The following is a 60948-nucleotide window of genomic DNA, read 5'->3' on the forward strand; positions in this document are numbered from 1 at the left end:
TCCTTTTAAACTCATTATCTTTTCTAAATTTTTTTAATATGGGGTTTTGGTTGAATCCCAACAATTCTCCCCTTAATGAAGGACTATCATTACTCTCATGGTTCGGAGCTCTCCGTGAGCATCCAATCAATTTTGATCTAGTTCGGGCCTCCCTGTGAGTATTTGGTCACCTTGACCTGCTCCAGGATTCCCTGCGAGCATCCAGTCACCTTGACCTACTTCGGGCCTCCTCGCGAGCATCCTATCACCTTGACATGCTTTGGGTTTTCTTCGCAAGCATCTAGTCACCCTGACCTACTCCGGGCCCTCACCGTGACTTCATTCAAGGATATCCCACATGGTATTTAGCTTGTGATTAAACTATATATGTAGAGTACCTTCAGGTACCGGTTGACAACAAATGAATATATATGGAAAATAATGCAAGGATTGAAGTAAAATGAACTAACACTTGCAAACTCAACCTACGTGGTGGACGCATATTGTTTCTACATGATGTCTTGTATGTTCATGAGATTCGACGGAATCTGATTTTCATCATTGGTCTTCTTGATTTAGGTTATTGTGTAAACTTTTATAGTCGTTGTGTGAAAACTCAGATTAACTCTGTGTTAATTGGGTATGACTATGTAACAAATCATTTTATGGTTCTTGATATAGAATCAAATAATAATTATAAAAATTATGGTTATTTTTCAAACATTACTTTTACTAGTGATGTTGATATTAATGATAAAGTTTGACATGATAAAATAGAACCTATAGGATAAGAACGAATGAATAAGTTAGCTAAAGAGAGCCTCTTAGAAGCTCATGCTAAGATTAACTTATCTGTATGTGAGCATTATCTTGTTGGAAAAATAACTAAGAAATCATTTGGTAAAACTATTAGAGTTGAGTCAACATTGCAATTAATTCATTCGAATATTTGTGGTCCAATGATATGAAGTTTAGAAATGGAAGTTCATATTTCAATATATTTATTGATGACTTTACATAATTTGGTCATGTGTATTTGATTTCTTATAAATTTTAAACATTAGATTACTTCAAATGTTATTTGAATAAAGTTGAGAATTAATTGGAAAATAATGTCAAAATCTTACATATTGACCGTGGAGGTGAATATTTGTCTGATCAGTTGAAGACAATATGTAATGATAAAGGGATTATTCGACAACTCATTATGCTTGGAACTCCATAGCAAAATGGGATTGTTGAAAGAGAAAATAAAATTTTCCTAGACATTGTTAGGTCTATGATGGTTCAAGCTAAATTGCCTATTTGCTATTAGGGAGATGCGTTCTTAGCCACAACCTATATACTTAACCGAGTGTCTTTTAAATATGTTCCATTTACTCCATATGAATATTGGACAGACAGAAAATCATATTTGAGTAATTTGAAACCTTGGGGGTCAGCTGCCTACGTTCATGATAAGACTTATAAATATGAAAAAATAAGAACCAAAGGTAAAAAGTGCATCTTTGTAAAGTGTTTTGAGACTTCTAAGGGTTAAGTCTTTATCGGTGAGCGACAAGATAGAACCATCTCTGAAATAAAGTCACCATATGCTACTTTTCTAGAAACTGAGTCTCAACATGAGGTGCAGTTGATAAAATAATTCCTCTATTTGCAATAGAGGAGGAAGATAATGCTCCTTTATCAACAAATCAGATGTCACGAGAGATGCTTGAATCTAGTCAATCTAGTGAGAGTGATTTGCCGATGAATGAGTCAGTTTCTTAATAGTTTAACCTACAAATAAGTAGTCGCCAGATTATTTCTCGGAGAAGGTTTGACATTGAGAATGAGACATTGATGATTCTCCCAGTTGACGATGAGAAACCTTGAATGGTTGAGGAAGCTTTGAGATGCTCAGTTAGAGAAATAATAGAAAATTACAATGGATGAGGAAATGGAATCTATGGGATAGAATTAAGTTTGAGTTTAGTCGATCTTCCTCCAGGCTAAAGGGATATTGGGAATAAGTGGATTTTCAAAATCAAAAGGAAAGCAGATGAATTGATTAATCAATACAAAGCTCGTTTTGTTACAAAAGGATATATCCAAATGGAGGGTATTGATTTTGAAGAAACATTCTCCCTAGTTATTAAGTTTGTGGCAATATGTATCATTCTAGCTATAATAGCACAATTTGACATAGAATTATATCAGATGGATGTAAAAAAGAGTTTCCTTAATGGTAATCTTGACGAGAAAATCTATACAGCATAGCCAGAAGGTTACATTGCTGAAGGTCAAGAAAATAGAGTATGCAAACTTAAGAAGTCTATATATAGGCTAAAGCAAACATCAAGACAATTAAACATAACATTTAATGAAGTCATTTTGTCTTACGATTTCAAAATGATCATTAAGGATCATTGTATTTACCTAAGAAAGAAAAAGGAAAGTTTGTTATCTTATCATTATACGTTGATAATATGATAATAGCTGAAAGTGACATAAAGAGTGTGATGGAAGTCAAATAGTGACTTTCATTATAATTTGATATAATAGATATGGGAGAAGTTGAGTACATCTTAGGAGTGAAAATCATTAAAGATCGATCAAAAAGACTTTTGGGTTTGTCTCAAAAGACTCATATTACTAAGATGCAACAACACTTCAATATGTCAGATTGTAACATTGAATAAACACCTACAGTAAAAGGTACAGTTCAGAGCAGAACTATGTATCCTAAGACTCCTAAAGAAATAGCCGAAATGAAGAAAAAACATATGCTAGTATTATTGGTAATTTAATGTATATTATGTTGTGTTCTCGTCCTGATATAAGTTTTATTGTTGGCTTAGTTAGTTGTTTTTAGTCAAACCCATGATCGAGACACTAGAAAAATTGTAAAGATGATATTCATATATCTCAAAGGAACATGAGATTATTGTCTCTATTTCTAAGGATCAAATATGAGCTTGAGTGGCTACACATATGTAGATTGGGTGAGGGACCTTAATGATAGAAAATTCATATCTCGTTATATCTTCTTTCTAAATGATGGTGTCATCTCATGGAATAACAAGAAATAGACTTGTGTAGTGCTGTCAACAATGGAAGTTGAGTATGTGACTTGTGCAAGAGGTTATTTGGTTAAAAAGGTTTCTAAAGCATCTAAAGATTGTTGAGGGTAGTGAGAGTGTTGTTACAGTGTACTATGATAGTCAAGCTACTATAATTTTTTTTAAAGATCCCAAATATCACAACAAAAGCAAACATATAGTAATTAAGTATAATTTTGTAAGGGATCTTCTTGACAAGAAAACGATAGTTTTTTAGTACATTCCTACACGTAATATGCTTACAGATTCTTTTACTAAGGCATTGACTAAAGAGTCATTTCAAAAACATATGAGGTCTCTGGGACTTCGAAGAATGTAACATATTATAAAGATAATTAGATATATGAAAATGTCATGATTTATCTAGTGTATATATTGTTACATTTTGGATTAAAGTCTTGATGAGCATGTTGACAGATTAAGATTGATCCACTCATATGGACAATCATCTCTATTTATTTAGTATAAATAGAGATAAGATTGTTACTTATGGGATATCTTATATAGCTGTGAATAAAGACATATCCATAAGTTAAGGTCGCCTTGATAATTATGTCAAGATCAGATCATTTATATAATGATTGGAGTAAATGAACCCACCATTTATTGAATCGGTTAAATGTTAGATTAGAATTCATATGTTGAATTTAAGATTAGACATTAGGTATGTCTAAATCAAAATTTGTACCATGTTATATATATATATATATATATATATATATATATATATATATATATATATATATATATATATATATATATATATATATATATATTTTAGTAAAGAGAAAAATATTGTAGCATATGATTCATACCACATATGTATGACGACAATAAGGGTAGTAGAAGAATAGATATCTAATTCTCTAATATGTGAGATCCTTGATATTATAAGTTAATCTCAATATTATCCTAAGTGACTATTTAACTATCTACTTAAAGTTCTGATTAATATTTGCTACTTTAACATGTTTCCTATTAGCTATGGATAATTCAGTCTATGAACCATAAATAGAAAAGCAACTAATTATAATGATGTGATTCTATCTAAAAAGGAAGATTAATATTGATTTACATCTTTGCATTTATTCACTGGTTGACTAGTTACATTTTTCATTGAGTAGTTAAAATATGATTGTGAATAATTGTATTGATTAGAGATATGAAACATGCTCTCGATATAATAGTCATTATGAGAATTAGAGATACTCATATTGATGTAAATGATTAATCTGGAGTAAAGGTAAGTTTTTAATGTCTTAGATTTGTTCTATATAGCAGATAAGTTAAGTGTAACAACTTTCTTAGCAGTATTGCTTAGTGTGTTTGCTGTCGTACGAACCAATGTTCTAGAAGTATGAATTGAATGTTTTTTCATGGTCTTTCTAATTAAATGATCTTTGTGATTTAACTTGGATGAGGAAGAGATATTGACGTTACCTTGGTGTTATCTTGTGCTTGAAATGCTTCTCATCAAGCTCGCTTCCATGAAATTACTACTGCGACAGTAACATAAGGTAATTACAGTCTTTTACTGCATGCAAGTAATGCATATAACATCTAAGTTATAAAAGGATCGGAAGAGGAAGAAGACATAGCGTGATTCAAACGTCGGGATTTGATTTGTGAAAATTTGAAGGGTTTTTCAGTTCGTCCGTAATTGCTCTTCCGTTGGTAAAACATGAAGAACATGATCAATTGGCTGTCATCGATCGATGCAAGTATTTACATTTGATTTCGTTTCATACTTTAAAATATGCTAAAAAAGATATCCTAAATTATATGAAATTGAACTGAAAATGTAATCGATTATAAGTTAATTCTATAATTTATTTTAATCCATAGAATTTGAAGATTGGACTATGAAAAATATCTTAGATAAATATAATTATCTATTTTTTTTAACGATCAACGGAAATGTAAGGCAGGTTTTGCAATGTTCAAAGTCAATAACGTGTTGGAGACGACAAGCTGAGTTGGGAAACTTGTGGAGTTTTGCTTCGAGAACATAAACAAACTCAAACAGTAAAGACAAAAAAAAAAAAAAAGATAAGAGGTTATAAATAATAAATAAATAAAAATAAAATAAAAAAACACACATGAGTTTTTTGAGAAATGAAAAAAAATGTATATATTCAGCATGCGTAGAGGTTAAGGATAATGGAAGAGAATGAAAAACGTGCTGCCCCTCAAGTACTTCGATTCTTTGAAATCTCCGAGCTTATGAATGCCGATGAGCATATTTGAAAGACGCCTTCTTGAGCCCTTAGTAAGTCATGACAATAAATTTTTTAAAAAAAACAATTAATTAAGTTAAATAAAGTTGAGTCTGAGGTGATTGATCCGGTCTCACGGAAGTTTTTCATCGGTCATCAGGATAAATCGGGAAGCGTTCGCAGCGGACAATCCAGGAACCCAGCATCCTTTAGTTGCGTGTCCCATTTGGAGAAAAAGTTCCTACAAATTCGTCATAACTAGGACTCGAACCACAGGTGTCCGGGTGACAAATTAGATACTTTACCGATGCACCATAACCTCGGGGGCAACAATAAACTAGACTAGACAGGCCATTATGATGGGGAGCGCTTAATTTTCGAAAAGAATTGAGAATCGAAATGAAAATGAGAATGAGAATTATAATATAAATGAGAATGATATAAAGGGGAATGAGAACGTAAAATAGATTTTAAAAGAGATATTTTAATTTTGTTTAAAATTTTTCCTTGCTTGGAGCACAAGCTTATGGCCGACCATGTCATGGGAGAAAAGAAAGTTTTATTTTTTGTTATAAAACTTTTCTTTTTTTGACAAGACCAAGGAATATAAAAGAAAATGAGGGGGTGCCTCACCTGATAACACATCTTCTATTCCTCTCTATTCTTCCTTGGTGGCCGACCCTTGTTCTTTCTCTTCTCTCCTTTTGTTTTCTCTCTTGGAGGTCGGCGACATCAATTGTGGGGGATCTCTTAGTGGCCGGTTGCTTGAAGGAGAAGAAGAAGAGAAGGAAGCTCTCTTGTCTAGCATCCCTTGGAGGTTATTTGGTGGCCAGATCTTGGAAGCCTTGGAAGAAGCTTAAGTGGATTTCATCTTGGAAGATCGTCGCCCACACGACGTCCAAGAGAAGGAGAGGAATGCAATAGAAGATCAAGAGGTCTATAAGCTATAAAAGGTATAACTAGTTATTAATTTTCGTATCATAACTAGTTCATCTTTTGTATAGATTTTGAAAAACCAAACACAAGAAGTTAACGGTTTTAAGTTATCATTTTTGTTATCGATTTTATTTTTTGATTTCATATTTCGATAATGTGCTTCTATTGAGGTCTCTATAGTTAAACCTAGTTTACTGTAAGAAGTTAAATATCAGATTTCTTTGTGAGACTTTGTCTAGGAAGTGGTGGATGATCCCATACCCAAGAAGGTCTAGTGCCTCGCCATATTTAACCTGGAAGCCGATCTTTGAAATAAATATTTGATAACTTTTATAATATGGTTTAACTTAGGAAGATCACATCAGTTAAACTTGGAGTAAAAATGTTAAGTATCATTTACAATCTACAAAAGAGATTTTAAAAGAGAGATTTTAATTTTGTTTAAAAGCTTTCCTTGCTTGGAGCACAAACTTCTGGCCGACCATGTCATGGGAGAAAAGGAAGTTTTATTTTTTGTTATAAAACTTTTCTTTTTTAACAAGACCAAGAAATATAAAAGAGAAGGAGGGGTGTCTCACCTGATAACACATCTTCTATTCCTCTCTATTCTTCCTTGGTGGTCGACCATTGTTCTTTCTCTTCTCTCCTTTTGTTTTCTCTCTTGGAGGCCGGTGACATCAATTGTGGGAGATCTCTTGTCTAGCATCCCTTGGAGGTTATTTGGTGGCCGGATCTTGGAAGCCTTGGAAGAAGCTTGAGTGGATTTCATCTTGGAAGATCGTCACCCACACGACGTCCAAGAGAAGGAGATGAATGCAATAGAAGATCAAGAGGTCTATAAGTTATAAAAGGTATAACTAGTTATTAGTTTCCGCATCATAACTAGTTCATCTTTTGTATAGATTTTGAAAAACCAAACACAAAAGGTTAACGGTTTAAAGTTATCTTTTTTGTTATCGATTTTATTTTTCGATTTCATATTCCATTAATGTGCTTCTATTGAAGTCTCTATAGTTAAACCTAGTTTACTATAAGAAGTTAAATATCCGATTTCTTTGTGAGGCTTTGTCTAGGAAGCGGTGAATGATCTCATACCCAAGAAGGCCTAGTGTCTCGCCATGTTTAATCTGGAAGCCGATCTTTGAAATAGATATTTGATAACTTTTGTAATATGGTTTAACTTAGGAAGATCACATCGGTTAAACTTGGAGTAAATATGTTAAGTATCGTTTCCAATTTAAGTTTAACTTCTGAAGAACAATTTGGATTAATACTATTAAGCATCGTTTGCAATCCAAATTTAACTTCAATAGAGCACATGGGTAGCTAGGATAGTTCTATACTTGTACAAATTTTTGTATAGAGGAACTAGCATGGTATTCCGAGTAGCAACCAATAATTGGTATCAGAGCGAGGTTATATCTCTGTGTGTTTGATTTTTAGTTTAATTATGCACATGTCAAATATATTTTAGACAGGATAATAGTAGAATGTGCAAATAGATTAACTCTGTGGTTGCAGGCTCCAACTATTATGGCCTATTGTGATTGTGTGTGATTGAACCATCGGACATGTCGAGGGCATTTTATGTATATGCATGATTGTACTTATTAAATACAGCAGGAGCTATATTAGTTTTAGGATTTTACATTTTGTTCGATCTAGACTTTATGTACATTCCTTTGTGGAATATAGGATCGATATATGTAAAATTTTATTTTTGTCGCGGATCGTATCCTTGCGAGGCGTGGTGCTATTTGAGGACCAGAGGCGCAGCGGAAAAAGAAGCAAGATAGATGCGATGACTAGACCCGATTGCAGTGGCTAAAGATGACAGCAACTAGGGTTGATGGCACACGGAGGGCAGCTATGAATAAAGGCCATAATAGTTGGAAAATTATTTTTCTTTTTTATTGCCTTTTATGTTGTGTGTGCTTGTGCTTGTGTGCATGTTAAAATTCCTTGTTCTAAATAACTAAGTGGGAGAGGAATTTAATTAAATTCCACGGTCTCTATTATTGGTTTGTAAGTGATGCATTCAAACTTGCGCGTTGGCTCTCAGTGCCTTCTTCCACATCGGATGAGTTGGTTTACGGATCACTAGATCAAACTTCCTTAATGGATGATTATAGGAATTTATTTAAGATGTGTGTGATCTTCTCCAACTGAAGGGGCACAATTCTATTTAGTGGACTTACCCTCTGTTTGGATGGAGTGAAGGAAGGTTCATTAACGAAAGGGGAAGGGAGGGGAAGGAAGGGGAAGAAAGGGAAAGTAAAGTATTTAACTTCTCCTTGTTTAGGAGGGAGGGAAGGTTCATTAACGTAACATGTGTTACTTTGTTTGGGAGGAAAGAAAGGGGAATGAAGGTTAAATAGATAAAGTTACAAAAATACTCTTACTTTTTAAATTAAACATTTTTCATAATATTAATATTTATTTTATAAATATAAATTAGATATTTTTAATAATAAAATTAATTTTTTATATTATCATTTAAATTAGTTATTTTTTAATAAAAAATTAATCTTGTTACACTATTCATAACAAAACAATGAATTACCGATAATCAAGTAATTAAATGAGAAATAATGAAAATAATGATTTTAGAAACTTTAAATAAAAAAATTTGAAAGATAACGTTGATAACGAGAATTCATATTCTTTAAAAACTTATTAAATTTTGATAGAAAAATTAAAAAATAGTAGATATCCTATTAAATTTTGATGACAAAAATGGTTTCTCCCTTCAATTCAATTAGAAGACGTGTTAGAGCCCCTCCTCTAATAATCTGGCAGCAAGCGACCTATGAAGAAGGCGAGGAAATTGGACTCCGACGACATAGCAAAATTAGAAATTGAAACATTTCTTAATTTATTAAGAACAGGGATAAAATTGGAATAAAAAATCTTTTGTTTTCTCTTCCCCTTTCTTACACCCCAATTCGGGGTGTAAGAAAATCTCTCTTTCCATGGGTAACGAAGGTTAAAGCTTACCCTTCCTTACTTTTCCCTCCCTTTCCTCACTCCTGCTCAAACAAGGTTCAAAGTTTCCCTTCCCCTTATTTCCACTTCCTTCTCCTTCCCTCACCTCCTCCCAAACAAACAGTTAGTATCAAGTAATATTATACACTTAGCCACATTTAATAGTATCCTCCCCATCGGAGTCACTGCTATTATTTGTGTGACCGAAGAAAAATCAACTATTAATTTGTCATAAAACTAGGTAAAACCCTCTCTTACAAATGTTTGAATTTGTATACGTCCACACTATCGTGGTATACACTTAGTACAATGTGAGAGATTAACTAAGTATATAATTAAATGTTGAGTAAAATAATTATATATTCTTAGATTTGAATATATTATTATGAATTAGATGTTTAAAGTTGAATATAATGTAGTTCAAATTGGATTTAGTTTTTTTTTTTTTGAACAACTAAATTTATTCAAGGTTTATATTGAAATGTAATTTTAGTGTTTTATATGTATTAAATCTAAAATTTTTATATACTTATTTTCACTAAGAAATTTATATATTAGAAAAAACACAAATTATAATAGAATGGAATAAATTTGGCCTAGAGAATTGAGTTAATAGGCCATTGTTATAGATTAAGTTTTTTTTGTTAAAAAAAAAATCACATATAAAATAAAAATAAATTTGGCTTATATAACCTTCACATTACTAGCCTGATACTCTAACCAACTAAACTAATAAGTCATTGTTATAGATTAAATTTTTTTGAACAATTAAATTTGTTCTAGTTATACATTGAAATATAATTGTAATGTTTTATATATATTAAACATAAAATTTTAATACACTTATTTTCATTAAGAAAGTTATATATTAGAAAAAACACATATTATAAATAAAATGAAATAAATTCGGCCTATATGACTTCGCGTTATTAGCATGACGCTCTAAAACTAAGCTAATAGGTCATTATTATAGATTAAATTTTTTGTTAAACAATTAAATTTGTTCTAGGTATATATTGAAATGTAAGTTTAGTGCTTTATATATATATATATATATATATATATATATATCAAACATAAAATTTTAATATATTTATTTTAACTAAATCAATTATATATTAGAAAAAACATATATTATTTAAAAAAATGAAATAAATTTGGCCTATACAGGTCTCGAACCTGTGACCTTCGCGTTATTAGCACGACGCTCTAACCAACTGAGCTAATAGGCCATTGTTATAATTAAAAATTTTTTTGAACAATTAAATTTGTTCTAGTTATACATTGAAATATACTTAAAATATTTTATATATATTAAACATAAAATTTTAATATACTTATTTTCACTAAGAAAATTATATAATAGAAAAAACACATATTATAAATAAAAAGAAATAAATCTGGCCTATACAATTCTCGAACTTATGACTTTCACGTTATTAGCACGACACTCTAACCAACTGAGCTTATAGGCCATGTTACATATTAAGTTTTTTTGTTGAACAACTAAATTTGTTTTCGGTATACATTGAAATATAATTTAGTATTTTTATATATATTAAACATAAAATTTTAATATACTTATTTTCACTAAGAAAATTATATATTAGGAAAAACACATTATAATAAAATAAAATAAATTTGGCCTTTATATGTCTTGAACACCTTGACGTTATTAGCACAACGCTCTAACTAACTGAGCTAATAGACCATTGTTATAGATTAAATTTTTTGTTAAATAATTAAATTTTTTCTTGGTATACATTGAAATGTAATTTTAATGTTTTATATGTATTAAACATAAAATTTTAATATATTTATTTTCACTATGAAAATTATATATTAGAAAAAACATATACTATAATAAAATAAAATAATTTTTCCCTATATAGGACCTCGCGGAGTGGCTGAACGAGCAAAGCGTTCATGTAGCAGAGAGACTGAGTGGTCGAGCGAACAACCGAGCAAGTGAAGCAAGCGGCCTGACGAGCAGAAAGGTAGTGCGACCGAGCGGGCCGGTCGTGCGAGCAGAAAGGCCGAGCGACCGAGCGAGTTGTCGGTCAGGCGAGCAGAAAGGTCGAGCGACCGAGTGAGTGGTCGGTCGAGCGAGCAGAAAGGCCTAGCGACTGAATGAGTGGCCAGTCGGGCGAGTAGAAAGGCCTAGCGATCGAGCAAACCGATCGGGCAGAGAAATTGAGCGGTCGAAGAATCCGAGCGAGCGAATGGACCGAGGCATGCGAGGGTCGCAGTTTCCTTGAAACAGATTCGCCCACCTCTAGTTGTGCTTCAAGTCTTCCGCGGGTCGTCTGATACAACAGTTAACTGTGATTCCCACCAAGCATCGGTGGTCACGATGAATTGAGTTGTACCTGAACTATCACAGGCACTCCACTGAGCAAAAGTTGCACGACAGAGGAGAAGAGAATGTAGTGTTGGGATGCATACAATAAGTCTAGCTTTTGTATGAACATCTGTTTTGAAATATTTTGAAATGAGAATCACTTTGGTCAAATGTCTGCATTTTATATATTGATGTAGTTGCCCATTTAATTTATATTGTAGATAATATGGTGTGTGGTGCCACACAGAAGATCATGTTATCGGTTCCTTATAAATTATAAATAGTAGCTCACAACCAAGACGGATGGGGACAAACCATTGGAACGGTTGTAGTGTAATTTGGTATTAGTTTGTCTTGACTATAAAATTACACTAGTACACTATGTGTGTATTGAACATGACCGTTTGAGGTTGTTCGATTTGTACTAACTGCGTAAAAGAACAGAACCTCTGTTATTATGGATGTGCATCCTCTTAATCCCTATATAATAACAAGCACACATACTTAGTATTTATTTTTTTAACTTATTAATGGATGAAATTTATTCGTTAAATCAATAGGCCCGATGAGTTGGGAAATAGTACTCCTAATATGGTGTGTTGTTGATTATAGAAGAAATCTGTATCCTAATTATTTAGGTTGATGATGTCCCCTTGAGGAGCTCATAAGGATTATCATGTAAACTCTGCAGGTGGACTTAGTCCGACATGATAATAAAGTTGAGTGGTACTACTCTTGGAATCAGATGTTAATTAATTGAGTTGTCAGTAACTCATTTAATTAACGGACATACGATATTTTAAACACGGAGAGATTAACACACTCATAATAAGAAGGAGCTCATATTGTAATATAGGATTGGTACGGTAGTTCAATAATAACCATTTAATAGTATGAGTTCTTATTGATGGACTTGAGTTGGGTGTTCGGGGCGAACACGGGAAACCCAAGCCCATCGGGAGACCTATACCAATTACTCCTCTAGGTCCCTGTTGGTAGGAGTGTCAATTTGGGTGGGTCGGGTCGGGTTGGGTCGGGTTGAGTTTTTTTTTAACCCAACCCGAACCCGACCCAAACCCGAGTTCAACCCAAAACACCTAAAGCCGTACCCGACCAACCCGATCAACCCGAACCCGACCCATATAACCCGAAAATCCGATTCAAAATGACTTTTTTGAGCTATTTTTCCTATAATTCTTCACTTTTATCTCAATACTCCATCATTATCATACAAACATGATATTAATATACATAAAAACATCTAAATTTTTAAAATAAAATTTGATTTAACCCTAAAAAAATCCACAAAATTTTATATTTAAGTCAACCCGGGTCAACCCGAACCCGACCTGACCCAATCCGAAAATTTTTAACTCTCCAACCTGAATCTAACCCGAAAATGCCCAACCAGAACCTGGTTTTTTTCGGGTCGACTCGGGTTGGGTCGTCGGGTCGGGTTTATTTTTGACACCCCCACCTGTTGGAACTTCGATATATAAAGCCTCGCATACACCCATCTATAGCCGGGTTTAGTTTAACTTCGCTTGGTTTAACTTAACTTTGTTTGGTTTAACTTAACTTAGTTTGGTCTAACTTAATTTGGTTTGGTTTAACTTAACTTAACTTGGTTTGGTTTAACATAGTTTGTTTAGATTTTTTCTAAACAAAATTTTGTTAATTTTTCTTTCCTTGTAACCGACGACAAGTCTATAAAAAGGAGTAGGATGTGACTCTAAAACTTAACTTTCTAATTCTCCACAATCTTCTTCTCTGCTTGTGGTCGGCGCCCCTCTTCCACCTAGGGTCGCCGCCACATCCACCTCTTCTTCTCCTTGTGGCCGGCGCCACCTTCAACCCCACCTAGGGCCGGCACCACCTCCACCAAGGGTCGCCCTTTCTCACCTTGCAAGGCCCGCCTCCTTTCCTCTCCTAGCTAGGGCCGGCGACACTTCTTCTTCTTGGTGGCCGACTGCTTGAAAAAAAGGAAGAAGAGAAACACAAGGAAGAAGAGGAAGGAGAGAAAAAAGAAGAAGATTAGAAGGTGCTCCATTTTAGAGACTCCTTTTTGTGACCGACGGTTTTGGAAGAGAAGAGAAGGAGGGTGGTTTTGTTCTTGGTAGATCATCGCTCACACGACGTCCAAGAAGAGGAGAGGAATATGACAGAAAATCAAGAGGTCTTTAGCTACAAAGAAAAGGTACAACTAGTTATTTAATTCCGCTGCGTATCTAGTTTTGTTTTCTTTGTATCGATTTTGAATACCAATACAAGAGGCCAGCGATCTTGTACTTCGATCAAAGTATGCTTTGATCGTTCAAGAACTTGCTTGATGGATCAAACACATGTTTGATCGAACATGCGGGTTGTTAGGAAAAGTTCTGTTCTTGTACAATTTTGTACAGGGAAATTTAAAAAACAGGATATCTTGTATAGTGCAGTCGATATGCATGAGTATATCTCAAGTACCTCCGTACTCTTGTTATCTTTTTCCAGTATTCAACATCTAGATTATTCATGTATCAACTTAGTTTACTTACTACGTAAGCCAAGTCTGGTTGTGTACAACTTATCAAGTACATCAGACTTTTAATCACTTGAGAGTACTCTATCTGAGAGATACTTTCACCTCAATTTTTTCATAAATGTTGACTCATATCTATCGGTGTTTGTGCTAACGCAGTATCACCCATAGTGAATTTCTCAGGAATTTTGTCCACGTAATGAGACCGACTAAAAACAAATCTTTCTGTTGTTCTAAGAATTTTGATTTCTAGAATCACATCAGCTAGACCCATGTCTTTCATGTCAAATCTTGAGTTTAACATATCTTTAGTTGATTTGATTATTTTATCATTACTTCCAATGATAAGTATGCCATCTACATATAGACACAAGATGACGTAGTCATTCTTTATAACTTTCATGTAGACACATTTATAATATTCATTAATCTTGAATCCATATTCCTTTATGACATTATTATTTTATTTTCATGCCACTGCTTTGGTACTTATTTCAAGTCATATAATAATTTCACCAATTTACAAACCTTGTTTTTCTGTCCTGGCATAGAAAATCCTTTCGGTTGCTTCATATAGATTTTCTCTTCTAAATCTCCATTTAGAAAGGCTGTCTTTACATCCATCTGATGTATTTCGAGATTCCATAGAGCAATAATAGCCAACAATACTCTAATGAGAGTTATTCTTAACACCGGAGAATACGTATCAAAGTAATCGAGACATTCTTGTTGTCGGTATCCTTTGATTACCAATCTGACCTTATACTTTTCAATTGTGGCGTCTGACTTCATTTTCTTCTTGAAGATCTACTTGTAACCTAGTGATTTACTTCCAGGAGGAAGATTCACAAGTTCCCAAGTGTGGTTTTGTAAGATAGAGTCTATCTTAGATACAATTCCCACTCTCCAATGAGGTCCATCAGAAGAGCCTACAACTTCTGAGTAACTTAGGGGCTCACTTTTCAACATGAAAATGATAAAATCCGATCCATAGGATTTTTCTACCCAAACTCTTTTGCTTTGTCTAAGCTCAACCTCCACTGGTTCCTCATCATCATCTTCACCTTGTGTTTCATGTGTCCGCTTTGAGGAGCTAGCATCCTCTCGGGTCTTATACAGAAGCACATGCTCGAAGAATGAGGCATTTCTTAATTTTATTATTGAGTTCTTGTGTATCTCCGGTATTTGTGGCTCATACACAAAAATGGAAGAGCTTTCATTTTTATTTATCTTAGCTCTAATTGCCATTACATTGAGCTTAAATAGCCTATTAGATACATGGCCTCTCCCGACAAATATTTCATTCTTGGACAATACAACTTTGTCCAACTCAAAAATAATGCGAAAGACGTGCTTGCTTAACAGTGATCCAGACATTAGATTCTTCCGAATCTTCCGAACATACAGTACATTGTTCAGAGTAAGGTAGTTGCCCAAGGTCATTTTCAGCACCACTTTTCCTTGGCTCATGATATCGGAGGTTACTGAGTTCCCCATGAACAGTTTATCTTCAGTGACTTCTTCGAAGTTATGGAGCAGCTCCTTGTTGCAGCACGCATGTCTGGTGGCTCCAGTATCGATCCAATATTGCCACGGATTTAAACCGATCAGGTTCAGTTCAGAGACCATAACACAAAGTTCGCCCATTTTTGGTCTCTCGTTCAGGTTGGCCTTTTGCTTCTTCTTCGACTTCCTGCACTCCGAAGATTTGTGACCCACTCGATCACAGTTGAAACACTTCTCAAAGAAATTCTTCTTACTGATGCTTCCTCTAGGTCCCATCTTGGAAGATTTGGAGTTCTTCCGTTTCGAGCTTTGACCGTGCTTGACCATGTTGGCTTTTACAATAGTCTGAGAGAACAACTTTCTCTCTGAATTCTTGTTGTCTTCTTCAATGCGAAGTCTAACATAGAGTTTTTCCACATTCATTTCCTTCCGATTGTGTTTCAGGCAGTTCTTGAAGTCCTTCCAGTCGGGGGGCAACTTCTCAATGATAGCAGCCACTTGGAAGGTTTCACTAAGAACCATCTCTTCTAAGTGGATCTCGTGCAAGATCACCTGAAGCTTCTGGACTTGGCTGATCACCGTCTTGGAGTCAACCATCTTATAGTCCAGGAATCGGCCCACGATGAATTTCTTGGCCACTGCATCCTCCGTTTTGTACTTCTTGTTCAGGGACTCCCACAGCTCCTTAGCCGTTCTCTTCATGTATACACAGCGTACAACGAGTCAACAAGGCAGTTGGGGATGTAGTTTCGGTAAAGGAACTCAGAATGAGTCCATGCATCCACTGCATTGATGGTCTACGAATCAACATCCTCAGCACGCTTGAAAGGATCCTCGGTTAAGAATCGAGGCAGATTGAGTGTGGTCAAGTAGAAGAACATCTTCTGCTGTCATCTCTTGAAGTTTAGTTCACTGAACTTCTCTGGCTTTTCCCCGTGATTGATTAGCATAGTTCCAATCGAGGCGGAGATGACCTTCACGTGTTGAGTCTATTGCACCTCAATATTATGTTCTATGGCCATCTTAACAAAATCGAGTCTATTTCAAGATTGTTGGCGAGCACAATCTGTAGCTTGAGATTTACGGATATTAGCTGAATTTAAATTTACTTATTTGTTGAAATAACATAAGCTGATAATCTTAGGTTGTCAACATGGACTGATTTTTACCAAGTGCTGACTGCGGAGTGGCTGAGCGAGCAAAGCGTCCACGTAGCAAAGTGACCGAGCAGCCGAGCGAGTGATGCAAGCGACCAGACGAGCAGAAAGGCAGAGCAACCGAGCGAGTGGCCGGTCATGCGAGCAAAAAGGCCGAGCGACCGAGCGAGTTGCCGGTCAGGTGAGCAGAAAGGCTGAGCGACCGAGCAAGCCGATCGGGCAGAGAAATCGAGCGGTCGAAGAATCTGAGTGGGCGAATGGACCGAGGCCTGCGAGGGTCGTAGTTTCCTTGAAACAGATTCACCCACCTCCAGCTGTGCTTCGAGGCTTTCACGTGTCGTTTGTTTCTCATGATACAACTGTTAACTGTGATTCCCACCAAACATTGGTGGTTACGGCGAATTGAGTGGTACCCAAAGTATCTCGAGCACTCTGCCGAGCACAAGTTGCACGATAGAGGTGGAGAGCTTCTGTTGCTTTTCTATGTATTTATCTTTACCTATGATCGCAGCCTCCTTATATAGGAGTTAAGATCAACGACAACGTTTATGATCATTACTTGCCGAGCTGTGAAACTCCAGCGTTTCACTTAGCCGTTTTGATTCTGCATTAATCTTATTTTAATGAATCTAGTAGTAAAAAGGATTATGTGACAAAATATTAGTTATTCCACTTGGATAAATTTTGCCTCGACTAGTCTGGCATTCAGTGCGCGCAGATCGTGCCCGCACACGAATCAACATAGTTCAATGCAATCCGGACTCTAGATTTACACCCCTTGTCCACTCATGCGTGAGAGAGAACCTCTCCTCATGTATTTATTCTCATCATCAATGTATGTGAATCAATATAAAATAACCAATATGCCAAGAAACATTCAGGGGACGTTTGGTTCTTTCCTAGGAATAGAAATCAGAATGAGAATCATTGTATTGTGGAATGAGAATGAGTATGAGCATGGATATCACTCTAAAAAGTAATGTTTGGTTAGTTGCATATTTTCTATCGGAATAAATCAAAATTTCTTTTTTTACCCTTAAAGGAAAATAAGAGAAAAAATTAGATGTGAGAGAAAGATGAATATGAGAGAAAAATATGATGAAAGAGAATGATGAGAGAGAAAGTATGATGAGAGAGAATGTGTGATGAGAAAGAAGAGAGAGAAAGTATGATGAGAGAAAATGATAAAAGAGAGTGTGATAGGAGAGAGCATGGTGAGAGAAGATGAGAGAGAAAATATGATGTGAGAGCAAGTATGATTGGAGAGGATGAAGAGAGAGAAAATGTAATGAGAACAAATGAGGAGAGAGTGTGTGATGAGAGAGAAAGTATGGTGAGAGAGAAAGTATGATGAGAAAAAAAGAGAATAGTGAGTGTGATGGGAGAGATTGAGGAGAGAAAGTATGATGAGGGAGAAAGTATGATGAGAGAGAAAGTGTGTTGAGGAAAAAAAAAAGAGGGAGCGTGACAAGAGAGATTGAGGAGAGAGAAAGTGTGATGAGAGCGAAAGTGTGATGAGAAAAAAGAGAAAAGAAAGTGTGATGGGAGAGATTGAGGAGAGAGAAAGGATGATGAGAGAGAAAATATGATGAGAAAAAAGGGAAGAGAGTGCGATGGAAGAGATTGAGGAGAGAGAAAGTATAATGAGAGAGAAAGTATAATGAGAAAAAAAAAGGAAAGAGGGTGTGATAAGAGAGATTAAGGATAGAGAAAGTGTGTGAAAATATGATGAGAGAGAAAATATGATGAGACAGAACAAGGAGAGAGATGTGATATGAAAGAAAAAAAAATAAATATATTTTGATATTTGATATTAAGGGAGAAAATTTTAGTTTTAGGTTAAGGGTATTTTTGGAATAAGGGAATATTTTGATTGATGAAAATAAAGAAATGACTCATTGAAGGGGAGGTACATGAGAATGAGTTATTACCCAATTTCAAAGATTCATTCTCTTATTTGTATTCCTATTCCTATAATCCAAACATCAACAATGACAATCAATGATTTCCATTCTCATTCTCCACTCCTATTCCCCTAAATCAAACGCCCCCTCAATGTAGAACTGAAGTCCTATTCATAATGAAGTCTCTTTTCTCTTTCACCTCTTCTCCATTTACATCACTTATATCTAATAGTATGAAATCTTTTAGTAAAGTCCAAAATAAATTTATAAAAATTTAGACTTAAAATGGATAATATTATATCATTGTTAAGATATGTCAATATTTTTAGTTCTAGCCATCTATATTAGTAGATATTAATAATTTGAACATCAAATTTATTTATTTAATTTAACATCCTTCGGAATAGAGTAACAGATATATGGTCAAATTATATAGTTTTTATTATTATTGATAATTTAGGTATTCACTAATTTTAAAGAGTATTATATTGTACATAGCTTTATTTCTATGATTCGAACTTTAATCATCCGGTTATAATCAATAAGAATTCAAACAAAAACATGGACGTATTAATCGAAACTTGACGACAACAGTTAGTCATAAAAATGAATAAAGCCCATAAGAAGCCCGATCCAATAGAGGTGGGCCAATGGAGCGGCCTACTTAATTAAACCTTGCCACTGCATTTTTCATTTGCCGCCTTTCGCCCTTCCCTTTTTTACCCATTCGAATTCGAAAGGACACTTGCGCAGGTCTTTCCCATTTCCGATCGATTTTCTGATGCCGACACTGCTCGAGGAGGAATGCGGCGACGCTGATGAAGCTGGAGTTGCAGATTCCTAGTGCTGGCTCCGGCGATCTGATCGAAGGGAAAATTTTAATCGGTGAGTAACTATCCTTTAGATCTGATTGATGTGATTTTCTCTGCCTCCTCAGTATAATCCCTTGGATCTGATCTTTCTACTTTCTTCTTTGAGTACTCTTTGTTTTTGTTGCTTGATCACCCTAAGAAATGACTGCGAAAATTGAAAATCTCAGAGTTTAAACATGCGAACTCATATTAGAATGGATCAGGTATTGCTTAGAACGTATCTGTGAGTGTGATTTAGACGAGTTGATCTTCTGCGCCTCTTTAGTATACTCCGCTTGGATCTGATCTTAATACTGTCTTCCAATCTCTGGTTTCTTCTATGTGAGTGCTCTTTGATTTGATTGCTTGATCATGCTAAGAAATGACAACGAAAATTGAAGATCATACAGTTTAAGCATGGCGTGCTCATGTTAGAATGGATACTGCGAGTGTGGTTTCGAAGAGATTAATTGAGGCTGATAGGTTGAAGAAGATCAATAACAGTTTCATGTCGTAGTGGTCGCCTTCTTGGTAGTAATTGTTCTATCTCAATACAAACTAGGTGTGCCAGAGTTATGGCAAGGTTTATTTTTTGATCAAAATTTGGTCGGATTTAAATGTTTAGGATCAAGAAAATCAGACTTGAAATCACAGGAAAAAATATATATTACTCAAGTCAGTCTGATCGGGTTAGATTGGATTAATTTGGATTGTTGAAATCATGGCCAAGGCACTTATTAGTAAGTAATATCTTGAATGCTAATAACCCACACAATTCAACTAAAGATATTGCAAATTCACTTAATAAATTACATTAATACAATAAAATCTCAAAGATGACTCAGTAAAATCTCAAATACTAGACCATTTATCATGCAAATCTAATATTACTTTTAAATTTAATGGCACTTTTTACTACTATTCATATCTTTATTATTTAATGTTAGGTGTAAAATGGATGAAAGAAATTGCTTCTATTAATTAGTGATTGAGCTAGCTCCTGAGCAATTTCCTTTGTATAGAATTAAGTAAATTCATTATATGTTTAGATCATGTTGAATTAATTAGTATATTGAATTAAATATTTAAAATTTAAGATCATGTTTTTATCCACAAACTGATTGAAAACTAGAGTAACTTAAGTTTTGAGTTGAATCAAGACCTAAGTTTCGAATCATAGCAAAATTTGTTCCAATTTTGCTAAAGACAAGCTAGGTATGCATTAATATTAAATTTACTATTATTTTTAAATTTAATGGTGCTCTTTAAGTACTATTAATGTTTGGTACACTGAATTTGCTCGGGCTATTGCGCATATTAATTAGTGATAAGGACAATGTGAGCGATTTACTAGGTATATAATGAAATGTTAAGTAAAATAATTATATATTCTTAGATTTGAATATATTATTATGAATTAGATGTTTAAAATTGAATATAATGTATTTCAAATTGGATTGAGTTTTTTTTTGGTGAACAACTAAATTTATTCTAGGTTTACAATGAAATGTAATTTTAGTGTTTTATATGTATTAAATCTAAAATTTTTACATACTTTTTTTCACTAAGAAATTTATATATTAGAAAAAACATAAATTATAATAGAATGAAATAAATTTGGCCTCGGACCACAGAAATGAGCTAATAGACCATTATTATAGATTAAATTTTTTGTTAAACAATTAAATTTGTTCTAGGTATATATTGAAATGTAATTTTAGTGCTTTATATGTATTATACATAAAATTTTAATATATTTATTTTAACTAAATAAATTATATATTAGAAAAGATATATATTATAAAAATAAAATGAAATAAATTTGGCCTATGGCCTATACAGGTCTCGAACCTGTGACCTTCGCGTTATTAGCACGACGCTCTAACCAACTGAGCTAATAGGCCATCGTTATAGATTAATTTTTTTTTTGAACAATAAAATTTGTTCTAGTTATACATTGAAATATAATTGTAATGTTTTATATGTATTAAACATAAAATTTTAATACACTTATTTTCACTAATAAATTTATATATTAGAAAAAACAAATAATATAAATAAAATGAAATAAATTTAGTCTATACACGTCTCAATGATTTCGCGTTAATAAGAGCATCCACATCAGTTTCCTTATTACTATATCTAAAATTTAGGGTAAATAACTCACTTTATTAAATTTAGACGATCATTTTCACTATACACTACATCAACTACTCTAAAATTTTCATCAATCTTAATTTTTTATTATTTTCTTCTCTTTTTTCTATTTTTTATTATTATATATATGAAATGAGTGGAAGGAGAGAGATTGAAAAGATTGAGTGGAAGAAGAGAGAATGAAAAAATTGAGTGGAAGGAGAGAGATTAAAAAGGAATATTATTTTATTTTTAATTTAGATGTTTATTCTCTAAATTTAGAGAATCACTATTCATCAAATTTAAATTTAGGAAATGGATAGGGTAGTTAATGCAAAGGTTTTTTAGCTATCTTATCCAAAATTTAGGGTAAAAATCTTTTGATAGGGTAGCTGATGTGGATGCTTAGCATTTTAATCAACTGAGGTAATAGGCCATTATTATAGATTAATTTTCTTGTTAAACAATTAAATTTGTTCTTGGTATATATTGAAATGTAATTTTAGTGCTTTATATGTATTAAATATAAAATTTTAATATATTTATTTTAACTAAATAAATTATATATTAGAAAAAACATATATTATAAAAATAAAATGAAATAAATTTAGCTTTTGGCCTATACAGGTCTCGAACCTGTGACCTTCGCGTTATTAGCACGACGCTCTAACCAACTGAGCTAATAGGCCATTGTTATAGATTAAATTTATTTTGAACAATTAAATTTGTTCTAGTTATACATTGAAATATAATTGTAATGTTTTATATGTATTAAACATAAAATTTTAATACACTTATTTTCACTAAGAAAATTATATATTAGAAAAAACACATAATATAAATAAAATGAAATAAATTTAGCCTATACACGTCTCAATGACTTCGCGTTATTAAGAGCATCCACAACAGTTTCTCTATTGCTATATCTAAAATTTAGGGTAAATGTCTCACTTTATTAAATTTTGATAATCATTTTTTACTATACACTACATCAACTATACTAAAATTTTCATCAATCTTAATTTTTTATTATTTTCTTCTCTTTCTTCTATTTTTTATTATTATATATATGAAATGAGTTGAAGGAGAGAGATTGAAAAGATTGAGTGGAAGGAGAGAGATTAAAAATAAATATTTTTTATTTTTAAGGAAGAGGTTTTATTCTCTAAATTTAGAGAATCACTATTCATTAAATCTAAATTTAAGAAATGGATAAGGTAGCTGATGCAAAGGTTTTTTAGTTATCTTATCCAAAATTTAAGATAAAATCTTTTGATAGGGTAGCTGATGTGGATGCTTAGCACTCTAATCAACTGAGCTAATAAGCCACTATTATAGATTAATTTTTTTGTTAAACAATTAAATTTGTTCTAGGTATATATTGAAATGTAATTTTAGTGCTTTATATGTATTAAACATAAAATTTTATTATATTTATTTTAATTAAATAAATTATATATTAGAAAAAACATATATTATAAAAATAAAATGAAATAAATTTGGCCTATGGCCTATACAAGTCTCGAACCTGTGACCTTCGCGTTATTAGCACGACGCTCTAACTAACTGAGCTAATAGGCCATAGTTATAGATTAAATTTATTTTGATCAATTAAATTTGTTCTAGTTATACATTGAAATATAATTGTAATGTTTTATATGTATTAAACATAAAATTTTAATACACTTATTTTCACTAAGAAAATTATATATTAGAAAAATCACTTAATATAAACAAAATGAAATAAATTTAGCCTATACACGTCTCAATGACTTCGCGTTATTAAGATCATCCACATCAGTTTCCCTATTACTATCTCTAAAATTTAGGGTAAATGATTCACTTTATTAAATTTAGACAATCATTTTTCACTATACATTACATCAACTACTCTAAAATTTTCATTAATCTTAATTTTTTATTATTTTATTCTCTTTCTTCTATTTTTTATTATTATATATATGAAATTAGTGGAAGGAGAGAGATTGAAAAGATTGAGTGGAGGAGAGAGATTAAAAAGAAATATATATATTTTTTAATTTAGATGTTTTATTCTCTAAATTTAGAGAATCACTATTCATCAAATTAAATTTAGGAAATGGATAGGGTAGTTGATGCAAAGGTTTTTTAGCTATCTTATCCAAAATTTAGGGTAAAAATATTTTGATAGGGTAGCTGATGTGGATGCTTAGCATTTTAATCAACTGAGGTAATAGGCCATTATTATAAATTAATTTTCTTGTTAAACAATTAAATTTGTTCTAGGTATATATTGAAATGTAATTTTAGTGCTTTATATGTATTAAACATAAAATTTTAATATATTTATTTTAACTAAATAAATTATATATTAGAAAAAATATATATTATAAAAATAAAATGAAATAAATATGGCCTATGGCCTATACAGGTCTCGAACCTGTGACCTTCGCGTTATTAGCACGACGCTCTAAACAACTGAGCTAATAGGCCATTGTTATAAATTAAATTTATTTTGAACAATTAAATTTGTTTTAGTTATACATTGATATATAATTGTAATGTTTTATATTTATTAAACATAAAATTTTAATACACTTATTTTCAAAAAGGAAATTATATATTAGAAAAATCACTTAATATAAACAAAATAAAATAAATTTAGCCTATGCACGTCTCAATGACTTCGCGTTATTAAGAGCATCCACATCAGTTTCTCTATTACTATATCTAAAATTTAGGGTAAATGACTTACTTTGTTAAATTTAGACAATCATTTTTCACTATACACAACATCAACTACTCTAAAATTTTCATTAAACTTAATTTTTTTTTTAATTTTCTTCTCTTTCTTCTATTTTTTATTATTATATATATGAAATGAGTGGAAGGAGAGAGATTGAAAAGATTGAGTGGAAGGAGAGAGATTAAAAAGAAATATTATTTTATTTTTAATTTAGATGTTTTATTCTCTAAATTTAGAGAATCACTATTTATCAAATTTAAATTTAGGAAATGGATAGGGTAGTTGATGCAAAGGTTTTTTAGCTATCTTATCCAAAATTTAGGATAAAAATCTTTTGATAGGGTAGTAGATGTGGATGCTTAGCACTCTAATCAACTGAGCTAATAAGCCACTATTATAGATTAATTTTTTTGTTAAACAATTAAATTTGTTCTAGGTATATATTGAAATGTAATTTTAGGGCTTTATATGTATTAAACATAAAATTTTAATATATTTATTTTAACTAAATAAATTATATATTAGAAAAAACATATATTATAAAAATTAAATGAAATAAATTTGGCCTATGGCCTATACAGGTCTCGAACCTGTGACCTTCGCGTTATTTGCACGACGCTCTAACCAACTGAGCTAATAGGCCATTGTTATATATTAAATTTATTTTGAACAATTAAATTTGTTCTAGTTATACATTGAAATATAATTGTAATGTTTTATATGTATTAAACATAAAATTTTAATACACTTATTTTCACTAAGAAAATTATATATTAGAAAAAACACATAATATAAATAAAATGAAATAAATTTAGCCTATACACGTCTCAATGACATCGCATTTTTAGAGCATCCACATCAGTTTCTCTATTACTATATCTAAAATTTAGGGTAATGACATACTTTATTAAATTTAGACAATCATTTTTCACTATACACTACATCAACTATTCTAAAATTTTCATGAATCTAATTTTTTATTATTTTCTTCTCTTTCTTCTATTTTTTATTATTATATATATGAAATGAGTGGAAGGAGAGAGATTGAAAATATTGAGTGGAAGGAGAGAGATTAAAAATAAATATTATTTTATTTTTAGGGTAGAGGTTTTATTCTCTAAATTTAGAGAATCACTATTCATTAAATCCAAAATTTAGGATAAAATCTTTTGATAGGGTAGTTGATGTGGATGCTTAGCACTCTAATCAACTGAGCTAATAAGCCACTATTATAGATTAATTTTTTTGTCAAACAATTAAATTTGTTCTAGGTATATATTGAAATGTAATTTTAGTGCTTTATATGTATTAAACATAAAATTTTAATATATTTTTTTTAAACAAATAAATTAAAAGTTAGAAAAAACATATATTATAAAAATAAAATGTAATAAATTTGGCCTATGGCCTATACAGGTCTCGAACCTATAACCTCCGCGTTATTAGCACAACGCTCTAACCAACTGAGCTAATAGGCCATTGTTACAGATTAAATTTATTTTGAACAATTAAATTTGTTCTAGTTATACATTGAAATATAATTGTAATGTTTTATATGTATTAAACATAAAATTTTAATACACTAATTTTCAATAAGAAAATTATATATTAGAAAAATCACTAATATAAATAAAATGAAATAAATTTAGCCTATACACGTCTCAATGACTTCGCGTTGAGCATCCACATCAGTTTCCCTATTACTATATCTAAAATTTAGGGTAAATGACTCACTTTATTAAATTTAGACAATCATTTTTCACTATACACTATATCAACTACTCTAAAATTTTCATAATTCTTAATTTTTTATTATTTATTCTCTTTTTTCTATTTTTTATTATTATATATATGAAATGATTGGAAGGAGAGAGATTGAAAAGATTGAGTGGAAGGAGAGAGATTAAAAAGGAATATTATTTTATTTTTAAGTTAGAGGTTTTTGTTGGGACCTTGACGTCCTCTAGAGGGGGGGTGAATAGCGTCTCACCCAAAACTTTACTTCCTATAATGTTAGTGCACAGCGGAATACAAAAGCAAACTAACAAATACGAAAGTTAACCTAAAACAAGAAGGAAGAAGACAACAAACCAAATACAAACCCTAACACAAGGCGTGTACGTGGTTCGGAGATAACTTGCTCCTACTCCACGGCGTGTCCGTAAGGTGGACGATCCCTCAATCCGTCGGTGGATTAGTCCCCGGCAAACTCCGGCTAGCTCAACCTCCTTGTGGGTGGAGAAATCTCACCACAACTCCAACCAAGACCTCTTGGCACACAAAGATCTCTTGAGCACTTTGGTGACTACTAATTAGGCTTTAACCAAGTCTAATTTCGTCACCTTGGCCGGCCATCCCAAGCTCCTTCTTAGAACCTGATTTGCCCGTTACCAGTCGACTGGTCAATGCACCAGTCGACTGGTGCCAACGGCTCTCTGCTACAGTGCATCAGTCGACTGCTACAGTACTGCTACAGTACTGCTGCAGTAACGCTACAGTAAACCCTAATTTTAATATTTTGCCTCGGGTACATTCACTTAGCACTCGTTCTCTCCCGACCAACCTAGACCTAGCCTTCTAGCCTCCTCCATCAGCCTCGCGTCCCTCGGATGTCTCCCCATCCTTCACGTCTTGCCTTCTGGAGCTTCCTTCGGCCTTGTCCATATTGTCGGGTCTTCCTTTGCCAAGAGGCTCCTCACCTCCGGGGCTTCATCCATTGCCAAGTCACACTTGGACTTACGTTGCCAAGACTACATGCTTGGACTTACACCGCCAAGACTCATTCTTGGACTTTCCTCCTTTGCCAAGATCACACTTGGACTTTTCTTGTTGTACTTGTATCCTGCACACTCACAATGCATATCAAATACAACAATAAACCTAACTTAAACTTTTGCCCAAAACATCAAAACCTAGGGCACCTAGATTGCTCCAACAGTTTTATTCTCTAAATTTAGAGAATCACTATTCATCAAATTTAAATTTAGGAAATGGATAGGGTAGTTGATGCAAAGGTTTTTTAGCTATCTTTTCCAAAATTTAGGGTAAAAATCTTTTAATAGGGTAGTTGATGTGGATGCTTAGAATTTTAATCAACTGAGGTAATAGGCCATTATTATAGATTAATTTTCTTGTTAAACAATTAAATTTGTTCTAGGTATATATTGAAATGTAATTTTAGTGCTTTATATGTATTAAATATAAAATTTTAATATATTTATTTTAACTAAATAAATTGTATATTATGAAAAACATATATTATAAAAATAAAATGAAATAAATTTAGCTTTTGGCCTATACAGGTCTCGAACCTATGACCTTCGCGTTATTAGCACGACGCTCTAACCAACTGAGCTAATAGGCCATTGTTATAGATTAAATTTTTTTTGAACAATTAAATTTGTTCTAGTTATACATTGAAATATAATTGTAATGTTTTATATATATTAAACATAAAATTTTAATACACTTATTTTCACTAAGAAAATTATATATTAGAAAAAACACATAATATAAATAAAATGAAATAAATTTAGCCTATACACGTCTCAATGACTTCGCGTTATTAAAAGCATCCACATCAGTTTCTCTATTATTATATCTAAAATTTTGGGTAAATGTCTCACTTTATTAAATTTTGACAATCATTTTTCACTATTCACTACATCAACTACTCTAAAATTTTCATCAATCTTAATTTTTTATTATTTTCTTCTCTTTCTTCTATTTTTTATTATTATATATATGAAATGAGTTGAAGGAGAGAGATTGAAAAGATTGAGTGGAAGGAGAGAGATTAAAAATATATATTATTTTATTTTTAAGATATAGGTTTTATTCTCTAAATTTAGAGAATCACTATTCATTAAATCTAAATTTAATGAATGGATAGGGTAGCTGATGCAAAGGTTTTTTAGCTATCTTATCTAAAACTTAGGATAAAATCTTTTGATAGGGTAGCTGATGTGGATGCTTAGCACTTTAATCAACTGAGCTAATAGGCCACTATTATAGATTAATTTTTTTGTTAAACAATTAAATTTGTCCTAGGTATATATTGAAATGTAATTTTAGTGCTTTATATGTATTAAACATAAAATTTTAATATATTTATTTTAACTAAATAAATAATATATTAGAAAAAACATATATTATAAAAATAAAATGAAATAAATTTGGCCTATGGCCTATACAGGTCTCGAACCTGTGACCTTCGCGTTATTAGCACGACGCTCTAACCAACTGAGCTAATAGGCCATTGTTATAAATTAAATTTATTTTGAACAATTAAATTTGTTCTAGTTATACATTGAAATATAATTGTAATGTTTTATATGTATTAAACATAAAATTTTAATACACTTATTTTCACTAAGAAAATTATATATTAGAAAAAGCACATAATATAAATAAAAAGAAATAATTTTAGCCTATACACGTCTCAATGACTTCGCGTTATTAAGAGCATGCACATCAATTTTCCTATTACTATATCTAAAATGTAGGGTAAATGACTCACTTTATTAAATTTAGACAATCATTTTTCACTATACATTACATCAACTACTCTAAAATTTTCATCAATCTTAAATTTTTATTATTTTCTTCTCTTTCTTCTATTTATTATTATTATATATATGAAATTAGTTTAAGGAGAGAGATTGAAAAGATTGAGTGGAAGGAGAGAGATTAAAAAAAATATTATTTTATTTTTAAGTTAGAGGGTTTATTCTCTAAATTTAGAGAATCACTATTCATCAAATTTAAATTTAGGGAATGAATAGGGTAGTTGATGCAAAGGTTGTTTAGCTATGTTATCCAAAATTTAGGGTAAAATCTTTTGATAGGGTAGCTGATGTGGATCATTAGCATTTTAATGAGGTAATAGGCCATTATTATAGATTAATTTTCTTGTTAAACAATTATATTTGTTCTAGGTATATATTGAAATGTAATTTTAGTGCTTTATATGTAATAAACATAAAATTTTAATATATTTATTTTAACTAAATAAATTATATATTAGAAAAAACGTATATTATAAAAATAAAATAAATTAAATTTGGCCTATGGCCTATACAAGTCTCGAACCTGTGACCTTCGCGTTATTAGCACGACGCTCTAACCAACTTGAGCTAATAGGCCATTCTTATAGATTAAATTTATTTTGAACAATTAAATTTGTTCTAGTTATACATTGAAATATAATTGTAATGTTTTATATGTATTAAACATAAAATTTTAATACACTTATTTTCACTAAGAAAATTATATATTAGAAAAACACATAATATAAATAAAATGAAATAAATTTAGCCTATACACGTCTCAATTACTTCGCGTTATTAAGAGCATCCACATCAGTTTCTCTATTACTATACCTATAATTTAGGGTAAATGACTCACTTTATTAAATTTAGACAATCATTTTTCACTATACACTACGTCAACTAATCTAAAATTTTCATTAATCTTAATTTTTTATTATTTTCTTCTCTTTCTTCTATTTATTATTATTATATATATGAATGAGTGGAAGGAGAGAGATTGAAAAGATTGAGTGGAAGGAGAGAGATTAAAAATAAATATTTTTTATTTTTTAGGAAGAGGTTTTATTCTCTAAATTTAGAGAATCACTATTCTTTAAATCTAAATTTAAGAAATGGATAGGTAGCTGATGCAAAGGTTTTTTAGCTATCTTATCCAAAATTTAGGGTAAAAATCTTTTGATAGGGTAGCTGATGTGGATGCTTAGCATTCTAATCAACTGAGCTAATAAGCCACTATTATAGATTAATTTTTTTGTTAAACAATTAAATTTATTCTAGATATATATTGAAATGTAATTTTAGTGATTTATATGTATTAAACATGGCCTCGAACCTGTGACCTTCGCGTTATTAACACAACGCTCTAACCAACTGAGCTAATAGGCCAGTGTTATAGATTAAATTTATTTTGAACAATTGAATTTGTTCTAGTTATACATTGAAATATAATTGTAATGTTTTATATGTATTAAACGTAAAATTTTAATACATTTATTTTCACTAAGAAAATGATATATTAGAAAAAACACATAATATAAATAAAATGAAATAAATTTAGCCTATACACGTCCACATCAGTTTTCCTATTACTATATCTAAAATTTAGGGTAATGACTCACTTTATTAAATTTAGAGAATCATTTTTCATTATACACTACATCAACTATTCTAAAATTTTCATCAATCTAATTTTTTATTATTTTTTCTCTTTCTTTTATTTTTTATTATTATATATATGAAATGAGTGGAAGGAGAGAGATTGAAAAGATTGAGTGGAAGGAGAGAGATTAAAATAAATATTATTTTATTTTTAAGGTGATTGTTTTATTCTCTAAATTTAGAGAATCACTATTCATCAAATCTAAATTTAAGAAATGGATAGGGTAGATAATGCAAAGGTTTTTTAGCTATCTTATCCAAAATTTAGGATAAAATCTTTTGATAGGGTAGCTGATGTGGATGCTTAGCACTCTAATCAACTAAGCTAATAGGCCATTATTATAGATTAATTTTTTTGTTAAACAATTAAATTTGTTCTAGGTATATATTGAAATGTAATTTTAGTGCTTTATATGTATTAAACATAAAATTTTAATATATTTATTTTAACTAAATAAATTATATATTAGAAAAAACATATATTATAAAAATAAAATGAAATAAATTTGGCCTATGGCCTATACAAGTCTCGAACCTGTGACCTTCGCGTTATTAGCACGACGCTCTAACCAACTGAGCTAATAGGCCATTGTTATAGATTAAATTTATTTTGATCAATTAAATTTGTTCTAGTTATACATTGAAATATAATTGTAATGTTTTATATGTATTAAACATAAAATTTTATTACACTTATTTTCACTAAGAAAATTATATATTAGAAAAAGCACATAATATAAATAAAATGAAATAATTTTAGCCTATACACGTCTCAATGTCTTCGCGTTATTAAGAGCATCCACATCAGTTTCCCTATTACTATATCTAAAATTTAGGGTAAATGACTCACTTTATTAAATTTAGACAATCATTTTTCTCTATACACTACATCAACTACTCTAAAATTTTCATCAATCTTAATTTTTTATTATTTTCTTATGTTTTTCTATTTTTTATTATTATATATATGAAATTAGTGGAAGGAGAGAGATTGAAAAGATTAAGTGGAAGGAGAGAGATTAAAAAGGAATATTATTTTATTTTTAAGTTAGAGGTTTTATTCTCTAAATTTAGAGAATCACTATTCATCAAATTTAAATTTAGGGAATGGATAGGGTAGCTGATGCAAAGGTTTTTTAGCTATCTTATCTAAAATTTAGGGTAAAATCTTTTGATTGGGTAGCTGATGTGGATGGTTAGCATTTTAATCAACTGAGGTAATAGGCCATTATTATAGATTAATTTTCTTGTTAAACAATTAAATTTGTTCTAGGTATATATTGAAATGTAATTTTAGTGCTATATATGTATTAAACATAAAATTTTAATATATTTATTTTAACTAAATAAATTATATATTAGAAAAAACATATATTGTAAAAATAAAATGAAATAAATTTGGCCTATGGCCTATACAGGTCTCGAACCTGTGACCTTCGCGTTATTAGCACGACGCTCTAACCAACTGAGCTAATAGGCCATTGTTATAAATTAAATTTATTTTGAACAATTAAATTTGTTCTAGTTATACATTGAAATATAATTGTAATGTTTTATATGAATTAAACATAAAATTTTAATACACTTATTTTCACTAAGAAAATTATATATTAGAAAAAACACATAATATAAATAAAATGAAATAAATTTAGCCTATACACGTCTCAAAGACTTCGCGTTATTAAGAGCATACACATCAGTTTTCCTATTACTATATCTAAAATTTAGGGTAAATGACTCACTTTATTAAATTTAGATAATCATTCTTCACTATACACTACATCAACTATTCTAAAATTTTCATCATTTTTAATTTTTTATTATTTTTTCTCTTTCTTCTATTTTTTATTATTATATATATGAAATGAGTGGAAGGAGAGAGATTGAAAAGATTGAGTGGAAGGAGAGAGATTAAAATAAATATTATTTTATTTTTTAGGTAATTGTTTTATTCTCTAAATTTAGAGAATCACTATTTATCAAATCTAAATTTAAGGAATGGATAGGGTAGATAATGCAAAGGTTTTTTAGCTATCTTATCCAAAATTTAGGATAAAATCTTTTGATAGGGTAGCTGATGTGGATGCTTAGCACTCTAATCAACTAAGCTAATAGGACATTATTATAGATTAATTTTTTTGTTAAACAATTAAATTTGTTCTAGGTATATATTGAAATGTAATTTTAGTGCTTTATATGTATTAAACATAAAATTTTAATATATTTATTTTAACTAAATAAATTATATATTAGAAAAAACATATATTATAAAAATAAAATGAAATAAATTTGGCCTATTACCTATACAGGTCTCGAACCTGTGACCTTCGCGTTATTAGCACGACGCTCTAACCAACTGAGTTAATAGACCATTGTTATAGATTAAATTTTTTTTGATCAATTAAATTTGTTCTAGTTATACATTGAAATATAATTGTAATGTTTTATATGTATTAAACATAAAATTTTAATACACTTATTTTCACTAAGAAAATTATATATTAGAAAAAGCACATAATATAAATAAAATGAAATAATTTTAGCCTATACACGTCTCAATTACTTCGCGTTATTAAGAGCATCCACATCAGTTTCTCTATTACTATATCTAAAATTTAGGGTAAATGACTCACTTTATTAAATTTAGACAATCATTTTTCTCTATACACTACATCAATTACTCTAAAATTTTCATCAATCTTAATTTTTTATTATTTTCTTCTGTTTTTCTTTTTTTTTATTATTATATATATGAAATTAGTGGAAGGAGAGAGATTGAGTGGAAGAAGAGAGATTAAAAAGGAATATTATTTTATTTTTAAGTTAGAGGTTTTATTCTATAAATTTAGAGAATCACTATTCATCAAATTTAAATTTAGGGAATGGATAGGGTAGCTGATGCAAAGGTTTTTTAGCTATCTTATCTAAAATTTAAGGTAAAATCTTTTGATTGGGTAGCTGATGTGGATGGTTAGCATTTTAATCAACTGAGGTAATAGGCCATTATTATAGATTAATTTTCTTGTTAAACAATTAAATTTGTTCTAGGTATATATTGAAATGTAATTTTAGTGCTATATATGTATTAAACATAAAATTTTAATATATTTATTTTAACTAAATAAATTATATATTAGAAAAAACATATATTGTAAAAATAAAATGAAATAAATTTGGCCGCCTATACAGGTCTCGAACCTATGACCTTCGCGTTATTAGCACGACGCTCTAACCAACTGAGCTAATAGGCCATTGTTATAAATTAAATTTATTTTGAACAATTAAATTTGTTCTAGTTATACATTGAAATATAATTGTAATGTTTTATATGAATTAAACATAAAATTTTAATACACTTATTTTCACTAAGAAAATTATATATTAGAAAAAACACATAATATAAATAAAATGAAATAAATTTAGCCTATACACGTCTCAAAGACTTCGCGTTATTAAGAGCATACACATCAATTTTCCTATTACTATACCTAAAATTTAGGGTAAATGACTCACTTTATTAAATTTAGATAATCATTCTTCACTATACACTACATCAACTATTCTAAAATTTTCATCATTTTTAATTTTTTCTCTTTCTTCTATTTTTTATTATTATATATATGAAATGAGTGGAAGGAGAGAGATTGAAAAGATTGAGTGGAAGGAGAGAGATTAAAATAAATATTATTTTATTTTTAAGGTAATTGTTTTATTCTCTAAATTTAGAGAATCACTATTCATCAAATCTAAATTTAAGGAATGGATAGGGTAGATAATGCAAAGGTTTTTTAGCTATCTTATCCAAAATTTAGGATAAAATCTTTTGATAGGGTAGCTGATGTGGATGCTTAGCACTCTAATCAACTAAGCTAATAGGCCATTATTATAGATTAATTTTTTTGTTAAACAATTAAATTTGTTCTAGGTATATATTGAAATGTAATTTTAGTGCTTTATATGTATTAAACATAAAATTTTAATATATTTATTTTAACTAAATAAATTATATATTAGAAAAAACATATATTATAAAAATAAAATGAAATAAATTTGGCCTATGGCCTATACAGGTCTCGAACCTGTGACCTTCGCGTTATTAGCACGACGCTCTAACTAACTGAGCTAATAGGCCATTGTTATAGATTAAATTTTTTTTGAACAATTAAATTTGTTCTAGTTATACATTGAAATATAATCGTAATGTTTTATATGTATTAAACATAAAATTTTAATACACTTATTTTCACTAAGAAAATTATATATATAAAAAAACACATATTATAAATAAAATGAAATAAATTTGGCCTATAGATGTCTCAATGGCTTCGCGTTATTAGCACTCTAACCAACGACCATTATTATAAATTAATTTTTTTGTTAAACAATTAAATTTGTTCTAGGTATATATTGAAATGTAATTTTAGTGCTTTATATTTATTAAACATAAAATTTTAATATATTTATTTTAATTAAATAAATTATATATTAGAAAAAACATATATTATAAAAATAAAATGAAATAAATTTACAATATACACGTCTCAATGACTTCGTGTTATTAGCACTCTAACCAACTGAGCTAATAGGCCGTTATTATTGATTAATTTTTTTGTTAAACAATTAAATTTTTTCTAGGTATATATTGAAATGTAATATTAGTGCTTTATATGCATTATGTTATTTGCACGATGCTCTAACCAACTGAGCTAATAGGCCATTGTTATAGATTAAATTTATTTTGAACAATTAAATTTGTTCTAGTTATACTTTGAAATATAATTGTAATATTTTATAGGTATTAAACATAAAATTTTAATATACTTATATTCACTAAGAAAATTATATATTAGAAAAAACACATATTATAAATAATAAGAAATAAGCCCATACAATTCTCGAACCTTTAATTTTCACGTTATTAGCACGACACTCTAACCAACTGAGCTAATAGGCTATGTTATATATTAAGTTTTTTTGTTGAACAACTAAATTTGTTCTTGGTATACATTGAAATTTAATTTAGTATTTTTATATATATTAAACATAAAAGTTTAATATACTTATTTTCACTTAGAAAATTATATATTAGGAAAAACACATATTATAATAAAATGAAATAAATTTGGCCTATACATGTCTTGAACACCTTCACGTTATTAGCACAACGCTCAAACCAACTGAGCTAATAGACCATTATTATAGATTAAGCTTTTTGTTAAACAATTAAATTTTTTCTAGGTATACATTGAAATGTAATTTCAGTGTTTTATATATATCAAGCATAAAATTTTAATATATTTATTTTCACTATGAAAATAATATATTAGAAAAAACGTATATTATAATAAAATAAAATAAAATAAAATAAATTTGCCCTATACAGGACCGTCACGTTATTAGCATGACACTCTAATCAACTGAGCTAATAGGCTATTGTTATACTTTAATGAGCACACTTATTTTGCAAATACTCTATCCAATCCGGTTCACTTGATGTGTTCCTAGCCAACTCACTTGTCACTCGAAGCACTTAACCACTCTACTTCTCTTCCACACCACTTCCATTCTCTAATTTTCCTTCCACTTATCAAGCTAGTTTTGCTTCTAAAAAACCTAATCTTTCACCACTCTATTCTTTTGCACCTTCTACTTGAAGCACTTAATCATTCTTCTCTTCCAAACCACTTTCACTCTCTAATTTTTCTGCTCTCTCATTCTGATTCCACCTATTATGCTAGTTTTGCTTATGAAAATCCTAGTCTTTAGCCACATCAAGCTTTTGCACTGTCTGCCCGAAGCACTAGTCTCATTCCTACTCTCCCAAATAACTCTCCCAGATAAAAGGTTGCTAGGTGTATATATATCTAATATGTAATTTTATTATAGTTATCTTTGACCAAGAATATTATATCAAAGATATAAATAAAATTAGCTTTTATATATATATATATATATATATATATAGAGGTCCCTATAGCCTTCATATTATCGATACAACACTCTAACCAACAAAGTTTCTATTTTAACATAATTAGTTTTAATTTGATCATTATTCTTATTGATCTCTATTAAAAGCATGTAACCATGCATCTAATGTTATTTTTAAATTTATGGCACCCTTCATTGTTATTCATGTTTTTGTTATTTAGTTGTTGGTATGAAATTGCTAAAGGAAATTGGTCCTATAAACTAATGATTGATATTAGAAAAGGAAATTGATATAGCTCGGCTAAGGTTGAATAAAGTGATTACCCCTTCTAGAGTGTGTAGGGTCATCTTGGAGCGGCTGCTAAGGTAACTGCTTCATCTTTTGCCACCACAGACATAGCTAGTAAGTAATTTGCGAGGTATGTAGTTAAAGAGTGTTAAGTAAACTTATATATTTACATAGATAATAAAAGGCTAGGTTAAAATTATTATTTTGAAACAATTATTTTAAATTGAATATATATTATAGTTTTTTTGACTCACAAAGTGATAAATTAAAATTATCTAGATTATGAATTTCATCTAGTTTTTTGTAGATCCTAAGAAAAGCATGCTAAGTATGCATTGAACATGAAATTTTAGTATAGTTATCTTTAGTTACATAGATAATATAGATGAGATCAAATTATTTATGAATTAGTTATTTGAAATTGAATATATGATATATTTTGATGCACAAAGTGACCACAAATCAAAAGAACCTCAATTTTTAATTTCATTGAGTTTCTAGGTATGTATTGATCATGCAATTTTAGTATGGTTATCTCTGGCAAAAAGTTTTGTATATTAAAAAGAAACATATAAGAAAATTAGTAGGTATTTAACCAAATATGGAACAAGCTTATATGTTTACCTAGATAATATAGATTAGGTCTAAACTATTCTTTTGGATTAATTATTTCAATTGAATATATTATATTTTTTTTATGCACAAAGTGTTCACATATCAAGAGAATCTAAATCTTAAATCTCATTGAGAGTTTTTAGCCCACACTAATAAAAAGCATACTAGGAATACATTGAACGTATAATTTTGGTTTAGCTATCTTGTATAAAAAATTTGTATATTAGGGAAAAACATATAAGAAAAATAGGAATAAAAGATGGCTTAAATGTTTACAGATATATAAAGAATCTAAATTTTATATTTCATTTTTTTATGAGACTAGTAAAAGCACGTTAGGTATGCATTCAACATGAAATTTTAATATAAGTATTTTTCTTTCTTTCTTAGTTTTTGTCCTCCATCCCACTAGTTGTCATCATAAGCTATCGTTGTTCATCACCAATGCCATCGTTTGTTGCCGTAGGTTATCGTCATGCTCTCGCCCCTCTCGGGGCACCTGCTTGCCTGCACTACTCGATACCCTGACAGAGTGAATGCATTGACTAACCTAAAAGGGGTCGTCGAGCCGAGCAGTTGAGAAGATGAGGAGCTCGCCATTGAACTAGAAAAAATTGCATCGACTAAACGTCATTCAACAACAGTATGTAGCAAACATAGATAAATTTATTACAGCAGTGTGCTGCAGCTGTCCACGATATATATGTATTAACTCGATCGGACCACTCATTAAAAGCTAAGGAACCACCCTCAACGGCTCACCTAATCTAAACTCTGCTCCCTTTTTTCGTACGCTTAGTGAGTGTGATGTTACTTCAGTAATTAAATGTGTTCATGTGGTGTGGATGCCCTCTTGCCCTTATCTTCTCCTCCCATTCAATTAATGCTCCTTGGCTTTTGTTAGCTTCTCTGCCACTTCAAAATAGTCGGTTTCTCTGCATTTTTTTTGAAACAGAGTAGTTTCTCTGCTATTATGTGTCTTAACATCCAGATTCACTTGCTCTAATTCCTTCGTTATTTGGTCCTTCTTGCCATGCATTTCTTTCTTTTATTTTAAACACACACACACAAGCATGCATGCAGTGGTTGTCTATATCCATTAGTTTCCATTACCAGGTGAAGCGCTCCTCTTGAGTCCTTTGAGACTCCATTCTTGTTGCATGCATGCATGCACCTGCATGTGTTGATTGAAGAGCTAGATAGATTTAAATTGGTATATATAGATTAGAGGGGTCAAGGGTAGTGAGTCTACCACCCTATACAATAATCTAGTAGATCTACTGTCTGATTAGCTGTTTTGATGATTAATAGTTAAATGGTAGAAGTATGAAGAAAGAAAAACATTTAGTGATAAAATAAATTAGAGGATTATATTCAAAGGCATAAATTGTTGGTTGCTACTCGGAATACCGTCCTAGTTCTCCTGTACAAAAATTTGTACAAGCATAGAACTATCCTAGCTACCCATGTGTTCTATTAAAGTTAAATTTGGATTGCAAACGATGTTTAACATTATTAATCGAAATTTTTCCTTTAGAAGTTAAACTTGGATTGGGATCGAAACTTAACATTCTTACTCCAAGTTTAACTGATGAGATCTTCCTAAGTTTAACCAAATTACAGAAGTTATCAAATATCTATTTCTAAGATTGACTTTTAGGTTAAACATGGCGAGACACTAGGCCTTCTTGGGTATGAGATCATCCACCACTTCCTAGACAAAGCCTCACAGAGAAATTGGATATTTAACTTCTTACAGTAAACTAGGTTTAACTATAGAGACTTCAATAGAAGCACAATATTGAAATATGAAATCGAAACGAAAATCGATAACAAAAACGATAACTAAAACTGATATAATCTTTTGTGTTTGATTTTACAAGATCTATACAAAAAGGATGCACTAGTTATGATGCGGAAATTTATAACTAGTTATACCTTTTGTAGCTTATAGACCTCTTGATCTTCTATTGTATTCCTTTACTTCTCTTAGGCGTCGTGTGTGCGACGATCTTCCAAGAGGAAAACCACCCGAGCCTTCTCCTTCCTACCAAGTTTCGGCCATCATCTTTCTCCAAGAGATGATAAAGTTCAGCCACCAACCAAGCTCTAAGGGATGTTAGGAAATAATACCTCCTTCTTCTCCAAGCATGAACCGACCACTAATCCAACCTTCAAGTCTTGATGCCGCCGGCCACAAAGATGAAGAGAAGAGGAAGAGCAAAGGGTCGGCCACCACCAAGGAAGAGAGGAGAGGAATAGAAGATGTGTTATTGGGTGATGCACCCCCTCCTTCTCCTTTATATTCCTTGGTCTTGGCAAATAAGGAAAGTTTTAAATATAATTAAAATTTCCTTATATTCCTTGCCAATAACTAAAAAGGAAAGTTTTAAAATAAAAAATTAAAACTTCCTTTTCTTCTTGTCATGGTCGGCCACCCCTTTAATTTCAAACAAGGAAAGTTTTAAACATGGAATTAAAACTTTCTTATTTGTTTCTGGTAAGAAATTTTAATTAAAAAATTTCTTTCTTTAAATCCCTTGTTGGTTGTAAAAGGAAAATTATATAAATTAAAATCTTTCTTTTAAAACATGTGGATGGTTGCTAAAAAGAAAAGTTTTATCAAAAATTAAAATTTTTCTTTTAACTACAAATAAGAAAAGATATCAAACCTTTCTCTTAATCCTTTGTAGAAAGCTATAAAAGGAAAGATTTAAAATTTTTAAAACTCTCTTTTGAAACCATGGCTTCCACATAAGGAAAAATTTAAAATTTAAAATCTCCTTTTAATATATATGTGGCCGACCACCCTTGCTTGGGCTCCAAGCTAGGGTCGGCCACGACTTGGTTCACAACTTGGTTTGGTTTGGCCGACCCTAGCTTGGGCTCCAAGCTAGGCTTGGCCGACCACTAAGAAGTGGGTAAGAAGTTGGGTTTTTGGTGGATATAAGACTTTATAAATAAGAGACTACAATAGGGACCGAGAGGAGGAATTGGTTTTGGTCTCCCGATGAGCTTGAGCTTCCCGTGTTCGCCCCGAACACCTAACTCAAGTTCATCAATAATAACTCATACCACTAAAGAGTTATTATTGCACTACCGCACCAATTTCATATTTCAATATAGGCTCTTTCTTATTATGAGTGTGTTAGTTTTTCTGTGTTTAAGATATTGAATGCCCACTAATTAAATGAATTACTGACAACTCACTTAATTAATATCTAGCTCCAAGAGTAGTACCACTCAACCTTATCGTCATGTCGAACTAAGTCCACCTGCAGGGTTTACATGACAATCCTTATGCGCTCCTCAAGGGGACATCATCAACTTAGATTACTAGGACACAATTTCATTCTATAATCAATAACACACCATATAAATAATATCATTTCTCAACTTATCGGGCCTATTGATTTAATGAGCTAAATCACACCCTTTGATAAATTAAAGAAATAAATATTAAATATACGTGCTTGTTATTATATCATGATTAAGAGTACACACTTCCATAATAACAGAGGTTTTGTTCTTTTATATAGTTAGTATAAAAAAAAACTACCTCAAATGGTCCTGCTCAATACACTCATAATGCACTAGTATAATTTATTAGTCAAGATAAACTAAAACCTAATTACACTACAACCACTCCAATGGTTGTCCGATTCCATCATGGTTGTGAGCAACTATTTATAATTTATAATGAACTGATAATATGAACTTTTGTGTGTCTCTTCACACCATGTTATCTACAATATAAATTAAACGGACAACTACATTTGGCATAAATATAGACATTTGACCAATGTGATTCTTATTTTAAATAAATATTTATACAAAAAGCTAGACTTTTAATATACATTCCAACATAAATAACTTTGTTAGCCAATAACATGACGCACACAAGTTGATGCTACACGATATTCTATTTCGTATGTTTAAAATGTTGGATACATGTGTAAGGAAAAAAAGTGAAGAGGAAGAATGTTTCATTGTGAATGAGACTTTTGTTTCATATTGGGAGTTTTATGATTTTATTATTGGTTTAAATTGTTGGACATGCATATGATGTGAACAAACACATAAGGAGAGATAGTTTCTCATGTGTGAATGCACAGGGGGTGTAAATTCAGAGCTCGAATTATAGTGAACCATGTTGACTTGTGTGCGATTATGATCTGCGTGCGTCGAATGTCGGACCGGTTGAGGCAAAAATTGCCCAAGCGAATGAACTAACACCTCAAGACAATTGAGTTGGATAGGTTAATAGGCAATAAATGACTTTAATTTGGCCATTGAATACTGTAAGAATCTAAGCTCCTATATAAATAGGGTTGTAAACGAGCCAAGCCGCTCACGAGCTATTCGGGTCTCGGTTAAAAAAAAATTGTTCGAGTTCGTTTGATTAAGTTAATGAGCCAAGTTCGAGCCTGATTTTGAGTTCAAAAATATTATCGAGGCGACCTCGAGCTTAACAACATTTGGTTCGTGAACTTGTAAACATGTTCGTTTAGAGATTTGTGAATATGTTCGTTAAAAGGTTTGTTTATCTTATATATATATATATATACACACACACACACACGCGCACACACACACGCGAAGCTCTCGCCATGTAGGGTCCCAGGGAAGGATCCATATCCTGCTTTTCTCCAAGAGGCTGTTTTGTAATTAAATATCACACAAATAATAAATATAATAATAAATTATTAATTATTATAGCTAATTATCTTAATTGAGCTTGAACTAAGTTCGGTTAATTTTTAAACGAGTTTTTTTTAGCCGAACTTCAGCTTAAGAACTAAAGCTCGGATCGAACTCGAGCCGAGCTCGATCTTAGGCATAATGAATCGAGCCCGAACTCGAGCCTTTTACTGTTTGGCTCGGCTTAGTTCGATTAGTTGTGACTAAGAGCAAGAGCTAATAGCAAAGTTTTCCCTCCACCATCATTCCCCCAAATCAGCTTTCTACTATATATTTTCGCTACTTGGTTTGTCCATGATAGCAATTGGGTACCTCTCAATTCGCCATGAATAACTTGTACTTGGTTGTATATGTGGTTCTGGCATCATAACCTCTAAGCACAACCAGAGAAGGATGAATTTGTTTTAAGAAAATTGCATCACACAGATCTTGGGAATTCATTATTCGATACTTAGATTCGGTAGTCAGGATTCGGTAGTCCGAAGTCGACACTCAACGAGTCGACATTCAGAGTCGGTGAGTCGGCACTCAAAGTCAAATTTGACACTCAGATTCGTCACTCGGAATTAACACTCGGAATCGGGAGTTAAACTCGACACTCGGAGTTAGGAGTCTGAAGTTGGCAGTTTTCATCCCAAGCATCAGCTCCTACCCTGCTTGGCAGCATAGAATTATCAGTTCAGGTCACTTAACAGATAAGTTTGAATTTAGTTTTATAATTGAGAACATTTCCCCTTTATCTCCAGCAAGATTGCCCAATAATCTTAAAACATATTCATTTTTGTTGAGATGGTCACAGAAAGTGTTGAGGTGCAACAGACTCATCATATGAAGTCTCTCTGCGCTCCGATTGGAAATGTTCTAATCAATCATGGGGAATAACTAGAGAAGTTCACTAGGTTGAACTTCAAGAGGTGGTAGCAGAAGATGCTCTTCTACTTGACCACATTCACTCTGACTCAGTACTTAATCGAGGACCCTCTCAAGTATGTTGAGGATGTTGATGTCCAGACCATTAGTGCAGTGGAGGTATGAACTCATTCAGAGTATCTATGTCGAAATTATATCCTCGACAGCCTTGCCGACTCATAGTATATTGTGTACAACACGAAGAGAACGTCTAAGGAGCTGTGGGAGTCCCTAGAAAAGAAGTACAAGATGGAGGATGTGAGACCAAGAAATTCATTGTGGATCGATTCTTGGACTACAAGAAGATTGACTCCAAGACGGTGATCAACCAAGTCCAGGAGCTTCAGGTGATCTTGCACAAGATTCACTCGGAAGGTATGGTTATAAGTGAAATCTTTCAGGTGACAGCAATAATCGAGAAGTAACCTTTCGGCTGGAAGGACTTCAAGAACTATATGAAGCATAAGCGGAAGTAGATAAACGTGGAGGAACTCATTGTTAGGCTTTAAATTGAGAAAGACAACAAGAGTTTTGAGAGAAAATTATTTTCTTTGGCTACCTTGAAAGTTAACATGGTCGAGCATGATCAATACTTGAAGTGGAAGAATTACAAGTCTTCCAATATAGGACTCAGAGGAGGCATAACCATAAAGAAGTTCTCTAGGAAGTGCTTCAATTGTGATCGAGTCGGTCACAAATCTTAAGAGTATAGAACGCCGAAAAAAAGCAGGAGGCAAATCTGAACAAGATATTAGAAATGAACAACCTCTGCGCCGTGGTCTTTGAACTGAACCTTGTAAGTTCAAACCCGCCATAATGGTGGATCGATACCGGTGCCACCAAACATATCTACAACAACAAGGAGCTGCTCCACAACTTTGAAGAAATCAAAGATGGAAAGAAATTGTTCATGGGGAACTCAGCAACCTTGAATATCATGGGCCAAGAAAAGTGATATTGAAGCTGATCTCGAACAAGGAGTTAATTCTCAACAATATGTTGTATGTTTCGGAGATTCGAAAGAATCTAGTATCTAGATCACTATCAAGCATGACTTTCATATTGTTTTGAATTAGATAAAATTGTTCTGTCTAACAATGGACTATTTTTAGGAAAGGATTATGTAACTGATGGGCTATTCAAGCTCAGTGTTATGACAATTATGCTTAAGGTTAATAAAATTACAAATTTTTACATTTATATACTTGAGTCTTCATGTTTGTGGCATAGTAGACTAGGACATGTTAATTACAATGTGCTGCTTAGATTAATTAACATGCAAAACATACTGACATTCCACCTTGATCAGAAACACAAGTGTGAGATTTGTGTTGAAGCAAGAATGATAAGGTTATCTTTTTAACATGTTGAAATAAGCAATGAATCACTCTGTTTAATTCACATTAGAGTATGCGATCTAAAGGGTACACTGACACGTGGTGAGAATAACTACTTCATCACTTTTGTAGATGATAACACAAAATTCTATCATGTATATTTTCTCAAAAATAAAGATGAAGTTATAGAGAAATTTGTTCTCTATAAGAATAAGGTTGAAAATCAACTTAATAAGAAGATTAAGGTGCTTCGAAGTGACTGAGGCGGTGAATATGTTTCACTTTTTGCTGAGTTGTGTATTGAACATGGGATCAACAACTCCTTATACTGAACAAAATAGAGTTGTTGAGCGAAAGAATAGCACTCTAAAAGAGATGAAAAATACTCTTCTATTGAGCTCTAGACTGTTAGAGTTCATGTGGGGGAAGTTGTATTAATAGCTATTACCTTTTAAATAAGATATCCTGAAAGAAAATAGATAATAACCTTTATGAGTTATGGAATGAAAGATAATTGCCCTATAAATATTTGCGAATGTGGGGGTGTCTTGTCAAAGTTTTAGTGCCTGATCTAAAAATGATTAAAATAGGATCAAAAACTATTAATTGCATATTTATTAGATATGCACTAACAACAGTGTGTATTGATTTTTCGTGTACGAGTCACAAATATCGGATATACACAAGAATTCAATAATAGAGTCATGAAATGCATTGTTCTTCGAGCATGTGATTCTATATAATACCCGAGAGGAAATAAGTTCCTTAAAATTGACATTTGAAACACAAGAGGAAGAAGAAGAAGAAGGACCAGTTGAGGTTGAGCTGAGATAAATTAAAAGAGCTCGGGTAGAAAAATTCTACAGAATGAATCTTATCACTTTCATATTGGAGAGTGAGCCCCAAATATACATAGAAACAATAAGCTCTTCTGATGGACCTTATTTGAAAGAGACACTTTCGTTTGAAATAGACTCAATCTTGCAAAATTATACTTAGGAACTTGTGGATCTTCCTCAGGGAAGTAAATTACTGTGTTATAAGTGGATCTTTAAGAAGAAAATAGAATCAGATGACACAATTGATAAGTACAAGGTCAGATTGGTAATTAAAGGATAACAACGAGAATATCTTGATTACTTTGATATGCATTTTCCGATGTCGAGAATAACTTCTATTAGAGTTTTGTTGGCTATCACCATTTTATGAAATCTGAAAATACAATAGATGGATATAAAGATAGTCTTTTTAAATAGAAATTTAAAAGAGAAAATCTAGTGGTCCATGCTTGGAATTCTAGATGGGTTATGAAATGTGCCAAAAAATTTAAAGACGGACTTGAGTCTCAAATATAAGGAATTGACACAATTAGGATAAGTATCATGCATGAAAATATGAAAAGGGGTTCATATTGCATGAAAATTTATTTTAGATGTATAGATATCATATAAACTAATGCAAGAGATGCATTATGGTCTAGTATGGGCAGATATATTAAAAGAAAGCCAAAACTAGGACTTTAGGTCAAGGTTCAATTGAATCATTTAGATACTTTTAGATTTAGTGTCAATCTTGGGATTTGTGATAAAAATATTTTTATATATATATTTTTCCCAAATAGACATTAGTAAAATAGACTTCTCCATAAAATTTGAAAATTTTTAGAGGTTTGTGAAGTTTTTAGTGCATTTATGAAATTAGGTTCAGAGTGCTTTTTGGGGTTGAAATAGGGTGCCAGTCGGCTGACTCAGATATCACTGGACTGGTAACAGTGTTCATCAATCACAAAATGGTTATGTGAGGTTATTTCAATGAGATCAGTCGACTGGGCCTATGATAGTAGACTGATATAGGCTGAAATTAGTTTTTCAGAAATAGGAAATGATCAAAAGAATAGTAAACATGTATGTAATCTTATAGAGGATTAATACATGATAATTATGGTCATTAATGGTTAAAGAGTCTAATAATTGGGATATTATTGAAACTCTTTTTGATATATGGAAAAGGGGGATAAGTTTATGTTTAAGTGAGAAACCTAAATATTTTTATGAGAAATCATAGCTAAAGGGGGAGCTTAGTAAAGGGGGAGTCTAGGATTAGGTTCCATGATATAAGCATGAGTAGATTGATTATTTATTGGCAAAGGGGAGAAATTTACCTTTGCGGGAAATCCTAACTCAAGGGAGAGCTTAGGTAAAGGGGAAGCCTAGGATTAGGTTAAATGATTTATGCATGAGTTGGTTTGCATATTTATGTGCATATGTACTGCTATATTGTTTCCCTTGTTGGTGCAATCGACCTCCAAGGTTTTAATGTCAGACAAATATGTTTAAGTATGTTTAAGTATGGAGCTTGATCTAGGGAAGTCCTAGTTGTAGGCTAGGCAAGGGAAGTCCTAGTTGGAGGCTAGGCAAGGGGAGAAATCTCGGTATATCGTGGAAGCCAGGTGGATAGGTCTGGAGGACTTGATCCCTGGGTAGCCGAATACTAAGTCCTAGTTGTAAGCTAGGTAAGGGAAATCTCAGTATATCGTGGAAGCCAGATGGATAGGTCTGGAGGACTTGATCCCTGGGTAGCCGAATATTGAGTCTTGGTGAGTGAAGCCAAGTGGAGAAAATCTTAGGGAGTGGTAACCTTAGGTAACGAGAAGTCTTGGAGGAGTGAACTCCAAGCAAGGTTGATCGGATGGTTTCCAGTCGACCGCGCGCGCCAGCTGATCTCGGTAAATCTAGGTTTAGGTTTACTATTGTTTTCTGTATTATTATTGCTATTTGCTAATATAATATTACAGGAAAAGTCTTAGTGGATCAGGCGATTAGACACTGAGCAGACAAAAGTCCAAACTGGTCTAGAGGACCATGTTTGGCAGGAAGTTGAGGTAAGCAACTGGAGGAGCGACAGTGAGGTCGAGTTCCTGAAGGGAACAACCTAAGGTCGTTGATCCAACTGAAGAAACCGGGTAGGTTTCTAAGTTGAGATCAAGACAGTTCTACTGTCTTATATTATTACTCATGCATTTTATATTACTATGCTAATCTCTGCTTTGCAGGATTATTATCTAATACTATTTTGCAGGTTCGACCTGATCGGTCGACCGAACAGGAGGATCGATCGACCGAACCAGGTTAAACTCAAAGCAGGTATCAGTTCAGACCAAAACAGAGTACAGTCCGGTCAAAGCTTGATCGGTCGACCGAACCATGGTGACTCAGCACAAAACAGACCATCAACATCGATCAACAGAAAAAGGAAAAAGGTTGATCGGTTGACCGGACCAGAGGATCGGTCGACCGATCCAATCAGCATTAAACAACATTAAATGAAGATCTCAACTAATTGTGACGAACAGGGAAAAGATCTTGTTCGGTCGACCGAAAGGCATGATCAGTCGACCGAACCATTGAAGGCCAGTTAATGCAGAATATCGAGCCAGCGTCAGACTCCAGCTGGAAGGGATCAGAGCTGGTTCGGTCGACCGAACAGAGGGATCGGTCGACCGAATATCCATCATACCTATAAATTGAGGCTCGAAGTCAAAGGCCAGATAGAACTTTCTGATCATAAAAAAAGGCTCTTCTCTGCACAAGCTGCTCGTACTGCAAGATCACTACAACTCTTCATGCTACTTCGGAAGTACCAACCGAGCGCCCATTTTTACATCTTGTCAGTATATTATTTATTAAGCTTGCATTGTATTATTGCTTCAGTAAGATAGTAGGGTTGTTACTATCTTACTCATTTGTACGATCTGCTTCTTCCCGAGGATTTCGGGAAGAAGGGTTATAGTGGATTGCCCATCGGTGCGATCAAGGATCGCGGGCCTTCGAGTAAGAGTTGAGCTAGGCTTCGAACGAAGTAAACGAATCTGTTCTCTATTCTTCTGCTGCTCGACTTTGGTTTTTAAAGAGAAAAGAAAAGTTTTAAAAGAGTACGATATTCACCCCACCTCTATCGTACTCAACCGATCTATCATCTCTAACTTAAATGGATTACCAAACATCAAAAAGGGGAGATTGTTTGAGTAATCTGTGTGACCCTAGATTTTGATATTTGGACAAAGTTTAAGTTAGAATTGTTATTGTATTTGATATGCGCTTATGAGTGTGTAGGATACAGGTACAACAAGGAAAGTCCAAATTTGATTTTGGCAAAGACATAGTCTAAGTGGGATCTTAGCAAAGTAAAAGTCCAAGTGGAGTCTTAGCAAAGGTGAAAGTCCAAGTGGAGTCTTGGTAGTATAAGTCCAAGTATGTAGTTTTGACAACGTAAATCTAAGTGTGACTTGACAAGGCTGAAATCCCGGAGCGAGGAGCTCTTGGTAAAGGATGAAGTGCCAGAGGTGAGAAGTCTCTTGGCAATGGAAGAGCCGACAACAAGGACAAGGCCGAAAGAAGCTCTTGAAGGTAAAGCGTGAAAGATTGGGAAGTATCTGAGGGACGTAAGGCTGATGGAGGAGGTTAGAAGGCAAGGTCAAGATTGTGTGGGCGAGGACTAGTGCTGAGAGAATGTATTCGGGGTAACTCTAAGTTTAGGGTTTATCAGTTAATTGATGTATGTACACTGGGGAGAAAACATAATGTTTCTGTTCTCTCAACTAAAGTGGACCAATTGATTGGCCCTGACACCAGTCAATTGGTATCAGGCCATTGGGGTTGTAACAGTCGAATTCTATAGAGGACTAGCCAACTGGTAGTATGACTAGTCGATTGATAACGGTAGAAACTGCTTGGCTATTTTTCCAAGCTCTATATAATGGAACTTGGGGTGACTTTCTTAGGTGATGACAATAGGACTGGTTAACCCCTATTAGGGCGTGTTTGGTTCGGGGTTATCGCTGATAACCTTAGTTGGTTATCAACGATAACCTTGTTTGGTTTAAGTAATTGGTGATTCCTGGTAATGCAACATTCCCGCCACATCAGCTATTAAGGAATAGAACCAGGAATCAGAAAACCTTGGAAATCTTAGGTTTTCTACGATTCCGGGGTCATCAATATTTTTTTCCCCAAAATTACCCTTCGAGGTGGAGGGGTCGGACTGCTGGATCCAATCGGCGCAGGGGACAACCTCGCTATTTCTCCGAGAAGAGAGAGCATCAACTCCTCGACCGCCGTTTGTCGCCGTCTTCTTCTGCCTCCACTTCAGCACCAACACCTTCGGAAGAAGACAGCAGCAGAAGAATGGATCAGCAGCAGCAGCAGCAGATTGCGGTGATTCTCGGCTCGGCGGAATCAGGCCCCTTCGAGTCTCTGATCGGCCAGTTGATAGCAATCGGCGATGGGTCCTTCAATCGCCGCCGCCGCCGCCGCGGTGCTTTGCAGAAACTTCTCTTCCGCAACGGGCTTCAGATCGCCCGCAGCGACGCCACCTACAGCGAAGGCCGCGCGGGCGTTGAGGAGAGGGAGCACGCGAGCTTTGGTCCCCTCTCCGCAGCGAGATCGTGGCCGCCTGCGACGCCTATGTCCTCCTTCCTGAGAGATGTCTCGAACCAAAGCTCCGCCTTCCTCATGTCCTCCTCCGTCTCGTCGTTGATGAAATCGAAGAATCTCGGCGCGGAGAACTCATACGTCTCGTCGATCTGCGGATCTTCCACTGCTCCGCCGGCCATCTGCGCCTTCTGGCGGTTCACTTCGGATGAGAGAATGAAAGGAAATGGCAGGGAAGAAGAAGTCACGGGAGAAGACATAAAAAGATTTTTATTCAATTAAATTAATTCAAAAAGGTAAAGGGTAAATTAGTAAATGTAAAACTAAGTAATTGCATAATATCAGTTGAACCAAACACCTAATAAGTTATATTATATTCCTCATAACCTTGGTTATATGATTACCTGGTAATCTTATAACCAATGTTATAGATGATGACTTGAACTAAACGCGCCCTTAGAGTCTCTAAAGCTCTTTTGATGTTCAAGAGTGTGTTCAAGTGTTTGTGGCGAGGTTTCTTCGCTGACAAGGAGCTTGAGCTAGTTGGAGCTTTTCGGAGAATCATCCATCGATGGATTGTGCTCGTCCACCTTGCAAACAATCGTGGAGTAGGAGTAAGCTATCTCCGAATCACATAAACGAACGTGTTGGTTTGTTCTTCTTGTTTTTATTGTCTTTAGGCTATCTTTCTATTTGTTTGTTTGTATTTCCGCTGCGCTAACAAATGTAGGAAGCGATCGAAGTGGATGATCGACTATTGACCCTCCTTTAACTGGGTGTCAAGGTCCCAATACCCGATTCATTATTTTTCGATGACAATAAATTATTATCTAGGCATGTTTTCAGTATGTATCTTTTGGCTTCTCAATACAATAAGTCTAATTCCATAAAAGAAATTTGATCTTATGCATGTTTGATATCTTAAACTTACAATAAAAATGTGATTTAATGGATTACATAATGTTAAATTATATTTTATCTTTTCCTTTTTAATTTTTTTTTTTTTTTGCGTTCAATTGTACAAATAAAATTAGGATAACTTAGTAATAATCAATATTAGATTTTATTGGTTTCAAATAGATATAACAATTTAAGAAAACCCATTAAATTTTCTTTGTCTTTTTTAAAATGCCTTTTGTGTTCGACATTTAGATCATGGTTTTCTAAAATTGGCAAGATATATATTGGTGTCATATTTTTCTTTTTATTTTCTTGTGAACCAATACTGCAGCTTGCATGGTTAGATTCTCTTCAACATGCAAATTATATAAATGAAGTTTATATTTTCCCTTCTACCATACCATTTTATCATGCAGAATGAGGCATAGTGAGAAGTTACTGAATTCTACGTCCTTTGCAATGGCTTGAACTAGTTAAGATTTTTAAATGTCTTTATTTTCTCCTTAAAAAAATAGATCTAAAATTTCCCTACTATTATCATCATTCCCTCTAGTTGGTGTGGATGAACTTCAGCGTTTTTTTACTTACAATGTTTTTTATTAGTATTTTTTTAAAAAAATTTGAAGGCGGACTAACATCATCAAAATGAAGATGCCTAAATCTCTGTTGCCGAAATCATGGAATCTAGTTTTTATCTGTCCTTAAATATTCCGCTCTACATGCTTAATATATAAAAGAGCAGTCCGATGCAGGAAGCTCCCGTTATACGGGGTCCCAGGGACAAATTCTACATGCTTAATATATATTCAATAAAAATTGTATATTACCTAGCATTAGAATATGAACAAGTTAGTAGTTGTACTCGTGGGTGTAGTCGAGTTGGTACCAATGAGGCATAGTTCTATTTTCAATAGGTGCAAGTTATCTTGTACTCCTTGTGTTAGAAGGTCGCTCTATTAAGGCTGAAAAAGCCTTTGTGATTTATTCCATCTAAATTGTGTGGGGCTGTCTTGGAAGGGTTGCTAAGATGACGGTTTCACTTTTTGCCACCAATGAACAAGTTAATAATTCCATTTTCTATATATAGATACGGATGCCCTTTTCATAAGAACATTATAGTCCCTCTTCAATAGTTCAACCATGCTTAAGATGGTTTAAATGTCCCTCTTTAGTATCATATTTTGTACATAGTACTTTGAAATGAATCTATAGATTCTTTTTTTTTAAGTGTAATAAGAAATTTGCTTTCTAAGTGTCACCGTGTGCGAAATAGAAACATTTTCATTTATAGATCCATCAAGCTCAATAAATATCTCCTTGCAACAAAACATGTGATTATGTTCCTCACTATCCAACTATGATAGAATTTAATCTCTAGTATCTCTCTTGCATGGTAATAAAATTTTGATTGCTTTCAACTGTTATTTTTTATTTTTTGTGCTCGTAGTGTATTCTTATAAAATTTTAATATGACCATGAAGTTATATTTGCCTTTGTTATATTGATACCTCCATGAAGTTTATAGAGACTTAATAAGATACACATAGCTCGTGAAGCTTGTGACTTGATAAGATTGAGTCGTGGTATTGATCAGGCTCAACTAAGTTGGTTTGACTTGATAGCTTAGAGGCCCTTTAGAGAACAATAAAAGATAGTATGAGACATTTAAAGGATAGTTGGTGATGTGTGCATTTTATATATGATTTTTATCATAATTTAATGTACATCTTATCTCATTTTATATGTGTATTTAATGTTTCCATCTCTTTGTGTTTTATATCAATATTTTTCTAGTTTGGAGAACTTTTCTAGACTATTTCTTTTGATAGGATGTGAAAAGGGGGGTTGTGGCAACCAACACGGACTGTGGCAGGCACCCGCAACTCATCTATAAAAGGTGAATTTTAGATCTATGGAAAGGGGATCTCGATTTGGAGCCACCCAGGGGCTCCAAGAAGACCTCAGGGGATGATTTAGAGAAGATTCGATGCCTTCACGTCCACAATTTGGATGAGGAGCATTGGGAGATGATCTCATGCATCAAGACTAAGTTTCTTTCTTATTTTCTGGAATGGGTCGTGATTGTAATTGAATTAATAATGTTCTCTATTTATAGTTCCGTTTCTATAGAGTAGACTCCTTATTCTAGGATTAGGGATTGACCCTATAAATTGTTGACACTCATCTCTTGAATCTATTAAATTTGCATGTTTGTTATTCAATGATTTGTGTGTTTGCGGTCCCGATCTACTGTGTACACACAATCTCAATGTCAAAAACATGAGATTCATACCCCACGAGAATTTGGAGATCAACTGAAAGGAGGATTTGGAGATGAATAGAAAGGAGAACCCAATTCTCCGACCCATAGAAATCTGAGACGTGGAGAATTGACTATGAGAGTAGATCGATATGCCACAAGGAGCAATAGGCTATTATAAATCTTAAATGATTGGTTCCAATTTGTCATCACACAATAAGAGAACATAACTTGGGAGTTGTGGGATCACGTGACAGGGATCTTCTTAAGAAAGCAATCCCTCGGTTCTATCACTCTGAAAGAAGACAACAAATTAGAGTTGATACACCGATGTAGTTTCAAAAGTTCACATCGGATACCTTGAAATAGTCTACCTACATAAACAACCATTAAGGATAGGAAATTAAACTTAGATTGAGTGTGTTTACAATCATAGTGGTGAAACTGAAATCCTAGAATTGCTTTTCCAAATCAAACGTTCTCGGATCACTCTCCCTTTTTTTCTCTCTTCTCGTTCAAATCTCTTCCTTCTTTATTCTCTACTTTCATTTCTAAGATCTCTAGTTCCTAAACAACCACTCTTTCACGATTAGTCTAGACAATCGTATTCGTTTAGTAAAATAGTATTTAACCACCAATTCTTATGGGTTCGATATCTTTTATTACTTGATGACATTTCCATGTACTTACAAAACACAACATATTAAGTTTTTGACACCGTTGGTTAATATTAGTTAATAACAACTTGATTGGACTAGATTGCTTTTTTTTATAGTTTCATTTACATTTGTTTACATTCTTAGTATTGTTCCTTCTATCTTTTTAGGGGATATTAAATTTGAATTAAGTTGGCACAAGTGGAGGTAATGAGGGTGGCAGATGGTGCTAGGCTTCTCAAAGATTTTTTTGCACCTCTCTCTCAGTCTCTGAGGTCTTGCATTAATTGAGGCCAGAAATTTTGAATTGAACCCCGATTTGATCCTTATTATCCAACAACAACAATTCGGAGGCGCATTTTCAAAAGATCCATATCGACATTTGAATCGCTTTTTGACATGTTGTTGTTGGTGTGGGAAGCATCCGACGATCGAACTTAAGTTTTGATAATGACAAAGAGTTCAAAGTTAAGGTAATTTGTTGTCTAACATGTTTGAATGAGTTTGTAGGTAAGTCCTAAGTGTACTTAGGCAAAAGTCCTAACTGTGGTTAGGCAGGTTGAAAACCTTAGGGAGTGGTAACCTTAGGCGGAAAGTCTTGGTGGGTCGAGGGTTTCAGGCAAAAGTCCTAGAGTCGGTGACTCTAGGTGGAAAGTTCTAGTGTCGTGAACCAGGTGGAAGACTGGACGGGTCGTGGAGCGGATGTCCAGCAGAAAGTCTTGAAGCTTTCGGTGCTGAGCAAAAGTCTAGTCGGTCTAGAGGACCGGTCTGGCAACAGGTAAACTCTCTTAAGTGGAGTAGGTGAGGATGCGTTCCCCGGTGAGGGAATAGTATGTGTCGGTTCGACCTAGAGTTTCTGGACAGGAAATTCGAAGTCAGAACTGGACAGTCCGGAGACTGTCAAATACTTTATTTATCATGTTTATATTGTGCTAACTTTGTTTTGCAGGGTATGGTTAGGTTCTGGGATTAACGCATTTTGCAGAAAGCGAATTGGACACATTTGCCTCGAGTGAACAGTACCCGAGGGGCCTTTCATGGAGCTTGGGGGCGCCTCGGGTGGACTACTGAAGACCTCCGCGCAGTATGGCAGAGGGCGCCCTCCATGGAGCTGGAGGCGCCCTGAACGCTGTGTGGAGGGCGCCCTCCATGGAGCTGGAGGCGCCCTCAGGCGGATAAGCAACGACCAGTTCAGAGCTCATCCACGCTATGATTTCGACGGGATTGAGGGCGCCCTCCATGATGTTGGAGGCGTCCTCAACGAGCTACTTAAGCCCAGTTCGACCAGCAACAAAGAGATAATAAATACTTGCAATCCTTCTTCCGTGTGCTGCTAACAAAGCGATCCGACGAAGTCTTAACTCTACTTCGACGACCAGAAGCTTTCAATTCCAGATTTCCTTGTTGTCAATAGAATATTTAATAGTGCTTTAATTGTTGTATTCTTTTATAATATTTCTGAACTTATAGTGATTGCCCATTGAAAGCGATCAACGATCGCGAGCCTTGGAGTAGGAATCGCCACAGGCTCCGAACCAAGTAACCAAAAGTGTTAACATTGCTTCCGTGTGTTTTATTTTTTCGCTGCGTATTTACTCGATAGTTTTCCGAAACGAAAGTGAAAGTCACGAGCGCTAGCGCTTTCGATCCTACAGTTGTGATACAATGAAGCAGGGTGGTGTTTTTGAAGATGTACCCAAATTAATGAGATTTAGTTTCTCTTTAACACACAAAGCCAGTGATTGGTTATGCTCACTCCCATCAGGGAGTATTGTGCATGTAGGTTGCACTAATGATCAAATGTAGATTTTGATGTACGACAAATGCTAAAGTTAGATTATGTTGTTATCTAACCTTTCTATTAAATGTGCAAGACTTGACGAGTTTGACACCAAGCTGGCATCCAACTAGGTCTAGAGGATCTGATAGTTGATGTAGAAATCCAGATAGGTCAAGGAATGACCTGATATTTGGCAGAAAGTCTGGTTGGATCCGTAAGATCTGATAGTGGGTCGAAGTTTAGTTGGATCTGTGGACCCGACAACTGGTGGGAGATCTGGTGGATCGAAAAGGGAGTCAAATGATTATGCATGGTAAGTAAGATAAGTCATTGGAGGAGAGTGTTCTAGTGAGAACGAGCCCTATTTAGGGACTTTAGGCGCATGTCCACGTTGGATTTTTTTTGGAAATCTAGAGTGAGACCGTGACTAGATCTTGGTTTCAAGAAGATAGGATCTAATTATTAATCTTATTAAATTGTGCTAACTCAATATTGTAGGTTTTATTATTTTTCTATGTATTAATATGGTTTTGCAGGAGTTAGAAGTAAAAGAATCTCGAACATTGTTCGCCAAAGGCATCTCAAATGGATTGAAGGCGCCTTAGAGCAGCTGGTTGAAATCTTTGTGCTAGAGGCTTAGAGGCACCTCAATGCTGGAGGCACGGAGGTGTCTTAGGAGGAAGAAGGCGCTTCCCTGTGTGGATGAGGCTTGTGGTTGCATAGGATAGAGTCTTAGCAAACCTTTGCACCTCCAATGGGAAGGAGGCGCCTCCATGTGGATAAGAGCCGATGTCTTCGGAGAAGATTAAATCAACTAGAGGCACCTCAAAGGGAAAGAGATGCCTCAGATCCTCAATAAAAGAAGTTGTCGAACAACCTCTAAAGAACATCTCTTCTACTAGCTTTAACGATTCTTCGATTGCTACAATTATGCTCTACCACCGTGCTACTGCCCCGTGGCTTCCAATTGCTGCCAACCGACCGACACCAACTCCTGAGTGCTTCAAGATCCTTTTTTTGAGAGTTGGTAACAAATTTAATTACTTCATTTTTATGACTTGCAAAAAGGGAGTGTAGACTGTTACACTTTCTTTTCTTTAGTATCTTGTATTCGATTTCCTCTTCCGATGAAGGTGACTATATGTCACCACCACCTGTAGTAATAACCATATGTCAGAGAATATTATTCGGTTATAATATGTACATTCAATGAAATCTTTTTATGAAGGTGACTATACAACTTATATCATTATTGCAGAGGTTACACGAGGCTGTTCATATACGTATAACAGAAGATTCCTTAGGATAAGCGTACAAATTTCAGACTGTACACATTCTATTATCCAACATCCTATGACACTGAATATTTTTTGTCACTTTACTATTGCGGAGTTATAAGAGGTGATATAAAAGGGGGTTCTTTCTGCCAGGAGGTATGTTTTGCAAATTATTACGCAACATCATTCTTTACTACGCTCACCCAATTTTACTGCTCTTCTCCTCCATTTTTCATTCGGTCATTATACTGACTTGAGCGGCGAAGGGCCTACGCCAGGAACCCCTTTCCTATTTTTGCCCTAATGTTTTGTTGACTCTTTCGAGTGTGCACCAAAAGGAGCTCCAAACGTAACATCATTCTCCATTTTTCAAAAAGGGTTCTTTTTACCAGGAGGTATGTTTTGCAGATTATTACGCAACATCATTCTTTACTACATTCACTCAATTTTACTGCTCTTCTTCTTCATTTTTCATTTCATTATACTCACTTGAGCGGCAAAGGACCAACGCTAGGAACCCCTTTCCTAGTTTTTGTCCTAACGTTTTGTTGACTCTTTTGAGTGTGCGTTATCTCTACATTTTCAAACATGATCAATTACTCTTTTGATACAATTAAATTTCATGATTTTCATACCATATGTGACAGTTTTTTTTATCCGTAACCCTCGTACTTGGATTATTTTACTTAAAAGATTAGACCTCTTTATTTACATCCTCAACCTTCGATGTTACTTGTTCGTTTTTTCTTTATGACTTTGACCCCTTGAGTTTTTGATCCTTCGTTATTCTGTATTGATACTTTCATTTGAAGAACTTCTCAAAAGCTTCTTCGTTTATTTATTTATCTTATTATTCTTTATCGAGATGCTGAGGAGAAAAACAGCATAATCTTTTGCTAGAGATGAGATGCAATAATGCAGTTTTCCTCTCGCGTAGCTATTACCAGTTAATTATATTTTCCAGAGAAACTTTTCAACCTCTAATAATGCAGTTTTCCTTGGATATTTGTGCATGACGATGAGTTCCTGCTAATTGTGTTTGACAGAATACGGTGAGCTGCAATAATGGTGACTCTGCTGCTTTAAGAAAGAAGTCCTTACGGGCTCACAGGGCCTCATTAGTCTCCGAGGTGGGCCCTCCGGCATCCATGCAAGGGCACACCCACAACTGGTTTGATAATTACATCCTTAGCTCACCCCTATGATTTAACTCCTCAAGAGGTTATTGTTAACTCTACACTATAGTAAAATGCATGCAAATTCTTTCATACAAAGGGCTCCTTGACAATCGATTCACAGTAAGTTGAAACTATGTTAAATTTTATAGAAGCAGTAACCGCATGCCAATGTTTATAATCTTAGATATTTTTTTTATTCTCTCCTTTCATTATCGATGCATCCATGATTGATTGATTTGTCTCATGTATTGATTGTTTGTCATTAGCACCACCAACTACCACCCTCATATATAATTAATTGTCACAACTTAGTATCGTGTGGTCAGTACACATATATATATATCTATATGTATTAGTTTAATTAGCATTTACAAATCAAGCAAAAGATTTTGATCAAAAAGGCAAAGAAAAAGAAAAGTCTGTTTAGATCATTCATTTACTATGGAGCTTTTCAGTGTCTGAATTCAATTGGTGTTGCTATATGATCGAGAGGTTAATATATATTTTTGAGATTAAACTCATTCATTGAATTCTGAGTTGGCTAGGTCCCCCACCACCCTTGTTAATGTATGATAAAATTATGTTACATTTTTTCAGATATACTCTTCGATATATTGTTCATGTAGTAACATCGGATGAGTGGGGAGCCCGAAGTGGCATTTTAGATTCTTCTAAATCCTCATCATACCTGAATTTCTAGTTAGAACTTTTCCTAAATAGTTATTTAAAAACATAAACTAGAAATTATTGTATTCTAAGTTGGTGAGAGTTTAATAACTAATGTCTTAAATTGGTATCATCTTGATAATCACAAGACGATATTTATTAGGTGGCACTTCAATAACTATATATTTAGTATCATTTAAGAGTCTTTTTTTTTAAGAAATGACCTCTTAGAGATTCAATTATGAATTCTACTACTACAAAATCAAGTTTGAAGGAGGCCTGGGCAGAAATCTTTCCTATTCCTCACATATATATAAGTTAAACTACCATGTTATATCTAGCTCAGCGTCTTTCATGCGCACACACATGTAAAGTCCACGAGAAAGCAGACATAAATGAGTGATTCATGGGCGTAGGTGGAGTTTATTGCCTGAGTACTGTGACTGACCACCATGGCTAGCTACTTACTTACCTCCACGCTTCACCGACACCCCTCTGTCCTCTGCCAAATTTCATCCGCCAAACCCTTTTAATATCCTCCTCTTCCCTTCCTCACCCTTCATCCTCGTCTCTTAGCTTCTCCCTCATCCTCTCTTTCTCTTTCTATTTCTCTTGCCCTTACTTGATTATTGCCACTGCACCATTTTGTACTTTGCCGTCAGAGAATCCTTTACTCTCCCTGTCTGTCAGCCCCTGCCACACTTGACAAATCATGGTACAGTCCAAGAAGTTCCGAGGTGTGAGGCAGCGCCACTGGGGCTCCTGGGTTTCAGAAATCAGACACCCTCTACTGTAAGCAGTACAAGAAGCCTTGTTGCATGCGCACCGCGCGCACTTGTCTAATCTCTTGCTAGGTACTGCGATTCGATGTTTTTATTGTTACAGTGACAATGTGGGCTCCGTTTTGCTTCGCTGCAGCAAGCGCAGGGTGTGGCTGGGCACGTTCGAGACTGCGGAGGAGGCGGCGCGCGCGTACGACGAGGCGGCGGTGCTCATGAGCGGCCGCAACGCCAAGACCAACTTCCCGGTGCCCCCGCGGGCGGCCGACGGCGCCGACGCCAAGGCGCTGTCGGAGGCGCTCAGCGCCAAGCTGCGCAAGTGCTGCAAGGCCGCGCCGGCGCCGTCGCTCACCTGCCTCCGCCTCGACACCGAGAAGTCCCACATCGGCGTCTGGCAGAAGCGCGCCGGCGCGCGCGACGGCGCCTCCAGCTGGGTCATGACCGTGGAGCTCGGCAACCCTCTCGCCGCCGTCGCCACAGCGCCGCCTCAACAGGCCACTTCATCATCTCCCTCCTCCTCCTCTGCCGGCCCGACGGCGGTGGACGAGGAGGAGCGACTGACGTTGCAGATGATAGAAGAGCTCCTCAACCGGAAGCATGCCGGAGTAGAAGGTGAAGACAGCTTCTTCCTCTGATCACCAACCTTGTACCGCATATAGTCAATCGCATGATTTACAAGTACTGTGTTTGTCAATATATAATCCCCACACAAACAAAGTTAAATCATATGGTATTTTAGAGGTCTCCCTCAGCATGCAAAGATGGTGAAATGGATAGCTATTTGTCTAATTTTTCCTTATCAAGAACGCATACAATTAGGTGTGCTACGAAAGTGATGGAGGTGGAATAAGAAGTTTAATTTGTTGCTACCAAACTTCTCTTAATAGTGATAATTAAAATGCTTAAATGGTTGCTATCTTCTCCTTTTTGATATGGAAACTACACATTCAATTCCCTTGATGATAAATTCTTCTTTTTTTTTTTTTTTCTGATAGAGAAAGGCACTGTATTTTTTTAAGGCGATTATGCTTTGTTTTGCTCCAACTAATTAGCAGTGTAATAGTAGTAGAATACAGAAGTGGCTGTCATCTTCTGAAATCAGTTCTTCTATGTCCTAATTGTGGGTGTGGATAATATATACTCTTGTCCCACAATAAGGACATTATAGCTAGGTCCATGTTCCCTTTCACTCTTATCTCTTGCTTTATTGGAAATGAATGGCATTGAGATTTACCCAGCTGTTGCTTATGAATGCACAATTAATGTCTAGCAAATGCCTATGGTCATCCATCCAAATGAGCAATTGTAGAGTCCTAAAGCTTTCCCTCTTGCCATTGCGCCTATGGCTACCTATTAATTAGACTTGGGAGAGGATGACACAAATAAACTTACAAACCAAGAGATTATATGCCATTAAATGCAATGGAGAGAGGGAGTGGCACTGGAAATAAAGAAGAGAGGCAGAAAAGTTAACCAAGATCCATATGAACAGAGAGGATGGATATGCAGTGGCAGGTCCCCCCAAGTCCAAGTAAACGTCAGTCAATTAAAGCTGGGGCAGATGCCATTGCAGTGGTGGTTCCACAGGTAGCTGGGTTCAATAAATGAGGAGGCACACTATTGAGGAATTAACTGAAAGCACCATGATTTTCCATGTTCACGTCTTAATCCTGCAAC

General features: G+C 33.5%; 1 protein-coding gene and 7 non-coding genes across 8 annotated transcripts; 1 reads left to right on the plus strand and 7 right to left on the minus strand.

The window, feature by feature from the left end:
• Nucleotides 1-10375: 10375 nt before the first annotated feature.
• TRNAI-AAU lies at nt 10376-10449 on the minus strand. The gene has a single exon. It is a non-coding gene; the product is annotated as a tRNA-Ile (tRNA).
• An 8921-nt stretch (nt 10450-19370) lies between these two features.
• LOC121986728 (ethylene-responsive transcription factor WIN1-like) lies at nt 19371-60178 on the plus strand. Its single transcript, XM_042540675.1, has 3 exons — nt 19371-19531; nt 57695-59284; nt 59411-60178. The coding sequence occupies exons 2-3, from the start codon at nt 59205-59207 to the stop codon at nt 59904-59906; spliced, it is 576 nt and encodes a 191-aa protein (XP_042396609.1). The 5' UTR covers nt 19371-19531; nt 57695-59204; the 3' UTR covers nt 59907-60178.
• TRNAI-AAU lies at nt 21328-21401 on the minus strand. Its single transcript has one exon. It is a non-coding gene; the product is annotated as a tRNA-Ile (tRNA).
• TRNAI-AAU lies at nt 22249-22322 on the minus strand. The gene has a single exon. It is a non-coding gene; the product is annotated as a tRNA-Ile (tRNA).
• On the minus strand, nt 27649-27722 carry TRNAI-AAU. Its single transcript has one exon. It is a non-coding gene; the product is annotated as a tRNA-Ile (tRNA).
• Nucleotides 28542-28615, minus strand: TRNAI-AAU. The gene has a single exon. It is a non-coding gene; the product is annotated as a tRNA-Ile (tRNA).
• Nucleotides 31082-31155, minus strand: TRNAI-AAU. Its single transcript has one exon. It is a non-coding gene; the product is annotated as a tRNA-Ile (tRNA).
• Nucleotides 31974-32047, minus strand: TRNAI-AAU. The gene has a single exon. It is a non-coding gene; the product is annotated as a tRNA-Ile (tRNA).
• Nucleotides 60179-60948: the final 770 nt, after the last annotated feature.

This window comes from Zingiber officinale, chromosome 1B, assembly GCF_018446385.1.
Source record: "Zingiber officinale cultivar Zhangliang chromosome 1B, Zo_v1.1, whole genome shotgun sequence".
Classification (NCBI taxonomy): domain Eukaryota; kingdom Viridiplantae; phylum Streptophyta; class Magnoliopsida; order Zingiberales; family Zingiberaceae; genus Zingiber; species Zingiber officinale.

Coding starts and splice junctions, on each gene's coding strand:
- LOC121986728 (XM_042540675.1), top strand. CDS start 59,205: ATGGTACAGTCCAAGAAGTTCCGAGGTGTGAGGCAGCGCCACTGGGGC. Junction 59,285..59,410: donor GAAATCAGACACCCTCTACT/GTAAGCAGTACA, acceptor GCTTCGCTGCAG/CAAGCGCAGGGTGTGGCTGG.